Source organism: Cyprinus carpio, chromosome B19, assembly GCF_018340385.1.
Source record: "Cyprinus carpio isolate SPL01 chromosome B19, ASM1834038v1, whole genome shotgun sequence".
In the NCBI taxonomy this organism is placed as follows: domain Eukaryota; kingdom Metazoa; phylum Chordata; class Actinopteri; order Cypriniformes; family Cyprinidae; genus Cyprinus; species Cyprinus carpio.
The window spans coordinates 2,275,348-2,347,436 of record NC_056615.1 but is presented as its reverse complement, the minus strand read 5'-3'; the positions used below and the strand labels follow the sequence as shown (position 1 = coordinate 2,347,436).

The 72,089-nt window shown below is 37.7% G+C and overlaps 3 protein-coding genes across 5 annotated transcripts; all 3 read right to left on the bottom strand.

The window, feature by feature from the left end:
- Positions 1 to 25,500: 25,500 nt before the first annotated feature.
- ppp1r8a (protein phosphatase 1, regulatory subunit 8a) lies at positions 25,501 to 31,207 on the bottom strand. Its single transcript, XM_019124325.2, has 7 exons — positions 30,372 to 31,207; positions 29,834 to 29,894; positions 28,780 to 28,933; positions 28,488 to 28,705; positions 28,240 to 28,384; positions 26,813 to 26,877; positions 25,501 to 26,027 (listed from the first exon to the last, which is right to left on the bottom strand). The coding sequence occupies exons 1-7, from the start codon at positions 30,452 to 30,454 to the stop codon at positions 25,680 to 25,682; spliced, it is 1,074 nt and encodes a 357-aa protein (XP_018979870.2). The 5' UTR covers positions 30,455 to 31,207; the 3' UTR covers positions 25,501 to 25,679.
- A 3,265-nt stretch (positions 31,208 to 34,472) lies between these two features.
- On the bottom strand, positions 34,473 to 46,007 carry LOC122140638 (serine/threonine-protein kinase pdik1l-like). Its single transcript, XM_042745027.1, has 3 exons — positions 45,818 to 46,007; positions 43,125 to 43,424; positions 34,473 to 37,420 (listed from the first exon to the last, which is right to left on the bottom strand). Exons 2-3 carry the CDS (start codon positions 43,419 to 43,421, stop codon positions 36,680 to 36,682), a joined length of 1,038 nt encoding a protein of 345 aa, XP_042600961.1. The 5' UTR covers positions 43,422 to 43,424; positions 45,818 to 46,007; the 3' UTR covers positions 34,473 to 36,679.
- A 3,447-nt stretch (positions 46,008 to 49,454) lies between these two features.
- On the bottom strand, positions 49,455 to 65,525 carry LOC109112115 (protein lin-28 homolog A-like). 3 transcript variants are annotated; one of them, XM_042745032.1, is made up of 4 exons: positions 65,203 to 65,525; positions 62,524 to 62,699; positions 54,153 to 54,331; positions 49,455 to 52,308 (listed from the first exon to the last, which is right to left on the bottom strand). In XM_042745032.1, exons 2-4 carry the CDS (start codon positions 62,599 to 62,601, stop codon positions 52,086 to 52,088), a joined length of 480 nt encoding a protein of 159 aa, XP_042600966.1. In that variant the 5' UTR covers positions 62,602 to 62,699; positions 65,203 to 65,525; the 3' UTR covers positions 49,455 to 52,085. The 3 variants fall into 3 exon arrangements, with proteins under 3 accessions (XP_042600966.1, XP_042600965.1, XP_042600964.1); XM_042745031.1 differs by lacking the exon at positions 65,203 to 65,525 and adding an exon at positions 63,850 to 64,146; XM_042745030.1 differs by lacking the exon at positions 65,203 to 65,525 and adding an exon at positions 63,493 to 63,753.
- Positions 65,526 to 72,089: the final 6,564 nt, after the last annotated feature.

Sequence of the window (72,089 nt, the reverse complement as noted above, 5' to 3'; positions counted from 1 at the left end):
GGGTTCTCCTTTGTACAGAAGAAAGATGGAGGTCTTCGGCCATGCATTGATTACCGAGGTTTGAATGAGATTACTGTGAAGTTTTGATACCCCTACCTCTGGTTCCTGCAGCCCTGGAACAACTAAGGACAGCCAAATACTATACCAAGCTCGATCTTCGCAGTGCTTACAACCTTATTCGCATCAGAGAGGGGGACGAATGGAAGATGGCTTTCTCCACTAGTATGGGGCATTATGAATATCTGGTTATGCCTTTCGGCCTGGCCAAAGGTCCGTCAGTCTTCCAAGCCTTTATGAATGACGTGTTCAGAGAGATGCTAAACAAAATAGTCATTGTATACATCAATGATATTCTGATCTTTTCAGATAACCTTGAAGAACATATCCGGCATGTCAGAGCTGTACTCAGATGACTCATCTACCACGAAATATATGCTAAAATGGAGAAGTGTGAGTTTCACAGAACTTCCATTACATTCCTGGGGTATGTCATTAGTCTGGAAGGAGTCACCATGGATGAAAATAAGGTCAAGCCAGTTCTCAGTTGGCCACAACCTTCCACCCTGAAAGAACTTCAACGCTTTCTTGGTTTTGCCAACTTTTACAGACGTTAGGAACTTCATTAGGAACTTCAGTTCTGTAGCCAACCCTTTAAACATCCATGGTTAAGAGGGGAGCTAACCACCTCAAGTGGTCCAGCACACTCACTCAGGCTTTTGAACAGCTTAAGCAGCGATTTTTCACCGCCCTCGTTCTACATTACCCTAACCCCGAATTTCCCTTCATCGTGGAAGTGGATGCTTCTAATACTGGCTTGGGTGCTGTTCTGTCCCAAAGGCAAGGTTCACCTCCTAAACTATACCCTTGTGCGTTCTATTCCAGGAAATTAAGTGCAGCAGAGAAGAATTATGATGTCGGAGATAGGGAACTCTTAGCCATGAAAGCAGCTTTTGAAGAGTGGCGTCACTGGTTAGAGGGGTCTACACATCCATTCACAGTGTTGACTGACCAAAAAACCTGGAATACCTGAAAACCGCCAAGAGACTCAACCCTAGGCAAGCTCGCTGGTCACTTTTCTTCACTCGTTTCGATTTTGTAGTCACCTATCATCCTGGATCCAAGAACACCAAAGCTGATGTCTTATCCAGACAGTATGAACCCGACCAATCACCACAACTTCCTGAAACAGTCCTGTTCCCGGATCTCATTGTCGCTCCTGTCCAGTAGGATATCATTATGGAAACTGAACAAGCCAATGCCCAGTCTGAAGTTCCAGTTGAATGTCCCCATAATAAGATCTTTGTCTCTGAAATCCTCAGAAATTGAGTCTTAGAACATGTTAATTCTCTGCCCAGTTCTGGTCATTCTGGTATTAACGCCACTATCCATCTCCTACACAACCGCTTTTGGTGGCCCTCTCTATCTAAAGATACCATCACGTATGTCCACCAATTTCAAATCTGCAATATTCAAAAACCATCACGTCAACTACCAGCTGGCCTGCTCCAACCTCTTCCAATTCCACAACGTCCCTGGTCACATATTGCAATTGACTTTCTCACCGATCTACCAGCCTCCAACAGTCACACAACCATCCTCACCATCATCCATAGATTCTCTAAAGCCTGCCGCCTCATACTACTCCCCAAACTTCCTACCGCCCTACAGACAGCTGAACATCTCTGCAACTAGGTCTTTTGATTCTATGGGCTACCAGAGGATATAGTTTTGGATAGTGGTCCCCAGTTTTCCCCAGTCTGGTCAGCCTTCTCCAGGATGATTGATGTGAGCCTAACGTCTGGTTATCATGCTCAAACAAATGGTCAAACTGAAAGATTAAAACAAGAACTCACTCGTTTCCTGAGATCTTACTGCAGTCAACATCAGAACGATTGGAGTCGCTAACTTATGTGGGCAGAGTATGCTCAGAATTCCCTTTGAAAAACCTCCACTGGTCTAACTCCCTTTTAATGCATCCTTGGATTTCAACCAACCCTCTTCCCCTGGTCTGGAGAACCCACTAATGTCCCGGCAGTCAATGACTGGTTACTCAGAAGTGAGGAGACCTGGAATCAGGCTCACACTCACCTCCAGCATGCCATCCATCGACAAAGAGAACAGGCTGATCGTCACCATCGTCCTGGTCCAGAGGACGGTCCAGGTCAGTGGGTATGGCTATCCACTAGAGACTTACGTCTTTGGCTGCCCTGCAAGAAACTCAGTCCTAGGTACGTGGGTCCATTTCAGATTATTAGACAAATCACACCTGTTTCTTTCCACCTTGCGCTGCCTAATCATTATCGTATTTCTCCTACATTCCATGTATCTCTTATTCGCATTAGAATGGACCACTGGTGGTCCAAATGAGGAAGGAGAGGAGGTGTCCGGTGACCAGGGTCCCCTGCCCATCATGGTAGATGGAGAGGAGGCGTACCAAGTTAGAGAACTGCTTAACTCCAGGCGCCGGGGGAGAATTCTCCAGTATTTGGTCGATTGGGAGGGGTACAGTCTGGAGGAGCGTTCCTGGGTTAATGCAGATGACATTCTCGACCCTAACCATGTGGAAGAGTTCCACCGTACCCATCCAGATAGTCCGGCCCCCCGACCACATGGGAGACCCCGGCGTCGCCTGCCTAGTCGCGCCAAGAGGTTCTCGCAGGGAGGGGGCTCTGTCACAGTGTCGAACTCCATGGTTCCCTCTCCTGACCATCAGAGGGCTCCCTCACCCGAATATTGACTCTTACAGTCTCACGCTACATTTCCCATCAGCCCCGTATCTAGGACTGATCACCCAGCCCAGCTGTAGCCCATTAGCTGGCCTATTTAAGCAGTCTGTTCCTACCAGCTCATTGCAAAGTCTTGTATTACTGCGGCTTGCATTTCTGAGCATTTCCCTTAGTGTAGCCTGCCTGTTGTGACCTTATCTGTTCCGCGTGTTTGACTCTCTGCTGCCTGCAATTCTAATAAAGCCTGCTTATGGATCCCACTTCAAGTGATGCCCCGTTACATTCAGTCTGTGTGCATTGTTGCCAACTAATTTTCAGAGAAAGTTGCTAATGGAAGGTTGATTTGTTGCTAAAAGTTGCTAAATGACATTGTGATGTCATTTCGCAATGACGTCATTGCGTAATCACGAAGCAAAATTGTCACAACATCAAATCTCAGCGAAAAAATATTTTTTTTATGTTAATTTAGATTTCTTTGTAAAATATGCATAATATAATATTAAAATATAAATAACTGTATTTTTAAATTGATTGAATTATTGAACACTTACACATTTTTAAATGATTACAATTAAAAAAAAATAGTTTATAGATAGTGAACTAGAAATTATACACATTTTCAACAATTATGCTTTAAGCAGTATTTTAAGTAGTTTATATGCTACACTCTGAGAAAAGTCTGTAAAAACAGGGCAAAATCTACTATGTTAATATGAGATTTTCCGTTTTGTTTTATACCTGCATTTTAAATTACGCATTGTGTTTATTCGGGTTACAATGGATAATGTCCTGGAAAAAATTACTAGTATCTTTTCCATTTTCCTTACAGTGTACAAGCTACTAACAAAGAGTATCATATTAAATCATTATTATTATTATTAAATTCAATAATTGCAAATAGCAGCTAACTCAATTCATGTGATTTGTGTACTGCTAGGCATCTTTGGTTTCCTCTTTTTGTGTAATTTGGATTGAAAATTATGCCTTTGAGTCACTTATCAAAATTTGCTAAAAGTTGCCAAATAAATTTAAAAAAAATTGCTAAATTTGTTGCTAGGTGCTTTTGGAAGAAAAAGTTGCTAGGGTAGTCTGAAAAGTTGCAAAATTTAGCAACAAAATTGTCTGTGTGCACTAAATTTATTTTATATATATATATATATATATATATATATATATAATATATATATATATTATTGTTTTATTAAAACATGACATGTTTTATGGTATGCCAAATTCATCTAGACAATAAAAAAACTAAAATCTCTTAATTAAAAATTTACTATCAATTTATTTGTACACAACATCCTTAATGTTCAAACAACTACAAAATATATTATTATTTTAAATTTTTATTTTAATATTTTTAAAATAGTTTTATTTTTATTTTTTGTATATTTTTATTTTAATTTAACTGTTTTGTATTATTATGTTACAAAAAAGTTTTTTTTATTGTTTTGCTTCACTGAAACGTTCCATTGAGTTCCAATGAATACAATAGAATTTGACAACATGCCCCACTATTTTGTCCCAAAAGGGTTAAATAAATAAGTAATGAAATGTTCATGTCACAAATTACTACAGTGCAGGAACATGTAGCGAGGAACGAGGAGACCAGGAGTACAAAACCAAGGAATTTATTCATATCGCAGGCAATCACACGTAACACAAGGAGTAGACATCAACAATACCGGAATGAAATCAACATAAGGAAGAAAACTGGGTCAGAGGGAGCAAAAGATACACAAAACAAGGAACAGAGTCTGACATAACGCCCCCCCAGAAGGCGTGTCCTCACGCCACATAACATCCAATGGGGGGGGGGGGTGCTCTGGGGGTCCCTCAGGATAGACACGGGACGGTGGGCCTCCAGAGCGGTACCCGTTCGCAGTGCCATGGTGAATCAGGCTGCTCGGGGAGCTATGGCAGAGCAGGGGAAATTTACAGGGCTGTACTTAGGGCCTGGAGCCCTCCCTGGGCTTAAAGGGGGATCTGGAGCCCTCCCTGGGCTTAACGGGGAAACAGGAGCCCTCCCTGGGCTTAATGGGGAGATTGGAGCCCTCCCTGTGTGGAACAGGGGATCAGGAGCCCTTCTTGGGTGGAACTGGGGATCAGGAGCCCTTCTTGGACATAACTGGGGATCAGGAGCCCTCCCTGGGCCCAATGGGGAATCAGGAGCCCTTCGTGGGCTATACTCGGGAACAGGAGCACTTCCTGGGCTGAACTGAGGATCGGGGGCCCTTCCTGGCCTTAACGGGGAACCTGGAGCCCTCCGTGGGCTATGCTCTGGGGCTGGGCCGACACTGAAGCGAACTCTGGGGCCTGGGCATACACTAGAGGATGCTCTGGAGGTGCGGGCACTTGAGGGCGCTCTGGAGGAGCAGGCACTTGAGGGCGCTCTGGAAGGCACTTTCGAGGAGTGGGCACTAAAGGGTGCTCTTGAAGACGCTTACAAGGAGTGGGCACTGGAGTGAGCTTTGGGGCTGGCAGGCTTACCACATTAACGTCTGGTGAGCTTGCCACATTAAAGTCCGCCACACTAACCACATTAACGCCTGCCACACTAACCAAATTCACATCCGGCTGGTTTGCCACATTAACGTCCATATGCCATATGAATGGCCAGTGAAATTGACTCGGGAACTACCAGCGGGCTTGACTCGGGAACTGCCGGCTGACTTGGTCTAGCTGTGGACGGCAGCGGGCTTGATTTCATTGCGGCCTGCAGGCTGGTTCTGGCTCGGGGCAGGATGCGTTCCAGACACCGGAGGATTCCGGCTTAGTCCCGTGGTGTCTGGGAGGTCCACGGGGCGAGGGTAGTTGGCCCCGTCCCAGAACAGCATGTTTATGGTGGCGTCGTCGAGGGCCGTAGCTGCAGCGAGCCCGCAGAACTCCCACAAATACTCCATCAGCGGGAGATCTTGACAAGCTAGGGCGATGAAATGAGCGGCAATTTCTATAGCCGCAGGGAAAAAAGAAAAAGGAAACAAAAAACTATTCAAAATGAAACAAAAACTCGGGGAGAATGCACGCCGCTTACTTTCTGTTTTGGGTCCAGTACTCTGTCACGAGTTGCTTCAGTGTGGGAACATGGAGCGAGGAACGAGGAGACCAGGAGTACAAAACCAAGGAATTTATTCATACCACGGGGGATTAACACACAGCACAAGGAGTAGACATCAACAATAACAGTATGAAATCAACATAAGGATGAAAACTGGGTCAGAGGGAGCATAACATACACAAAACAAGGAACAGAGTCTGACAGTTCAATAGTTTCATGTTGTATACAGAAATAAATTTTCAAAAAAAAAAAAAAAAAAAAAAAAAAAAAATGAAATATTCACTGGATAAAGCTCCCCTAAAAAACTCTGGTCTAGTGGTTAAGTATTTAGAAGCCCATAAAAGTGGCAGATACCCAAAAGATTTCAAGGTCCTTTAATGTGTAGTGTAGTCTCCAGAAGTCCTTCTTGAAATGTGAAATTATAGACAGGTGGAATCATTCTTTAGACAAAATTATGTAGCCTTTGACTGATGCAACCTGAATGGCCTTTCTGAAAAATTTCTGAAGCACATCAACATACCTGACTGTCAGACATTTTTCGTAGCTGAAGCATACTGCTAATTGGCTAATGTGGCTAATCTAATGTGACTAAGATTAGCCACATTAGCCAATCGCAGCTTCATTTGTAATTGTGATTTAGTTACTTATACACTAAACTCCTTGGTAAAGAAGCTTAGACTTGATCCTGCCTTACTATAATTGATCTAAGCTTATTAGCAGGCCCACACAGAATCAGCACCTGCAGATTCCACAGAATATTCCACAGAGAAGGAACATCATTCACAAAGTTCTACAAACCCCTACATAATCTTTTAGCTAATTTCACAATGCTGCCAGGAAGAGTGTGTCTAGTACTCTCAGCTCGGTTTAACACATTCTACTATGTCTAGAAGTAAAATAATGTTTATGATGTTCGGTAGAATATTTTAACATGGAAAGACAATTCTTAAAAGAACACTCTTAAAAATAAAGGTTCTTTAATACACTCTAAAAATGCTGGGTTAAAAAAAAAAACTAGCAATATGGTTGTTTTGATGCAGCTTTTGGGTTAATTGTTTAACCCAACCTTCTGATATGTTCAATAAATGGCCATTTACACTATAAAAAATGTTGTGTTCAAAACAACCCACCTTGGGTTCTAACCCAGCACTGGGTGAATACTGGACAGAACGGATGCTGGGTTATTTTGACCCAGCTGATTGGGTTAAATGTTTTTACCAACCATGCTGTTTTTTTTATTAATTAAAAGTGCAGTAGGAGATCTTGGAAAATGCTAACTTTAGCCTCCTGTTTCACTCGTAACTGAGAGAAGGTGTGCCTGATATTTTAACATCAAATTAAATTAAACTCAGTATTATAATGAATAAAATCCATTTATGTTATGCAAGGCAAAAGGCGTTTCCATCATACAAAGTGAATGACCGATGACGCAGCTGACTGACATCTCTTCCTTATGTTGTGTACAATAATAAAATGTAATAAAATGTATACAAACTTTTATTTTGCTGAAGAAGCACACCAAATCAGCGACCACTCTCTCCTATAGAGGACTCAAAAAGCCCTCTCTGGGTTTCGTTGGAGACAGGTTCAACCCAGCAGTTGATAGACAAAAAATAACCCAGCGACCAAGAAACTTAGTTACAGAAAAACTAACCAACAACTGGGTAAAACAATATTAAAAACAACCCAATAAAATTACCCAACAAGCTGAACCCAGCATTTGGGTTAAAAAATAACCCAGCATTTTTTAATTTGAATAAATAATAATTAAATAATTAACATTTTTAAAATGACTTATTAATACATTTTCTCATTTAGATTTTTGCAGATGCCCCTATTAACTATGTGTCTGATTTTTAATTTGCAAGCTATTTTAGGTTGATTTTAAAGCAGCCATATAGTAATTTTAACAATAGTTGAATTAAATAAAACTACCCAGAAGGTTGGTGTAACCCACCCAAAGTAACAGGAAAGGCTTAATGTAAGTGGTGTGTGCAGTTATGGATGTGGCATGTATATACGCAGGTGAACAGTCTCAAGAGAGCAGAGCCAGCGTTATACACGTTATGAGATTGCAAATTTGAATCCTCCTGTGAAAAAGGTTACGTGATGCATGATATGCTCAGAGGAAACAGAGTTCATCATTTTTTTCCCCTCATAATCACAAACTGATCGTTTTTTTTTTCCTTCCTATTTCCTTGTGGTCTTCAATGCCACAAGGTTGTTGGATCAAAGATGGCGAGCCAGTGAAACTCTGGAGAAGAAATATCGCAAGCAGTGAAGTTTTCTATGTGCAATCTCTCAGCGATTTGTAGGATCTTCGATCTCAACTGAACTTTTCATTGAGTGAACCTACACAAGGATCAGATAAGAACTTTTGATCATATTTACTACTCGAGTAGATATTGACGAAAATACTTTTTTTCTGCTTTTTTATGGGCCCAAGTTTTATTTAGTTTATTTACTATTATTGAACAATAATTGTATTTTCCTTTTGACTTAATCAAATTGCACTTTCATATTCTAAAAGGAATGGTGCAATAAAACTGTGCAGTTGTTGAATATTACTCCCGTGTTGTTGTTGTGACTCACAAATACTGCCTCCTAGAGCCTAGGTCTTAAATTTCAGTGGTTCTAATATATTTTAACTGGAATTGAGTGGAATCGCTACATTGGGTTACACTTTAAACCCAACTGCTGGGTGAAAACAACACAGTTGCTGGGTTTGACCATAGTTCACCCACCGCTGGGTTGTATTTGCCCCGCATCTTTTAGAGTGTGGCATTGATGCTTCCATGAAGAACCTTTAACAACATTCTATACCACAAAATGTTTTTTATTGTGAAAAACTTAAAAAAAAAATGTTCTACACATTAAGGGGGAAAAAAAAATTGTTCTTTTAATAGGGTCATATGATGCGATTTCAAGTTTTCTTTCTCTTTGGAGTGTTACAAGCTCTTGATGCATAAAGAAGTTCTGTAAAGTTGAAGAAAAAATAAATAAATCCCCAATATTGTTCAATTCATGATGCGGGTCCACTTTATATGGTGACCCAATAGTGCACAACACAATGACATTAAAAAAGCAAACATAAACACAATGACATTAAGCCACAACACATCGACATTCTCACAACACAAGGACATTAAGCCACAACACAACGGAAATGCTCCCGACCACTAGAGGGCAGTGTTGACAGTTAAACACCGATATTTCCTCAAGACACCACTAGAAATCCTCAATGTAAGTGATTAATATGTGTAACTTAATATGTGTTATCGATTTTTAAATGAACGTATTTTTATTGAACGTTTTGATATCCTGATAATCTTATCGATTCATGAATCGAGCAGAAAATAAATCAATAATATTTTCAATTTGGACAGTTTAGCTCTACTCTTGTACACAATGGACTCTATGCATGGTTACTTCCATAATTTTCCTCAGGGGGCTTATTTAAATCTGGTGCTGTGCCGGAAGTCATTGCTCTTTCTGTAGAGCTTTCAAAATGACAAGAGGAGAAGATGATTTTTCATCTTACAAGAACTTCCCCAGATTACTGTAAATGAATTTCATCACACTGAGAAGGGCTTGTGTAATGTATAACATGCCTATTTGATTAGCCCTAGCAGAAAAAAGACAAAAACACAATCATATTGAATATGTTGTTGTGTTGTGAGCTTAATGTTGTTGTGTTATGGCTTAATGTTGTTGTGTTGTGAGCTTATGTTTGCTTTTTTAATGTCATTGTGTTGTGCACTACTGGGCCACCATAAATTAAGGCGTTATTCCTAAATTGTTCTTTTTTGTTCTTTTGAAGTTGTTCTGGCCAGAGGAGAACTGGCCCCATGACTGAACCTGGTTTCTCCCAAGGTTTTTTCTCCATAGACAATAAATAAAGGTGACTTGACTTCTTGATGTGACCCTGTCAAGATTAAAGATATATGGCCGGTGAAGTATTTGAATAAATATCAAAGGGACCAAGTCAAAGCTTCTTTATTTCATCAGTGTCAAAAGATATACGGCATTGGGACGGTTTGCCCTGAAGCAGAGCTCTTCAGAGCACAAACCTTTCAGGCAACCAACAGTCCCGGACTGAAAACCACTGCTGATTGTGGTGTCATGATGAATTTAGATAGAGTAATAAAAAAAAAAAAAAAAAAAAATCATTGAAAGACTTCTTCTCATGTTAAAATCTGTCTGTCAATGTTTAAACAGTGAAACCTGTAGGCCACACATCCAGCAGTCAACCCTTCTGTAATCTCAGCTGAGCTTTCAGGAGCTTTCACACTATCTCTGCATAGCAGATCTTCCATCTTTAATTGCTCTTCTCAGCTGTTTAGTTTCTATCTCGCTAACGCTGACACTTACGCACACACTCACCGAGGTGATAGAGAATTTCTTTGACAGCAAATTAAAGGAAGTAAACATGCAATTGCTGTTGGGTTTGAAGCGGGCCTCAAGCATTCACATCAGAGCTCTGTCAGTGAGATAACACTGCGCTCAAACCAGGGGTCTGTCACAGGGAGGCAAAACTAGGCCATCAAATAAATATGCTTGAAATGATTTACAGCGAGATGCATGATTGCATTGTCCCCAACCCCACTTCCTGTTCTCTTCCTCTATTTGTGTTTCTGTCACACTCCCTTTTGTACTTTTAATTAGTGGTGTTTGCTGAGGCTGTTGCTCATACTTTAGTCACTTGAACGATCTTTGGTGCTGCTTATGTTGTGCTATGTACACCAGCTTATTCAGAGCATGTAGTCAATATCTGGTACATTATATCTAAATGAGTGTTAGTGATGTTAAACTTATGTTAACTTCCATCAGAGCATCTTACTGTGGCGTTGAACTCACGAGGTGTATGAGACAGAATGAGCCACAGAGGCATTAATGTATTTTAAACGTGTCCAAATCACTCATTCACTGTTTACTAGAGTTCACTTAACAGAATAAGTGATCCACCTAACAGATATGAGTCAGATTTGCTTAAATATTTGTTTAAACTAAAGTATAAAAAGGTGTGGTCTCTTTGGTCATAAGTCATAATGGTGCCATGTTAAAATCATGACAAAAACACATAGAAACAACCACTTGCGACACTCTGGCATCATGGCTGCAAAATACTACTCACATTTTCTTAAGAAATGTCTAGTTTTCTTCTTGCATCTCTTGTCCTAATTAGCTTAATAACCTCCTCTTCACTTTTCTTTGATTTGCTGGCTGCTCGTACTCTTTAATCACCTCTCGTACCCCTTTCCTTGAATGTCAACATGTTCTTAATTAATACATTTTGACGCCTGTATGATTTACTGCTTCTAAATATATATGCCATTAAATTGTATAATGATATTATTACCAACCTATTTTAGATATTGCAATCTTTTGGTACCATGAAATCATTAGGATGTCTTGGAGGGTGTTACATGATCATATTTCCATAAACACTGACATAAAAACATGGTTATATACATAACCAACCTGATCTCTGTTGGCGATTTTGTATGAGCTTGTGGGCACAGTTTTGTTAGGGGACCAATTCTCACTATTAACTAACTATTAACTATGACTTTTCCCTTTATGTGTTTTATAAGTACTAATGAACAGCCAATATGCTGGAAATATGCACGGTAATAAGCAAATAGTTTATAGTGACAATTGGTCCCTAAACTAAATTGCTACCAAACTTGAAACTGAAATTTTGAAACTGAAACTGAAAATTTAAAATCATAAGATACAGTTTTTTAAAACAAACCTATGACACAAACAATGGCATCTAACAATGCTTTGAAAAAAAAGAGCAGTTAATCTTAAAAAATAAAGCATATGCATAAGTCCAAATAGGAAATAAAGCAGTTATCGAATAAGCATGTGTCCTAAACTCCTGAAACATTTGTGTCTCATATTTTTGAGCAGTCAATGCAATTTGGGAAAGAAATCAATTAAATCGTATGTGTGTGAAAATATTGTGAAAAATTCATTTTAATTTTCATAAGTAACTAATTTAAAAACAATTTTATCTCAGTAACTGTATGAGATTACAGTTACATTTATTTTGTAATTAAATTATGTAATTCCATTACATGTAACTACAGTAGATACTCTCCAACACTGTGCATAGAATTAGTTCATAATGTATAGTGTGCATCATTTGGGACACAACAGACTTTTTCTAAAGAGGTTCCAAAATATTCTCCCATTGGTCAGATAAACAAATAATGGGCCCCAAACCCATGCCATTGGTTTGATCCACTGCTGCTATTTCTGGCTGGTCAGGATTCCCCAACAAAATCCAGTTATGTTGGATTTGCTGTGTTTAGGGAAATTTGGGCAAGTTAACAAGTGTTAACATTTAAAGCTCTCATTTTTTTCATCCTTCCTGACGTGTCCTCAAGTTCCCTTCACCACTGCCTCATTCTCTGGCGTTCTTTCTTTCAACAGCCCTCCTTCCTTCCTCTCTCTCTCTCTCTCTCGCTCTCTCTCAGCTCGCTGGTGTTGAGTTACACAAGTCATAGTTTTAGATTGTTTGTCTGAGTGGGGCGGGGAAGTGCGGGAGAGGGGGTGGTAGGGCGTTCCTGCCCCGGCAGAGCCGATGGCCGTCCCAGGAATGCGTCTCCTCCTCACACCTGGGACACCGCCAACAATGTGGCCTCCCAATGTCACCGCATGTGAGGAAGAGAGGAGGGAGGCAAGGGAAAGCGTTTGGCTCTGGGCTACGGGAGTCTGTCCAAAGAGAGAGCGCTGGGGCTCACTACCTCTGGGTTGGCAACACACGATACTTTGACTAATACTTCCTGCTTGGATGCGTGAGTCGAGTCCCAGTTTCTTTTTTATCGTTCTTAAGATCTGGAAACCACACTGGAGTTTGGCCTCCCACTTTATAGGGCTTACTTGCAGGATTTAGATCTGGAAGTGCACTTGGACTAGAGGAATGGTATGATAAGACAGGGAATTGTGGGGATCTGACTGTCTAAGAGAGTGATTTAATTTGCAAAATCCAACACGAGCGATTAATCTCACCCCTCGACTGAGGAGGGGACTTCAAGGAGGAAGCGGGATGTAGGTGCACGTCCCCTACCATTCCTCCTCAGTGCGTGTCGCCACGATAATCCTCCCTAGTTTACTGGCTTCACAAGCTCTGATGGGAATCTGAAAGAGATGTACTGAAAGTCGCAGACATCTGGGAGAAAGAGTAATGCTCTACGCAGATACATGCACATGGGCTACAAACAACACTGGATAGCTTTTCCACATTGCATTCTGAAATCTCTTTCACATTAGCAAAATTTATCCACAGTTTTGCAGGCATTGTCTTTTTTTGTGAATACTGTTACAGAAGTCAATATCAATACAAGCAGCTTTCTGCTGGTCAACAGGTTAAATCTGCATGACGATTTTTAACCTATCGCAAAATATGCTTGGGGAAATCTTTTCCCCTCACACAAAATGCCCAGTGGCATTATTTCCTATTGAAATGATTGTATTTCACACAGAAATTTGCAGAACAATGGTAGATGTGACTGCATCTTTGTTATAATTATTTATTCATCACATTCTCAGCACTGCTGTGTTAGCAGACATTATTACATTGCACTCTAGAATACTCAGTTCTTATTGGTCAGTTGTGCAATTCAGCTGTATAATTCCTAATATTTGCCTTCATCAGTGGCAACATTGAATTTCAGATCATGAAAGATGGTGGAGTGTTAGCCATTTTTACTAGCTCCCACCAAACTAAACCACAGACATGTACATCTGAACGCTCAAAGTGACTGACAGACGAATAACAGGAAATTAAGTGGGAAAGAGGTGATGAGTCACTTTCAACCCAAGCTACTTGCTGATGTCAATGGATTGAATCCATGCGACCAACTGGAACTCGTTGCATAGGAAAATCTTTTTCCTTTGCACGAAATTCCCAGTCATGTGGCTTCATATTCAAATGACTGGATTTCACCCACAGAAATTTGCCGAACAGTGTTCAATGTGACTATACCTTTATGATCACATTGTTTAATGTGCAATTCATAGTACATTACAAATTCGTCACATTCTCAGCACTGCTGTGTTAGCAGACATTATTACATTGCATTCTAGAATTGCGGAATCCAGTCGTTAAAATGGAATTTACTGTAAGATGCAGAATGTCACAGAATTTAGTAGGTGCATTCGCTTAAATTAAAATGATATGGACTAGCGTCTTTGAATATTAAACCACAAAAATACTATTTAAATAATAATCTGTTATGTTCTGTGTGTCTCTGCGTGAGTGAATGAATGATGTAGACGCATAGTTTCATTTCAGCCTCTACCGCCTCATTATATGAGTTCATGAACACATAAACATAATCCCTACAACTGCTCCGAGAGTCACTTCATGAGCATGTTACTGTTTCTTTTGAGAAAAACTACAATCATATTAACAAACAGAAACGTAAATGTCTTCACAGCAACCTGCCAAAATAAAAGTTTGGTTTAACTTGAAGAAACAATGACAGAAATGTACTTAATATGACAGTACTACCACTAAAAAAATATGATTAAAACATTATTTTTAATGAATTTTTCCCAAAGGCATCGTAAGCTTAAGTACATTGTAGCTCAATGGGTTTACGATGTACTTAAGCTTACGATGCTTTTGGGAAACGCAGCCCAGAATTTATTTGCCAGAAAAATGTAAATACACAACATAGTATTCCTAAAAATAAATAAATAATAAATACTTTTTACATGCTTTTGATTATTAAAATGTAATGAAACCATTAAAATAGAATCCAGAAAATTATTGGAAAAAAAGAGAATTTGTGAATTTGAGGAAAAAAAAAACTTTAAATATGTAATTTTTTGTTAAACGTTCAGTAAATTGCTGTTAAATTGTGTGTCTCATGATTTCAATTAATCAGATATGCTTTTTTAATTAATGCAAATTAATTTAACTTTAGTCTAGAAAAGTTTAATTTGGGGGTGGGGGGGGGGGGTGGAATCCAGAAAAACAAAATATCTACTCATCTTTTTTAACTTCTTAGTTCTTAGGGCTCTGGGATACTCAAATCTGATTGCACAACTCATATCTACTCATCTTTTTTTTCCCCTAATATTCACTATTGTCAATGGCAACATGGTGTATCAGACCATAAAATATGCTATGATATAAGCAGTTTCAGTTTTCACCAAATTAAAGCACTAACATGTAAATTTGAACACTATAAAGGTGTTCGCACTCTCAGTCAGACTATCTGTGTATCTGATTGCAATCTCATCTAAATGACTGATTTTCCACACATTGTATCACAACTGTTCAGATCTGATCTTTGTGTCCCATGCATGGTGCTCTTTAATTTTATAGAATATCTGCATTGGTTTATAAGGACAACAAAACATCTGGTTTGCACTGCAGATGTTGTCTTACAACATGGCAACATGTTGGCCTTGCAACATTGTTATGTCTTGCAGTGGCAGAAACGTATTAAACTGGAATGCGCAACGTGTTGCCGCCAGTCTCAAAACTAAAAGGGTTGTGTAGACCAGCAATATATTGTAATTTTCTGCTTGACTTGCACTTTGCAACAAAACAATCTAGTTTCTACAAACAATGTCTGATGTGTCTACATTTTGCATGGTGCAACATCTGATCAGTGCTGTCAGACAGAAACGGATATCCAGAAATGGGATCTGAAAAGTATTTCAAATATTAATGTAGCCTGAAAGGCTTTTTCTGTTTACACTTGCTAAATATGAACGTAAATGTATATTCCAATAATATATGCACAAAATAGGATTTGGACTGACAGACTGAACAAGGCTAAAGTAACTGACTAACTAAAGTGTGCCTTACTATGCCCTCACATTAGTGACATTTCTATGGAATTAAATGGGAAAAAGGACGATAGTGTAGCGATGCATGAAGTGCATTTACATTTATTCATTTAGCAGACGATTTTATCCAAAGCAACTTACAAATCGGGAATACATCAAGCGATTCATCTTAAAAGAGACAAATAGACACAGGAAGTGCTCATCAAGTTTCAATCATTCTTCAAATAAGTACAAGCTAGAAAGATGAAAGAGAAGAGAAAAAGATTTTTATTTTATTTATTTTTTTAGGATGAAGTAAGATAGTAACTAAAGAGATGAGTTTTCAGCTGTCGTTTGAAAATTGTCAGGGATTCAGCATTCCGGATAGAGGTGGGAAGATCATTCCACCAGCCAGGAACGGTAAACGAAAATGTTCTGGAAAGTGATTTTGTGCCTCTTTGTGATGGTACCACGAGTACAGCTCACAATGTCACTTTCGAATCAAGCAGCTTTCTGTTGGTCAGTGTGGTGAATCCACGTGACTTGAACCGCTGTGAAATCGTGGAGAAATGTTTCGCCTCATGTGAAATTCCAGATTGTATTGATTCCTTTTGAAATGTACAGAGCTCCACACTTGGCATGTAGGGGAAAATACACTATATCATGTCCACAAATGAATAATTTACTAAAATAAAAGAATAAATTAGTAAATCATGGTCAAGAATTAAGTTGTGGAAATGAGTTAATATTTTTTTCTTCCTGCAAAAATTCCTGCTCAATATTGATTTTTTTCCTTTTTTTATTCACAGAGACAGGTGTGCTATTTAAGGACACCAAATCCAGTAATATCTGTCTTTTTTTTTTTTTTTTTTTGGTATTCAATAAAAATACGTTAAGGTTCAGTTCTATGGCTCAGACTTTTTATCATCCCCTCCCCAGGCATTCACGTCTTTGTATTTACTTACCGTATGTTTCTGGCTGTAGAAAGCAAAGACAGGAAACTACATGCAAACGAATATTACAGACTGTTGGAGGCTTGATAAGTGTGTTGTGAGAAGATCCTCTGAGCGGGACGCAGCAGAACATACAGATGGAGTGTGACGTACTGGCAGTGGTGTGTGTGTGTGTGTGTGTGTGTGTGTGTGTGTGTGTGTGTGTGTGTGTGTGTTTAAGAGGCGCGTAACCTCACGAGTGCATCCTGGCGGCAGTCTGTATGACATGAAGGCATGGGGCCAGCGGAGTGTCAGCAGGTGTTGTGCAGAGTTCTGCCTGGCTGCGTCAGACACTGAGTGAGTGAACAGGAGATGACAGGCCCTCACCGGCCCCTTCACTCAACCTGTCACGCGAGGTCACCTGCAGCCCCGGGTTCTCATCACTCATACACACACACTTACAGAGAGTCACAGAGATTCTAGATATCAGCCATCACAAGAGGAATCAAAAGAATATTAAAGAGCTCTTTCAAGATAATTTCTGTACTGTATGTGTGGATTACTGTTGATTACATTTACATTTTACATTTACATTTAGTCATTTTGCAGATGCTTTTATCCAAAGCGACTTACAATTGGGCAATACATAAAGCGATTCTTCTTAAAGAGGCAACCAGACTCAGGAAGTGCTCGTAATGCCAAGTTTCAGGCATTGTTCAAATAAGTACAAGCTAGAGAGGGAAGGAATAAATAAAGAGAAGGTTTTTTTTTTAGGATGAAGTAAAGTAGCCTCGAAAGAGATGAGTTTTTCAGCTTTCACTTGAAAATTGTCAGGGTTTCTGCATTCCGGATAGAAATGGGAAGATCATTCCACCAGCCAGGAATAGTGAACGAGAATGTTTTGGAAAGTGATTTTGAGCCTCTCTGTGATGGTACCACGAGGTGTCGCTCACTAGCGGATCTCAGACTTCTGGAGGGGATGTAGATTCGTAATAGTGAGTGGAAATAGGCAGGTGCTGAGCCTGTGGATTTTCTTTATGCAAGCATCAGTGTCTTGAACTTGATGGGAGCTGCAACTGGTAGCCAGTGCAAGGAGATAAAGAGAGGTGTAACATGGGCTCTTTAGGGCTCATTGAAGACCAGACGTGCCGCTGCATTCTGAATCATTTGTAGAGGATTGATTGTGCTTGATGGAAGTCCAGCCAGAAGAGCACTGCAGTAGTCCAACCTAGAAATGACAAGGACCTGGACAAGAAGGTGTGCAGCATGCTCCGTTAGAAAGGGCCTGATCTTTATGATGTTGTGCAATGCAAACCTGCAGGATCAAGCAGTCTTTGCAATGTGGTCTTTGAAGGTCAGTTAGTCATCAAAGATTACACCAAGATTTGTGACTGAACTTGATGGGGTAATTGTAGAAGAACCTAGCTGGATGGTGAAGTCATGCTGTAGATTTGGAATGGCAGGGAAGACAAGAAGCTCAGTCTTTGCCAGGTTGAGCTGTAGGTGATGTTCTTTCATCCATGCGGAGATGTCTGCCAGGCAGCCTGAGATCTGTGAAGCTACCATTGCATCATCTGGTTGAAATGAGAGATAGAGATGTGTGTCATCAGCATAGCAATAGTAGGAGAAGCCATGTTGGGTCTCGAGGGCATGTTGCAGGATGGCTGGAGAGGAGAAGTTTTGATACTTCTGCCTCAGTGAGGGGACAGAAGGAGAAGATGGGAGTTTGAGCAGTGGGTGTGGTTGGTTTGAGGTCCTGTGTGTGTGTGGGGCTGAGAATTGACTACTGATTGTTCTAGTTTTGTCTGTGAAGATTACCATGGACAATAATTTAGACAGCAGTTGTGCATCTCTGTGAATGAACATTTAAAAGGTTCTGCAGTTTCAGAAGTATAACAAGTTGATTAAAGTCACACGAAAATAACGTGGTATCTGATTTTACTCACCGGAGACTGTTCACTGTTGTTGGCATTGTAAAGAGGGGCCAATCCTCTACGGTGGGAGTATTCAAACTTTTTGATGCCACAGACCCCAGATTTTATGATCACTTTAAGAGGAAGTCTAAAATATACAGACTGCTAGATATTTTCACATTCAGTGTCTCGTTAATACACTGTAAAACTATCCACCTACTTCAGCTTAAGTTCAGATTGCTACCTTAAATTTTGGAGTGTGTGATCAAATTATTTTAATTCAAATTATAATAAAGTGATAATTAATTATAAACAATTTTTCAGGGCGTCATTGTTACACGTATTAAATGTACTTACTGTTATAATAACAACAAATTAAGCATAATTACATGCAAGTAACCCTAAGACAAACCCTAATCCTAACCTTATATAGTAAGTACATGTAGTTAATTAATATTACTCAGTACAGAAATCCATAATTACACTGTAACAAGGACACCTTAAAATAAAGTGTAACCTTAGTTATATTTAGTTGAATCTTAAAAAAAAAAAAAAAAAAAAAAAACCTGCAACAGGTTAAATGAATTTGATTAGTTAAAGTAATGGAAAAAAAAACATATGTTGATGAGTTTTACAGTGAGAAAAATAAGGTGAGATATATTCTAAAGATAGCATGTTTATTACAAATATAACTAATTATATTGTTACTATGGTGAATCCCAGTGCAGTCATTAAAATATTATTTGGAAGTGTTTACATTGTATTAAGTTGACAGCATATCTGTTTTCTACCCACTATTACTCTATTTTTAATGAAAGTTTGGTGGCTAATTTGTATGAAACCGAATACAATTTTAGATTTTCTTTCATAAGAAATCAGCAGCTTGTAAAATCAAATCAGGTTGTTTTCATTTCAGCTATTCCAGTTACTTTAGCTTTACAAAAACAAAGGTTATACTGTTATTGCAAACTGGTACTTGTTACAACAGTATTTTAATTTATTGTCATAATCACTAATAATAACACACTGGTTTGTAGCACAAATTATTTTACCGTTTACTGATCTTAGTTAATCATAGTTATGTTGTGACACAAAGAATACAGTTTCCAGGTCCAAGCCTCTGCTTGCTTCCACTGAGAATATAAGGCTCAACAGATATGTATCTGTACTGAGTACTGTTTATTCATACCACACACCTAAACTAAACACTTCAGTACTCCTGGACACCATTATACCAACAATTTAAAAAATAATAAAAAATGACTGACCATCAGACAATAATATATTAATATCATGGAGATCATATGATTTTTCTGTAGAATTTGGAGCACACTGTGTGTGTGTACTGTATATTATAACTTTTTATGTCAGACTTAACCGATAGCATCTAATGAATATGCAGTATTGGAAATAGTGAAAGTGAAAGTCGTGACATTTGTCAAGTATGGTAACCCATACCTTGTGAAAGTAAAGTCGTTGACTGCAAGTAAAATACTAAAAATTGGTGCTCTGCAAAACCCATCCAAGTGCAAACACACAGCAGTAAGGTGAACAACCGTGAAACACACCCGTTGCAGTTAGAGATATCATGGGAGAACGGGGGTTCAGTGCCTTGCTCAAGGGCACTTCAGCCATGGGTTTGAGGGTGGAAGAGAGCACTTTTTTTCACTCCCTTTTTCGAACCTGCGACCTTTTTTCCAAATCTCTAACCATAACAGCTATTTCTTTTCAAACAAAATGGTGGAAAGTACAGATAACAAAAATAAATAAATAATACATAAATGCACACAAATATAACTCAATAAAATTAAAATAATATAATTTTATTTATAAAATAAATAAATAATACATAAATGCACACAAAGATAACTCAACACCCTTATCATGTTCTATTTTTTTTTATTTTAATTTATTTAATTCACTTTTATTTGTTTGTTTGTTTGTTTGTTTTAAAATATATTGTATTAAACATATTTATAAAATATTTAAACTTTTTACAGACCCACAAATACATTCTTTTTTTCCCCCTCCTTCTTTGGTAAGGTTTCTCAGGTCACGATGGAACTGCAGGGGGTTTATGTGTTGATGAAAAGCTAGTAATTAATTAAAAGGTGCAAAATGTAAAATTAAAACTTAATAACTTTAAAAATAAAATAATACAGAATACTTAAATAGGTAGGCCTATTCTATTTGTTTACCTGCATGTCATGTGACCATTAGCCTAACAATATCAGAGGACCGTAAACATATGAGTGTGTTGCTAAATTATTGAATTTTAACAAAAAAAATCTCAATTGGTTCTTGAAGCACATATTTTATATATTGTATTGTATAATTGTAAATAGTTTAGGTCTATATAGGCTAAAGGCAATTCACTGAGAACACAAATATGTTAAGCAGGATCCCACCTCAAAATGATTTAGACAAATATAACAAGCTTTTTATGTACAGTCAAACGATTAATCACATCTAAAATAAAAGTTTTTGTTTATATAATATACGTGTGCTGTGTATATTTATGTATATATAAATACACATGCATGTATATAGCTATTTAATATATATATATATATATATATATATATATATATATATATATATATATATATATATATATATATATATATATATATATATAATAAGGAATATAAATAAATACATGCAAATACATGTACATATTTTCAATGTCTTTAATATATAATATTTAATTAAATATTAAATATATACTGTATGTGTGTGTATTTATATATAGATAATAAATATACACAGTACACTCACATATATTATGTAAACAAAAACTTTTATTTTGGATGCGATTAATCGTTTGACAGCATTAATTTAAATACATTTTTCATTCTTCCACAGTGACGAGTTTAAATGATTCTTGTTGTTTTATGGAAATCAACAGATGTACAGTATATCTGTCACAAGATTCATTAGATTTCTTCATAACACAATATGTAATTTCACAGTACAGCTGTATAGCCCACATTTCATCTTTTTAGCTGTATTTCCCCAGCTGTCAGAGCTGGAAGTGGACTCAGCTTTAACATCAATCCGTTCCTGTTTTATTCTCATGAAATGGAAAGAAAGAAAAATTGAAGAGAGAGAAAAAAAAATCCCAGCCTGAATTATAGAGAGGGAAGAAACAGAGGGGAGTTCATAGGGTCGTATATCATTAAGCAATTGAGAAAGTTAATTAGGCAGCTCTGATAATTATTGCCATGGCAACCTGAGCGCACTCATGCACATTTGATTAATGAGGTGCCATTATCCGCGCCAGTGAGACAGTGCAGTCATAGAGGAGTGCGCGAGACCCCTAGCGGGACACAAAGACACGCGATGAAACAATGACAGGCCAGACGAAACCCAGAGCCACACTGTGAGTGAATGCAGCAATAAAACAATCACGAGATCCTTGCGTATACAGCCTCAGCGCTAATTAGATGTGTGCATAGATGTGTTTTTGCATAGAAACATGTTTCCGTGTTTTTTTTTATACTTAAGTTAGATTTTAATGGATGTATTCATCTGGTCAAAATCTATAAAAAGATCTTTCCATATGCAGCTCTTTCTCACATCTTGGCATATGCCCATATCATGCATTAGAGTTGTGTGTGAAGCCCATATCTAGACAGCTTTGTCACACACTACCCTCTAGTGGACAAACCTCATTAAGTCTTACTCTCTCTGTGTTGAAGGCTTTTATGTTTTTTTTTTTTTAACTGTTCATCACTCATAAATGTCATCGTGAAGAGCGTGGAGTCGTTCAAAAACAAAATGAGTCAGTGATTGCAGTAAAGATACAAGTGCGACAGCCTAACCTGTGCTTGTTAAAGTGCTGTCACATTTTCTAAGTGATCAGCTTTATGATTTTCAACCAGGTCAATAAATAAATACAGACATTAAATGAAGTACCTGCCACTGATTTGAGAAAATAAATAAATAATTCTGGTTGCTTGGTCATAGCTAGTCTCACAGCCTGGCCAGCAGTTTTATTTACATATTATTTTTCAAGCAGGGTCCATTTATCAATTAGACCATCACAGACACTTTTGTCACTTTTCAACCACCCAAAAATCCATATGCATTCATGATGGTAAATTTCACACAGAAGCACTATTTTTTTTCCAAACAAACAAACAACAACAAAATCAGTCATGTTAAGGGCAAGGAATACTGTTTATTAGACAAATAATCCAATAATAATTCCTTTCACGTTTCATCTTTTCGCCTGTGCTTTTCACTCACAAGTCCATCGCATTCAGATATATATAGGCTATAAAAAATCTTTATAAACATTAACACAACAGTTCACATTACAAGACAGCTTCCTGCACTCAGATGACACAAATCAGTGTCCTCTTTTCGTCAGTGTTTGCCATTCTCTCAATAAACCGACATACGCACAGCCACAGTCTTCTCAAACGGTTCATAATGTCCTAAACATAATACAGTCTGCCTCATGAAAACAGTGACAGATTAAACACGTGCCCAAACTTACAGATCCATTTCCTGTAACGTAACGTTTGGTTTGTTTGTACTTAAAATACGTAATACGAAAACGTCTTTTTAAAAACATTAAAAGTACAGCTGAAAATTGTGTGGCCATTTTGACTAGCAAAGAAACACTCAGGCTTTAAAAAAAAAAAAAAAAAAAAGAGCAAAAAATATGTATTAAATGTATGTTTTGGTTGCTGCACACCATTCACTGCTGAAAACAAGCTTGAGAGCGCATTACTCACATCGTTCACCTCAGTAACCTGTAACACGAGGAAATCGACACGCTTTCAGGGTAAAAAAACTCGAAAGAACCAAACAAGAACATATCCAGGTTATTATATTTAGCATGTAGAAAAATGAAAGATTTCGGTAACACTTAAGAGTTCATCTGTTACCTCGAGCTGATCTCATGGCAATTCGTACGCATTTTACAAGGTAGCTAATTTGTATGAATTCATACAACTTTTTCTAAATCGTACATATTTTATGAGTTCCCCAATTCATATGAGTCTGAACGGCCTACCCATCACTGGGGTCTAGACAAAACGTACAAAATCATACGATTGAGGTACGAATAAAATGCGTGCGAACTGCTCGTGAGATAGCGCTGGTCATTAGTCAATTGAAAATAACAATAAAAAACACCTTTTCTACCTTCGTTAAGTTCACAATTTGCGAAAACATTATTAAAATAAAAGTTGTATCTGTTAATGTTATTTATACCAGACCCGAGCTGATAAACTAACAATGAACAGTATTTTTATTCACTAAACGTAGCAAAGATTAATAAATATTGTAACGAAAGTATAGCTCATTGTAAGTTAATATTAGCTTATGCATTAACTATCAGGGCTTTTTATTTTTTCCTAACGATTTTGGGGTGAAATAAACCAAATATTTATTTGTGATATTCACTCGCCCCACAGTTTATAGTGTCATCTTCAGACGTGAAATATGTAACCCATGTGACAGAGCCTCAAACTGTAACAGGCAGCGTTATGAACTTGAAGTAGTGCTGTCAAATTATTAATCGCATTTTGTTTACATATGATATGTGTGTGTACTGTGTATAGTATATATAAATACACACACGTACAGTATATATTCTGAAAGTATTTACATATGTGTGTGTGTGTGTGTGTGTATATAAGCTGTCCAAACCTACATGAAAAAAAGAGAAATATTATTAACCACATTATTTTAGAAAGCTGAGTTAAATGTCACTAGCCACACCCAGGCCTGAGTACTGCCCGACCTGTTGAATCAAGAAATCACTTCAATAGAACCTTTCTGACAAAGTGAAGCATGCTGAAAGAGCAACACATCATACCGCGATCTAAAGAAATTCAAGAACAGAAAAAACAATACAAAAGTGTTGACATGTATCAGTCTGGAAAGGGTTATAAAGGCATTTCTAAGGCTTTGGGACTCCAGCGAGCAAAACTTGGAACCGTGGAGAACCTTCCCAGGAGTGGCCTGCCAACCAAAATTACTCCAAGAGCACAACGACGACTCATCCAGGAGATCATAGAAGAACCCAGAACAACATCTAAAGAACGGCAGGCCTCACTTGCCTCAGTTAAGGTCAGTGTTCATGATTCAACAATAACAAAGAGACTGGGCAAAAACAGCATCCATGGGAGAGTTCCAAGGCAAAAGCCACCAAAAAGAACACAAAGGCTCATCTCACATTTGCCAAAAATATCTTTATAATCCCCAAGACTTTTGGGCAAATATTCTGTGGACTGATGAGACAAAAGCTGAACTTTTTGGAAGGTGTGTGTCCCGTTACATCTGGCATAACACCAACACAGCATTTCATAAAAAGAACATCATAGCAACAGTCAAACCTGGTGGTGGTAGTGTGAGGGTCTGGGGTCAGCACCTGGACGACTCGCCATAATTGATGGAAGCATGAAATCTGCACTCCATCAGAATGTCTGGCCGTCAGTTTGTGACCTCAAGCTCAAACACACTTGGCTTATGCAGCAGGACAATGATCCCAAACCTCTGAATGGCTCAAGAAAAACTAAATTAAGGTATTGGAGTGACCAAGTCAAAGACTGAACTTAAATCTGATTGAGATGCTGTGGCTTGACCTTAAACAGTCCTTTCATGCTCAAAAACCCTCCAGTGTGGAAGAATTAAAACAATTCTGCAAAGAAGAGTGGGCCAAAATTCCTTCACAGCGACGTGAAAGACTCATTGCCAGTTATCGCAAACGCCTGATGGCAGTTTTTGCTGCAAAGGGTGGCACAACCAGTTATTAGATTTAGGGGGCAATTACTTTTTCACACAGTGCCAGGCAGGTTTGGACAGCTTTTTTTCAAATCTGCATTTTGTATTTACTTGCATTATCTTTGTGTAAAATTAGTTTGATGATCTGAATCTTTTAAGGGTGACAAATATGCAAGATAAAAACAAAACAAAACAGGAAAGGGGCAAACACCTTTTCACAGCACTGTACATTCATGTAATTTATATTATATATAAATATAATTTAATATATAAATATTTTTCTGAAATATATACATGCATATGTTTACATTTATATATATATATATATATACACAGTACACACACATATATTATGTAAACAAAAACTTTCATTCTGGATGCGATTAATCGTTTGACAGCACTAATTTGAAGTATGTATCAGAAATGTTGCAAACATGAAGTTTGGAACCAATAACTTCAAACGAACTCTAAGATGTAATCTTCAGATCTTTCACAGTGTGTCTGTCCCGTGTTAAATCAGCAGGGAGGGGGTGGGCTTTTTGCCAGGCCACGCCTCCTTGGCGTACTTTTTCTTGCGCGGCTCGTTGAGCGTCTCGGTGGAGTAGGGTCCGGGAGTGGGAGTGGGGTTCAGCACAGCGGGCGGCTGCGTCGTCGTGGGCGAGAGGTCCACCTCCGGGGCCGGGTTGGGGAAGGGCAGGGGCATCCCGCCCGTGATGGCAGACGAGCCGCCCTGTCCTGCGGCCTCCTGGCTGGCGGGCGGCAGGTCTCCGTACAGACCGGCGCTCAGCGGGAAGCTCTGTAACCGGCGCGCCACGCTCTCCTCTAATCCCAGCGTGCTGTGACCTTCCAGCTTCTTCTTCTGTGGTGCAGAAGTTTCAAAAACTGAATGCATTTTACAACTGTGAACACATTCTTAGCAATGCATATTACTAATCAGAAATTAAGTTTTGATGTATTTACAGTAGGAAATTTACTAAATATCTTCATGGAACATGATCTTTACTTAAAATCCTAATGATTTTTGGCATAAAAGAAGTTGATAATTTTGACCCCTACAATGTATTGTTGGCTATTGCTACAAATACACCCCAGCGACTTAAGACTGGTTTTGTGCTCCAGAGTCACCATTCATCTTGATAATGTCAGAAAACTTTGATAGAAAGTTATGTAATGGATTACAATCAACCAAAAATTGTTCAGCTGTTAAATTTAAGTACACAATTAGATTATACCAATTTAGGTCAACCAATTAGCAAGCAATGCTTACTTTTGTTCAGTCTGTGGTGTAAAAAGGTTGCATTAGCAATTACAGAAAAAACATGGTCAGGTCAAAGAGTTTACTTTATTTTGCTATCCTCACTTACATCAATGAACTATAGTGTCCTGCATCCACTAGTAAAAAAAAGATATCTGGTGTCTGAATAATTTTTGGTTTGACTGTAGAAGTACATCTAAGCTCCTTTACATTCAGACGCCGACGAAGCCTTTTAGAAGCCATTACTCCCGCATTATACAATTTCCTGTTTGCGAGCCATGCAACAAACAACTTAAAGTGTATTGAGAGAACGGCTGTTCTCAAATCCATTAAAATCAATGACGACATGCTAAAACAACCAGCAGACAAGAGCAGGCCGATGATCGCACCTTAATAGGAACCACAGCCGTCTGCACCATGTTTCTGAAGCGTCCTACAGACGGGTCCACGTCCTCTGTGAGAAGAGAAACGTCAAAAGAATGAGAGAAGAGAGTGTGTGAAGACTGTGCACTGAATATTGCACACACTTTTGGGGTCCGTAAGATTTTATTAATGCATTTAAACAAGTCTCAACTGCTCACCACAGCTGCATTTATATGATTAAAAATTCAGTAAAAACAGTGAAATATTAATGCTTTTAAAATAAGTGTTTTCTTTTTGAATATCTGTTAAAATGTAATTTAGTTCTGTGATCAAAGCTAGATTTTCAGCATCATTACTCCATTCTTCAGTGTCACATGATCCTTCTGAAGTAGAGCTGTGCAAAAAATCGAATGCGATTTTCATGCGCATCTCCTCAGTAAAGGCGCTCCTGTGATTAGTAGTATGTCTCCAGCACGTGCATTCAGATCAGGGTTGCCAGGTTTTCAAAACAAAACCTGCCCAGTTGCTTCTCAAAACTAGTCCAATCGTGTTTCGTTCCGGGCGATAAAAATACACGTTTTTGGCAGAGTTGCCTTGGTAATATTCACAATTTAGGGGCTAAATATCACGTTATTGGTATTGGGGTCGCTTCAACCCGTGAACATGAAAAACAACCACAGACTTGGCAACACTGGTTGGCATTTACTACACAGAGCCGTAATTCACTGACAGTCTACACAAAAGCGATTTTGTGTAGCTTGTCGGTGGACTACGGCTCTGTGTAGTAAATGCCGCTCCACCTGAACCAGTGTTGCCAAGTCCGTGGTTGTTTTTCATGTCCACGGTTTGAAGCGACCTCAATCCCAATAGCATGATATTTAGCCCCTAAAATGTGAATATTACCAAGGCAACCCTGCCAAAAAACGTATATTTTAACCCCGGGATGCAATTTTTATCGGGGAACCTCCTGGAAACACGACTGGGCTAGTTTTGATAGGCAACATTTCATGATAAGTTGTGAAAACCTGGCAACCCTGATCTTAACGCACATGCATGAGATATACTTCTAATCACAGGAGCGTCTTTACTAATGAGATGCGCATGAAAATCGTATTCTGTTTTTTGCACAGCTCTACTTCAGAAATCATTCTAATGTGCTGATTGCTGCTCGAGAAACATTTCTGATTATTATCAATGTTCAAAACAGCTTTATATTTTTGTAGAAACCGTGATGCATTTTATTTTTCAGGATTCTATGATGAATAGAAAGTACAGCATTTATTTGAAATAGAAATATTATGTTACACTATAAATGTCTTTACTCTCACACTTTTGATCAATTTAATGCATCCTTGCCGAATAAAAATATTCATTTCTTTTAGAAAGCATCTTACGGAGTCCAAACTTTCGAACAGTAGAGTACATATATATTCTTTATTCCTCTTGTGAGTACCTGGGTTTATGATCTCCTCTTCTTCACTGAAGGAAACTCGCGAGCTCCTCCTCTTCCTCTTGGGTCTCTGGATTTCCAGGTTTCCCTCCTCAATGGTGAGCGTAGAGATGCGTTTGTTATGAGCCGTGTTGAACTCTGTCAGGTTCTGGAGGAAACCAGACATTATGCATATGAAACTCTTGATCGAAACAGTTATATTCACCTATATTTTGCATAGAATGTAAGATAGAGGATTTAACTTCACACACCTCGAGCTCGGTCTCCTCCTCCGGCAGTCCCAGCAGCCCCTTCAGTTCCTCGTCCTCCACCCCTTTACTGTCTCCTGTGCCGGAGCTGCTCTGCGTCTGTGGTTTCTCTCTCAGTGTGTAGACGCGTGTGGACGCTCCGAACGACATGGTCGAGTCGATCGGCACCTGCTGAGGTTTGTGCGGCTCGAGCCGGATTCTGCCCAGAAATGTGCCATGGGCTAGACAAGGACAAATGGAGATGAGATGGGAACGCTTCTGTACAGACCGTGCTGCTGAAGAGCTCTGCACTCACTGCTGCTGAGGTCGATGAGGAACACTCTCTTGAGGTGTCTGTGGTAGACCAGCGCCGCATGCACCCGCGAGCACGACTGGTGGTCTATGGTGAAGTCACAGAGGTCAGGGTTCCTCCCAAACAGATAGAACTTCTTCTCGTCGATGATCAGCTTCTGCAGGAGACAACATGAGGCGTAGTGCCTATGACACATTCAATACTGATCGATTTATACTCTTATTATAACGGGGTTGATGAATCACATTAATCATTAAGTGAGGTTTAAAACTGACAGTACAGCCAATTTCAAAGATGAATCATCATGTCATCATTTATTCACCCTCAAGTCATTACAAAGCCAACTGACTGACTTCCTTCTGTAGAACACAAACAAGTAAATAAATAAGTACACACACATACATAAATGCATATTTTGAAGAATGTTGCCAAGAAAGTTTTGGTGCCCATGAAAAAAAAAAAAAAAAAAAAAAAAAAAAAAATTATATATATATATATATATATATATATATATATATATATATATATATATATTATGGATAATATATATATATATATATGCATTGTATGGATATTTTTCAAAATATTTTTTTTATGGTTCACAAAAAAAAAAAAAAAAAAAAAGAAAGTCAGTTTTCATTCAATTATCATGACCCTTCCAATATGTATTTATTTACAATAAAGATTGTATTTACAAATATGATTTTTTTTTTTTTTTTTTTTTTGGTGATGGACTATTGTAAAGCTAATCATAAATGTTTAAAGATTACATTCAAATGAAAATCTTACAAAAATATTATTAATACATTATTTCTTTCTAGAACTATTGCAGGCCTAGGAAATACAATTAGTTATTAAATATTGATATTTTCCTATTATTGATGGAACCTCCTTTATTTTCCAACTCTTATAGTCTCAGAATATATATATATATATATATAAATATATATATATATATATATATATATATATATATATATATATATATATATATATATATATATATAAAGGGGAACAAGTCCACCAGGTCAAAGTTCATGAATTAACTCTGTCTTACCTCTATTAATTTGTCTCCTTTGACCACGTCCAGATGGAGTCCAGGTGGAGGTTTTCCTGCCCTGAGATTAAATTTAATTAACAATCAATGTTCATTCACCCTTCAGTCTCCTAAACCTTTCATACAGTATTTGCAGTGCAATTTCTATACACTCTATGCACAAATGCGCGTGCACTTATTTAAAATATTGACTAGAGCTGCATACAGATCCTAATAAATGATAATATTTAAGAGGAATAAAAGCAGATTAGTCTGTATGTTTTACGAAACCTATAACTTCATTCAACACTAAACACAGGAATCGGCAAAGCATCGCTTTATCACATGCCATAATTTATCCAGGGCTATAATGTACATCAGGCATCCAGGGGAATCATAATAAAGTCAGGTGATTATGAATGCAGGCATGCAGAGTGCTGTGTGTTGAGTTACTGTCCGCGCCTCAGACAGGACTGAGTTGCACTGTTTTTATCCACGCACGTGCATGCAGGGCTTTTATTTTAATTGCAATAATGATGCAATTTATTTCTTATCTCACCATGACGGGCAGTCGAAGACAGCTGTTTCTGTGCTTGCATTCGCCGCCATTTTGCCCAGTCGCGCGGAATGCTGGGTAAACATTACCAGATCTCGCTGAGGATTGTAGGACTTGTAGTTCGCTCGTTTGATACATAATGCAGATTATATGGACTTGGTTACTGATTCAATTTTTTATTTTTATTTTTTCCCCAGCTTATTTCGTTTTAAAAACAATGTCCTATTCCAAGATGACAATTTTATATACTGTATGCAGTGACAGTATTAGTATTATCTGTAAGAAATGGGTCTCAACCCTAAACAACCTGTTAACTTACCTCTATATCTATTCAGTTTTGTAGAACAGACTTTCCATTCCACTGATACTGACGTGGCATCTTGAATTATTATTATTATTATAGGCATTCTATAGGCATCATTAGTATTGAAAACCAATAATAATGCTGTAAGCCACATAACATTTGATTCCTCCCTAAAGAACTGCATTCAGATTGTGACACTGAACACATTTGTAAGCATTAAAGAAATAGTTCACCCCCCAAAAAAGGAACATTCTGTCACTAGAGCCTACTATCTTCATATATCTTCTTGTGAGTTTATAGTTTTGGAAAAACATGATGAACTTGCATTTTTTTTTGGGTGCACTGTCCCTTTAAGATGCTTAATGTATCTATATAATAGATGTTTTATTGCGAACGATAAAGGGAAAACTGTTGGCACTTTGCACCAAAATGGAATTGCTATTATGCATATTCTTAATTAATAGAGGCATCAATTACAGAAGTTAGAATTTGTTTAGAAATATTCATGATAACATAATGGTTATCACTCATAACACGTAATATTGCATGTGTTAGAATGCATTACATACATAGAGAATTGATCAAAACGCTTAATATTCCAAATGGCAAAATTTGAGAATCCATATGAACAATTTACAATGGAAGAAGAACATGTTTTTTCGGTGATAATGTATTTTAAAATATTCAGTAATGCACAACACAGTGCCTTCACTGTATTTATGGCTCTATAAAGAGACTATAATTTCTGTTCTCAATGGTAAAAAGCTAACAGCCGACCTTCTGCTCACTTGGTAAACAGCAAATTAAAACACAATCTTGGCCAGCATTTCTCAATAAATCAATACTTCAATAAAACACGATTCAAGTAAAAGTTTTATTAATAAAGCCATCCCCAACAATAAATTACACATTCACTTAGATCCCCTCTCATGAAATTCTGTTTCTCTCAAAATACTTTACAAGAACACAAAGAGTCTGTGGAAAAAAGAAATGAAAGTGAAATAAAAGCACAGTGCATCACCAGCAGGTTCCCAGTTGATGGTAAATCAGGTCAGGAATCTGTGAGCATGGCACTGAGTGCTTCTTTGAAACCAGATTTTCTTTGTTACAAAATTCAAATACAGTTGTGCTCCCAGTCTGAACACACATAAGACCTTTCATATCAGTATAAGAGCAGACACAGTGAAAGAGCACAGGAACACACAGAAGGGCTGTAATCACTCACAACATCAGCCCAGCACACGACACAAACCCAGCAATCATCCCAACCATCAGACGTCGTTCATGTACAGTATGTACAGAAGAGCAAAGACGCTCGCAGAGACAAACATCTTTTATTAGGCAGGAAGGGAAAACTCAAGTCAAGTTCAGGTAGGTACATCTATAAAACACATTTGAGTTGTTCGATTTTAAGTCTGTTCACATTGCAACATAAAGCGGTTCTGCTCAAATCAGGTTGTTGTTCTGGTTCATATCAGATACTACCTTCACTGTTTTCTTGGGACGTCACCTTCAATTATTTTATGTAATTACACAACCGTTTAAAAGTGTGGGATCAGTACTTTTTGTTCAGCAAGGATGCATTAAATTGAACAAAAGTGACACTAAAGAGTTAAATTAATACAAATAAAATAACAGCTTTTATGAATGTTTTATTGAATGTTCGATCAGTTTCCACATAAGCAGCACTGATGTTTCTTGAGCAGCAAATCTGCATATTATTATGATTTCTGAAGGATCATGTGACACTGAAGACTGGAGTAATGGTGCTGAACACTCAGCTTTGATCACAGGAATACATTACATTTAAAAATAAATTTAAAAACAGCTCTCAATTATATTATTAAATTGTAATAAATTTCACAATATTAACTTTTTACTGCATTTTTGACTTTCTGACCCCAAACTTTTGAACGGAAGTACATATGAAATATGAAATGTTGCACTTCCAATCATAAGTCTACACATTTTCTGTTATGACTGTTCAATGCAAGTCACAGCATCCAAAGGTATTTGGACCCCTAAGTCACATAAAAAAAAAAAAATTATAATAAAATAAAAAATGTCTGAATGTCTTTGCATTTCATATTATATATATATATATATGTGTGTGTGTGTGTGCTGTCAAAACGACTAATTGTAATTAATTGCATCCAAATTTTAAAAAATTGTTACATAATATATGTTTGTGTACTATGTATATTTATTATGTATATATAAATACACACACGCATGTATATATTTAAGAAAAATGTTATATTTGTATATGGAATATTTTTATAATATAAATTATAGAAATATATACATGTAAATACATGAAAATATTTTCAAAATATATACTGTGTGTATTTATATATATACAGTGCACACACATTACATAAAAACATTTTTGGATGTGATTAATCGTTTGACTAATATATATATACACACACACACACACATACACACATATATATATACACACACACTTGCCTTTTTTTCCTCTAATACAGTAATATTAATACATTAGGTGTGACTTGTGTCCAAATATTTTATATTAGTCAGACTCAATGGGATTTTTGCTGTTCACACTCATCCAAAAACAGAATCAGTCTCAAATCAGATTTGGGATGCGTGCAACTGCGATGTGAACGTAGCTTGTCTCCCCACAATGTTTCCATCGGGCCACGGTCTTACATTCCAGTGACATTCATCTGTCTGTCGGCTTCACATGGCTAGGAGGACACATAGACCCCATCCATGAAGTTCTCTTATTAATACTGACAAACAGCAACACTTGATGAAGAATCATCTCTAACCAACACAACTGAGTGCTTGTCAGGCAAATGTAGCTCTGTCCTTTGAGAACCTCAGGAAACACGGCCCAATCAAGTGCTCATAGGGGCAATAGGATTTCAAAATAAGGCATAAATTATGTTAATCTAAAAGGAAAGGAAGATTAAATAATATTTGGGCGATTAGGAAGTAGTGGCTGTTTGAACGTAATCCTTTTATCCTTTATTCTTGCGATAATGTGGATTATAGCATAATATCACAGCTGGAAGAGAAGCTTCCACAAAAAAGTGTGTGTGTGGGGGGGGGGGGTCTTTGAGACGGATGAACTTGGAATTAAATTTAGCTGGTTCTGGTATTTACAGCATGCCCCACTTGACAAGGTGAAAAAAGTATGGATACACACAGCATTAAATATTAATGCCTTCGCTTGTCACTTAGGAAAAAGACTTGTCCTGTGTTTAAAGGGACAGTGGTGCTGCCGCCACGAGGGCTCCTGTCTGAAGTGCCTGTAAAATCGTACAAAACATTGACCTGAATGGCAGTTTCTGTCCCGGAGAATGCTTTCTTCGCCTAATTCCTCGGGAGCGTAACAGGCTTAGCGTTAGTCTGTCGAGAGAGCGCGGCAGAAGGGATTACCGGAAAGATTCGGCACTCTGGGATTCCAGGCAAAAATGACACAGTGAAGTGGAGATCAAATTCAGCTCGCTGGTATCGTGTGTCAAAGATGTGAGAGCCCCGACTCACAGAGGCTTACGGTTGTGTGTGTGTGTTAGCATCAACCTTTCCATCCGTTCACACTCCCTGAACGCTTCTCCCTGAAGGTGAGAGTTGTTGCATGCATTAGTGCACTGGCGTCTGTTGTAGCGCATAAGTAACTCTCTCAGTGCGAATACGTGAGGTTTCGTGTGTTTAATCGAGGCTGGTTGTTCTGAGCATTCATATGAGGATCATTAGGTGTAAAGTCTCTTCCAGCTCACTGCCACGGTCCATTCCATATGAATTCAAGTCAATGCTTAAGTGAATTCTTAGATCAGTCAGCTAAAGAAGATGGACTCATTGTGCTGTCTGAAAGAGCAGATGGTACTTTCAACAAACAAGGTACAAATGATGTTACTCTGTTTAAAACAATTAACATAGGATTAAAATGACCAACATTCTCTTAAATGGACAGTTCACCCAAAAATAAAAATTCCAACATTTACTCCCCCTGCATGTTGTTCCAAACCTTGGTTACCAGACAGTTGTTGGTCCCCACTGACTTCCATAATATGGCAAAAAAAAATATTATACAAGTCAATGGGGACCAGGAATTATTTGAACATCCATATTCTTCAAAATATTTTCTTTCAAAAGTTAAGTAGATAAACTGCATGCCATTTTCTAAATTTTTACACAAATCGCAGGTTTAAAGTGTCTGGCATGTCCAGAATTTTGGCAATGGGATTGCAAAAATTGCAAATTAGACAAAACTCAGACCAAAAAAAAAAAAAGCCTCATTAAAATGCACATAAAAGAAAGGAATGTAATTGTTCATTCCCATTTTACACTCTCTTTGTTGAAAGTGCCAGCTTGCCTCTTTTTGAATCTTATAGGATTTAATTAAGCCACAATCCAGAGAGAAGAAAACTTAGCTCCTCAAATCAAGGCTTTCATTTATGTCGAATCACTTTACACCTGGTGCTCTGAAATGGACACACATAGTTCACATATACACACAGATACCTTAAGCACCAAAATCAGTGTCCAGCAAGAGGTAAAGACAGAATATGTATGTTTGTGTCAGTTTATCAGATACTGTCTTAAGTGCCTTGAAACTTAATGTTTTTTTATTAAAATACGTACTATTTATGATTATTCAAATTTCACCTATTCAGCAGGATGACAAGTATTACAGAACAACTTACAGAATATCTTGTCAAAATATAAATTATTGCCTTGATGGTATTTGTAGAATTTTTTTAATTGAGTGATATAAATGCAACTCCCTGAAGCCCTTTTGTGTGTGAAGCACAGAAAAAAACGATATTAATCCTGTTGTAAAAAAAAAAAGCCATTATTTTCTGCATGTTTTAAACTTTGTACTACAAGTTGAATTAGCACCGGGAGTGTGGTGAGAGTAGCTCTCATAGAGAACTAAAGAGTTCCCAAGAAAGATGGAAGCCAGGAGTGTTTTTGCTGTGCTGTATTAAAACTACATCAGGGCTGGGCGTTAACTTGAATATATACAATATATTCATTATGTTGTTATGTTTTGCGGCGAAAACATGTTGTGACATAAAACATGATGAATATCGACTCTGATTCTAACGGCGTTTTTCTAGCCATTGAAATCATGTCAGTAGATCACTTTTGCATGCCTTCTTCCAATTAATGAGCAAAGAAAGTAAATCAGACACCATACAAGTGAAAATATAGAATATTTCATGAAGCCAAAATATTTTACAAACATATTTTTAGCCCAGCCCTAATCTACATGCTATCTGATGTCTTAGTGCTGGAATGTTCTGGGAATTCTGTGGACATGTGTGTTTATCTGGGTTGATGTGGTTTATGGTCAATGGAAGTTGGATATCTGATGTTTTTTCCATCAATGAAACCCCGCTGAAGCCCATCTGGACTCATAATGATGAAAGTCCCAATGTGCTTGTGAACAGGTGAGACCGTAATAAGCAATTAACATATTAAAGGCTGTTTATCATCAATGAATCGGTTGTACTAAACTGTAAGAATATCAAGAAAAAAAAACAAGGACCAGTGCAATCGCCCACTAAAAACCCACTCCAACGGCCCTGTCCCAAACGGCACCATCAGCCTATGCAGTATTCCCCGACAAAGTCTATACTTTGCAGCACAGGTTATTGTGGGCTCAGCAAACGGAGCCTAAATTGAATTCCCAAATGGGAAACCCTATGGCAGGTGTCTCCAACCCCAGAGCTACCGTCCTGCAGAGCTCCGACCCCAAGCAAACACACCAGAACCAGCTACTCAAAGTGCTCAGGGTTACTTAAAACAGGTAAGTGTGTGGGAGCAGGGTTGGAGCTGAAGTCTGCAGGATGGTATCTCTCCAGGAGCAGGGTTCGAGGTCCCTCTCCTACGGTCTTATGGATTTCACAGACACTCCCAAATGAAGACCCCTGTGTACCATTTGGGACAAGGCCAAACAATATGTTCTCACTTCAAGTTCCAAGCCCATTGTCCTAGAAGTTTACCCCATCTCCAAGATGCTGTCCTTTCACGTATCCCAATCGAGTTCCCTGCATGCGATCCGCACCAGCCTGAGCTCCAGCTCAACGGCGTCGGGTCGCTCCTGTGGATTGGCGGACAGCATCTCCCGAATCAGCTGCTTCATGCCAGCGTTCATGCTCTTCTTTCGAGCCGGGATGTGGAGCTCCATCTTGGGGTTCTCCAGCAGAGCCTCCCCCAACGGGACTATATCCTCCCCCTGCTGTACGTAGCTCCCTAAGAGCTCCTTCTGAGTCTCTACATCCACAAACGTAATCCGTTCCACCATGGCCCAAATGATGACCCCCAAAGCAAAAATATCAGCCTTTGCGGTGTAGTGGCCCTCCCAGACCTCGGGGGCCATGTAGAAGTCCGTCCCACAAGCTGTGGACAAGAAACACTTGTTGACACTTGCTGGTTCTTCGGGGTTCAAACCTGAACAGGAGCAGACTTTGCTGAGGCCAAAGTCAGCCACCTTCAGGGTGGGTTCAGGGGACCCGGCCGGGGTCCTGCCCTGCGAGATGAGAATGTTGTCAGGTTTGAGGTCTCGGTGGATGATCTGGTTGCGATGCAGGAAGGCAAGAGCGCTGCCCAGTTGCAGCATGAAGCTGGTGTTGGTCTTGCGGCTGGGTTTGCGGGACAGGAGATAGGCATTCATGTCTCCACCATCACAGAAGTCCATGACGAACCACAGGTAGTAGGCGCAGCGGGGGTCAAATGTGATCTCACCTTTCAGGGAGGTCTCCACCAACTGAGTGTATATACATAAATACAAAAAAAAGTTACAATCAATTGTTTAAAATGGGATTCTTTAACTTCAGTCCTGGAGGACTAGTGTCCTGCAGACTTGTTTGGTACTTTAGTACCATTCCCAGTTTAACCCACCTGTCTGTAAATTGCATATTGTTCTCAAAATTATCTTAGATTAGCTTGTTCAGGTGTGTTTGGTTAGGGTAAGAACAAAACTCAGCAGGACACTGGCCCTCAAGGGTTGGATTCAAAGAGCCCTGGCATAAAGGGTTCACATTTCGCATACATTTATGCACGGTTAACGGTGGTCAATTTCTGCAGGACTTTTAATGGCCAATTCTACGATCGTCATTCAGAAATTAGAGCGGCTGATGGTTGAAAGTTACTCAACTCAAGAATTGTGTTCAAAGAAATTGTGCACTTGCATAACCACCTTTTCATTATAAAAATGCCACTGTATGTCAGGCCCCTTTCTCTTGATCAGCTGGTAATCTAAAAGTATTATGAAAATTAATTTTGAAAATGGATATTTTTACATACATCACACAATGCAGGGTAATTTCACTTTGGCTACAGAACAACAGAATTAACTCGTCATAGTTATCTGAAATGTCATAGCTAGTTCATAAGACGTCATGGTTATCTGAGCATTTCAGAGGGGCTGGGAACAGTCCTTACACGCTTCTCAATCTCAAAAACACTCCAAAGTTGACAATAAGAAAAGTAAATTAGTTCAATTTGAATGCATGCAAAGATGTACAAGACATTAAGTCGACAGGATTCAACATTTCCAGAGTAATTATTTTACATTTACACATTTGGTCAATGCTTTTATCCAAAGGCAACTTATTACTGCATTTAAAGTATACATTTTATCAGTTCAGTTCCCTGGGAATCAAATCCATGACCTTGCCATTGCCAGCACCATGCTCTACTGTTTGAGCTACAGGAATGCCTGTCTGCGCAAAACTTATGCAAATCTTTAGATCGCTTAGAAAAGTAATGGCGCACTTCTCTAACTGCGAACTGCATGATTTAAGGAATCATTCATGACTGTAGGACAAAGAGGAAAATCAAACTTCCAGTTATTTCATCCTGTTCCAGTATTATTTGCTTGCTGGGGATACTCTAGGGGAAATTTGGTAGGAAAAAACAGAAGTTGTTCTGGGAATGAAGCCAAAATCTGTTGCTGAAATCTTAGAATGGCTCACAACAACCCACATGCCACTAAAAGACTATAAATCTCACATCATCATCAATCAAAACTCAATCACTTAGAGAGACAACAGTTTTCTTTCAAAACCTAGTGATCTGCTATTGAGTTTGATGCTGGAATGTTATGCTAACGGTATGCTAATGCCATAGTTAGATACAGGATATCCCTACTTGCTATATATCCGTGTTGCACTGCACAAACTCTTAAGTTGATATGAAAAAAAAAGCCAATGCTACTGTTAACTTTGTAAAGGTTTGACTGTCAAATGATGCTATGATTATCGACAGAGAGGATCATTTACTGTGTTTTGTCTCTGCTAACAGTAACTAAATGGGTCATTTTTGAACTTGGACTTGATGCAAATTATTTGCATAAAAGTAAATGCTTGTTACAGTCCATGCACATTTTCCTTGGAGTCACCATTTTTACCTGATATCATACATTGCATCTTTATGCAATTAAAGTTTTAGATTTTAGGAGGAAGATGTAAATTGTGACTGAATGGAACGCAGTAGTATTCACAAAAAAAAAAAAAAAAATTAGATTGAGACATTTTTATAGTTTGCAACAATAAATTAAAGTACAAGCATATTTATAATTAATTTCTCACCATTATGCTGGCAGGGCTTTATACATGCTATAAAGTAGAGGTGTCTTATACAAAGGATTGACTTCACAGTGTGTTTGACAAGTATCATACTGACTGAATGATAGGGTAGTCCACACTACACCTATCAAGTTATGCAATTACACAACAAGCTTCGGTTTTGTTTTCCTCACCATTGCAGGCTATTGCAAAACAGAGCACCAACCTATGAACGCTGAACCATCTGTCTGCAAATGGAACCAATCAGAGCACATCTCTTAAAGTCGATCTCATCTGAAGCACAGCAACAACAACAACACTGTCCATAGAGGAGATGCGTGTTACTGCTGCACGTCATGTGTTGATAACCACATCCTTCCCCTGATACCCTCCACATGGGATTCGCGTTTCAAGATTAGCACTGCTTTCTCAAAAAGCTTTCAAAACACAAGACTGTTTTCTTTAGATTCAGCTAAATCATTAACCAAACTGCATTCCCTTAAGTTTAGTTTACCAAATGCATTAATCTATTTTTTAACTAACAAAAATTCAAAACCTGCTAATCAATCACTAAGGTGCATTTTTTACCATTTACCTAAGACTGCATGTTAAAGTCTAGGTGAAAGTGCAAGGATATTTAAGAAGCCAAGCATTTAGTTTTTGACTGGTTGTCTGCTGCTAAACAGCTGTAACATGCAAGCAACAATGGCTATGATAAACAGGATTAAACTGGCTTTAAAGGTTAAAAATGGTGCTAAACTCTTAATTATACGTGTGAAATGTTGCTTTACCAATGGTTGAAAGTGGTGATGTTAAAAAAAATACTAATCTAAGTTCAAGCACATTGTGATAAGTTAAACGCGAAGAATCTTTTGGGGATTTCTGTGCAAATCTGAAACACGTTTCCTCTCTGTCATCTGTTGACAGAAGATGCTGAAGGCTTTGCACAGACAGAGGTCAGCAGACAAATGTCCCTCTGCAGGCTTACAATTATAGCAGCGAGAGTGCTAATCAAGCTCATCTCAAAGGCCAGGAATAACAGCCTATTACTGTGCCGCTCACTTCCACTCAGTCACAACATCCTCACGTCTTCATGCGACTTGACCCGACACAAAATGACACAATACTATAACCACCCACTTATATTACAGAGTACCAGCTGCCTTGTACAGTAGTGTATTCCTGCTGCATCAGAAAAGCCAGCCAATAGCAATCTAGTCGATTAGGAAAGCAATTTTTTTGGCTTTTTTTTCAGCAGGATGCATGTGTGACTGTGCTGTACTTCACCTTGCTGACAGTCATAATTAGACTGTCAGAACAGTCAAATCTCCACTGCTTGTGAAGAATATGATTTATTCAATAACCAGGTATTTATTCATTGAATCTCTCAATTACACTACTCAAGGGCTGTGCTTACAGTGCATGTATTCTTAAGAAACATGCCTGGTCAGTGTCTGGTGGACATAATCCTAAACCCAAAATTATACAGTAATGTCGTAATGCATCCTGGGAAGTTCCCAAAGAAGTAGCAATTACAATGAAATGTGTGATTTTGAGTGCAAGGGTCAATTTCATTTTCCGTTTCCAATTACTGACAAGACGCTTGGCACTGATGCAACAATAAAGAGCAAAGGCTGCATTTATGTAGTTTATGATCATGTTGGTAAGAATGACGGTTAATGTAGTTGTCGCATGAAAAAAAGCACAATGGTAAAACAATGCTAAATGAAGCTCTATAGCTGCACATCATCAACAGTAAAGAAAACAGGGCTGCACAAAATACCAGAAGAAAACATGGCTTAGTGTGATTATCTAATTGCAAAAGCTGTGATTTAAATAATTATATGCATTTGCATTTTATAGGCATATGCATTTTTTTCTCCAAATCATTCAGTTTTCCCCCAAAATTTAAATGTAATTGAGTAATTTAGTTAATTTTTCTTTAATCATTCTTCAAAACTCCCAAAATTATTCATTTAAATAATCTGATTACAATTCCTGTATTGTTTCATATAGCAATGCTAGCATTGCAAAGAAACTAAATGTTCCTGTGTCAGTTTTTTTTTTTTTTTTTTTTTATTAAAAACGCCTCCAAAATGGGGCTCTAGATTTTAAAATCTCATCTCCTAAATCCACCAATGATTTCTTCATCTCTATTAATAAACCAAAAACTACTGTAAGTGACATTTCCTATTTTAGCCACTTCCTGTTTCCTGACAGGATATCAAAGGCACAGCACTAATGTGCAGATAAGAAATAATTTATATTTAAAGGGATACTCCACCCTAAAATGAAAATTTTGTCATTATTCACTTACCCACATCTCGTTCCAAACCTGTAAAAGCTTCGTTCGTCTTCGGAACACAATTTAAGATATTCTGGATGAAAACAGGGAGGCTTGTGACTGTCCCATAGACTGTTAAATAAATAACAGTGTCAAGGACCAGGAAAGTATGGAAAGCATTGTCAGAATAGTCCATCTGCCATCAGTGATTCAACCGTAACGTTATGAAGCGACGAGAATACTTTTTATACATGAAGAAAACTAAAATAATAACTTCATTCAACAATTCCTCTCCTCTGTGTCTCTCCAAATCAGTGTAGCTCCATTTTGGAGAATCTGAGCAGTACGCAGGCGGCGTACACTCTTCTGTGTCAGCCGCGCTGCACTGATGCGCTGTTTTCTTTCAAATCAAAGTGTAAATACATGTAGAAAACGTATCTTTGTTATTTTTGTTTTCTTTGTGTACAAAAAGTATTCTCATCGCTTCATAACGTTATGGTTGAATCACTGATGGCAGATGGAGTATTCTGACGATGCTTTTCATACTTTCCTGGACCTGGACACTGTTATTTATTTGGCAGTCTATGGCACAGTCACAAGACTCCCGGTTTTCATCCAAAATATCTTAAATCGTGTTCTCAAGACGAATGAAGCTTTAACGGGTTTGGAACAACATGGGGGTAAGTGAATAATGACAACATTTTCATTTAGGGATGGAGTAACCCTTTAATTTACATTTCGATCAGCAACTGTTTCCAAAGTGTCCAGGACTCACTGATTTGAGTTCTATCAGTATCAGTATTAGTATGCAGTAACTATATGAATGTAATCATTTGCATTTCCTCTTGTTTGCCACTAGGGCTGCAAAACAATTAATAACTATTTATCGCATTCAAAAAAAGTTTGTTTACATACTGTGTGTGTAATGTATATATTTATTATGTATATATAAACACACACACATATGTAAATATTAAGGAAAAGTAATATGTTTGGACAACTTATAAAATATTTATATATACAAAATAAATATACACAGTACACACACATGTGACCCTGGACCACAAAACCAGTCAGAAGGGTAGATGCTGAAAATAAATTGAGAATAAATATTCTTTCCATTGATGTATTGTTTGTAAGGACAGTATTTGGCTGAGATAAAACTATTTGAAAATCTGGAGTCTGAGGGTGCAAAAAAAATCTAAATATTGAGAAAATCGCATTTAAAGTTGTTCAAATGAAGTTCTTAGCAATGCATATTACTAATCAAAAATTTAGTTTTTATACATTTCCGGTACGAAATTTCCTAATATCTTCTTGGAGCATGATCGTTACTTAATATCCTAATGATTTTTGGCATAAAAGAAAAATCAATTATTTTGACCCATACATGTATACTGTTGGCTATTGCTATAAACATTCCTGTGCAACTTATGACTGGTTTTGAGATCGAGGGTCACACAGGGTGTAAACAAACTTTTTCTAAATGTGATGGAAAGCAATGAATCGTTCGACGTCCCTATTTGCCACCAAGTTCTTTGATTTCTCTGCTGTAAAACTAACGTAAACCTAAACTTGATGGGCTTTGTGTTGGCTGTGCTTGCAGGCTGGACACATACTTCCAGATAGAGCGAGGAGCTGGAGCCGTGGCTCATGCGCTGGGCGAGACCGTCTCTCTGGAGAATGCATTCCTCCAGGTGGATGACGTTGGGATGCTGGCTCTGGATGCTGCTCAGGGCCCAGAACTCCCTCAAGGCCAGCTCCACGTTCTCCGGGGAGTGACAGCGGATCTTCTTCACAGCCACGCGAGCACCGGTCTGCCGTACAGCTGCCTCGTAAACCACACCGTAACTGCCCCGGCCCACCTCCTGGATCAGCTCGTACTTGGCTTGACTGCTCACCATCCTCTTCTTCATCACCTGCATGGCCAAAACACAAGAATCCAAAAAACAATCATGTTTGTATCAGCCAGAATTTAATTTTATTCCAAAGCAGGCATGACAATTGAAGCAGAGAATTATTAAGCACACAAAGCTCACCACTAGGGATCCATCTGGCATGACACTGATATCAATATCATCTGCAATGTTGATTTCAACTGTACAGCAGAAAAAAATAAATAAACCTGCTATGGCCCATTAGAGCAGCAAGCTGTTGTATCAGGTTTCTCTTAACATCACTTGTTCTACAATAATTAGTCTCAGTCTCAGACAGACTGTCCGATACATGCACTACTCTAAACTGGCAAGAGCTGCCAATTCAACTTGCACTGGCTGACCGCTGCACTGCTTCTGGGAGTCAGGGGTGTACAAGGGTTTTTCAGTCTCTCAGGAAAGGAAACGGTTTAATAGCATGAGGCTAGTCACAGAATTTACAAACATTCATCTTTGAAAGATATTCAGTTTTGTTTGAGGTAATGAGTAGCAAAGCGTCACCAAATGTAGCCAGTGAGTTACCTCTAATCATTTCCCATTAACATTATTTGAACAAGCTGAAATGTGAGGTACAACAACCAAATATCGTGGCAGTATCAGTTTTCAGATTTTACATTAAAAACAACTGTGGTTGCTTGCTTTTCACGTGGGTCAGATATCAGCTGCTTTCTGTCTAGTGGGTGGTGCCTGGACTGACGCTAGCTACACAATGAAATCCACTTGTCAATAGTCTGGCTCTTCAAGATAATACAAGAGTGGGCTTTATCTCACTTATCTGCTGCATAAGAGTTTGTCTTAAAGAGGTTTCCAAGAACTTGTTTAGAATAACAGACAATATTTTAGTGTTATGCGATCCATAATAACGTCCTCTTTCAGAGCAACATTAGTGTTAAGAGTTCACATTCACACAACATAAGAGTCAACTCTGAATCCATTTAATATTTATAATAGGACGTTGTGTTTTGCTATTGTAATTACCTTTGGTTTTTGAAACAGCTTGAGCATATTTGTCTCTATGAAAAAAAAAAAAAAAAAAAAAAAAATTATATATATATATATATATATATATATATATATATATATATATATATATATATATATATATATATATATATATATATATATATATTTTATTTAAAAACTTTTCATCTGAAAGTCTTGTAGTCAGTTTACTCCACACATTTCACCGCAAACTCTCTTTCAGTAGTCCATTTGTGCACCAGGCGTTAATAATGAACCCATAAAAACAGCTGACTTAAGCTCGGGATTTGACCACAAACCTTTTTTTTTTTTTTTTTTTTTAACAGTCAGATTTGAATTTTTTGGGGAGTTAAAATTTGTTTGGATATAGGGCGGTCTATTTTATTTTCAAATTTAACTAATACAAATATTTGATTACATTTGTTACTACTTGTACCTATAACACGTGAGTGCAAATCTCTTTCTTGTGTTGGTTTGTTTTTCTACTGAAACAAGACAGTAGGGCGGGACATATAGTAAGACCACGCCCCTTTTTAAATAGGCAATAGCCATAGTTAACCATGACTTCCTACTTAGATTACATTTTATTACAAGTTAGCGGAAAGGACATTATCATTGCATAGAAGGCATTTGATTGGGGGGAAAGAAGGGGAAAGAAAGAAATAAAGAAACCGAACACACATCCGAGTGCAAGATGATGTCACAAATTTCCACTTTTGCCTTTAGAATGTTTTTTGAAAATCATTCCGTTAAATGAACGTTCCACTAAATTAGTCATGACTCATACATGCACAAAAATATAGCATAATAATTGTTCTAAATGAGGTTTCTTTAGAAAAATCTCTCGCTTTTGTACCAGAGAGATCAGAGACATTTTTAAAACGCAAATGGTAAACAAACGCGACAGCGCTGGCAAACACGTGTGTGTGTGTGTGTGTGTGTGTGGTAGCAGCTTGACACGAGGAAACAGCGATCAAAGGGCAAAGCTAGCATGACACACTCACTGCTCAACTCTCTGACTGAGGACAGTGAAGCAGGAATCGCGTTTTGTGTTTGTAACGCAGTCATGTGCCTGTGCGGTGTTAAAGGCCTGTCGGTTTTGTGTGTTTCTGCCACAGCGCCGCTCTCTTCTCTTCTCTTCTCTTCTCTTCTCTTCTCTTCTCTTCTCTTCTCCAGCTGTATACAAGCATGATTTCACACACTGCAGCAGCCCATCACACGAGAGCAGATTTGTTCGATGCTCATATGTTGCTGTGACAGTAACAGTTAAAGGTGTGTTTCATGACAAAACGCTTCCAGCGGCAGCATGCACCTGCGCAACAGCACGACACACACACATGCTCGGACAAAGAGTCCTGCTACACACAAACGCACGCACGCACGAGAGCAGCATTTACCTGTGCACGACGTTATTCCCAATGTAGCCGATTTTCCTCTGCTCTGCTTTTCCCGGCAGCCATTATAAGCGCGAGGCCGCCGCAAATGCTCCCTGCCTCTCTCGCTTTCTCTTTTTCTCTCAGACAGCTGTGAGCGCGTGTCCTCGTGCGCGTGCCCGTGCGCGCACTCGCGTCGAAGATTCCTCCTGCACGCACCCTTCGCCTGTCTTATAAAATTGGGCAGCGTAGCGAAAGTGAGAAACACCGCCCTCTCTCTCACACAAGAACACATCAGCAGAGTTCTGCCGAACAAAATCTACCACAGTAACTGCAGCTTCAGCAAGAGACTACTAGTCACATCTATTTTCATTAAGCTACATCAAACAAAAAATGTAAAAGAAAAGAAAAGAAAAGAAAAGAAAAGAAAAGAAAAGAAAAGAAAAGAAAAGAAAAGAAAAGAAAAGAAAAGAAATTGTAAACAATGACTGAAATATTCAGATTGTATATTGATGTATGATGGTTTTACAGAAATGGCAATATTGCATAAGGCTGTATAGGCCAGTAATATTCAGAATACTCTGTGATAGGCTAAAACTAGCAACTAAAGAGCACATAGGGCACAACAAAAGTGTATGTGTGTGTGTGTGTGTGTGAGTGTGTGTGTGTGTGTGTGTGTGTGTGTGTGTGTGTGTGTGTGTGTGAGAGAGAGAGAAAGAGAGAGAGAGAGAGAGACCCTGCACAAAACCAGTCATAAGGGTCAATTTTTCGAAATTGAGATTTATACATCATCTGACAGCTGAATAAATAAGCTTTCCATTGATGTATGGTTTGTTAGGAGGACAATATTTGGCCGAGATACAGCTATTTGAAAATCTGGAGTCTGAGGGTGCAAAAAAAATCAAAATACTGAGAAAATCACCTTTGAAGTTGTCCAAATGAAGTTCTTAGCAATGCATATTACTAATCAAAAATTAAGTTTTGATATATTTACGGTAGGAAATTCACAAAATATCTTCATGGAACATGATCTTTATTTAATATCCTAATGATTTTTGGAATGAAAGAAAAATCAATTATTTTGACCCATACAGTGTATTTTTGGCTCTTGCTACAAATATACCCCAGCGACTTCAGACTGGTTTTGTGGTCCAGGGTAACACACACACACACACACACACACACACACACAAAGTGCTCTCAAACAAGAAGATCCAATTGCATTTTTTAACAGTAATCCACATCGGGGCAAAATGCAGAAAAAACATGGACAAGGTAATCCACAAAAAGGAACCTGCAAAAACAGACCAACAGAAAACACTCGGAAAATTAATGCAATACTGACACAAAAGGCACAGTGAGCAAGGTATATATCAGTTTGAGCTAATAGGTGATTCACAAAAGCTGACAGTAATGAAACAATCAGTGCAAGAGGCTATGCGAAACAAAGTGCAGAACAGACAAACAATGATGCAGAAGGAGTACCCTCTGGTGGCTAACATGGGCACTCCAGCAGCTGGCTGTGACATGACCCCGGCTTGAACTATCCTTTTACAGTCCTGATACAATACTCTAAAAAAGAAACTAAAACTGCCAGCAGGTGGCAGTAAATTTCTTTATGAATCATTCATTCATTTGATTTGTTTAAATGGCTGATGCTCACTTAATGAATGGACCCTTGAATCACTGATTCACTCGATACAAGAGAAAACAATCATGACTGCCATATTGAAGGGTTGTTCCAAACCGAAGTGCTCAAAACTGGCCACTGCAAAGGGCCCCTCGTAATGAAGGATTTTGAAGGGTACAACTGATGGACAATTCGGCCCCCAAGTTTCTTTTTAATAGATTCTTTGCATGATTCTATGATGACACAGAAGGGCACTTCAAGAAACAGTTGCATATTTCTCATAGCAAGGGCCATGGCCATGGGTGAGAATGTACTTGCTTGGACTTCAAATATGCTTAATTTGAAAATTGAAAATTTGCTTCAACTTTTTTGGAGGTGTGAGCTCCAGGACGTCAGCGGTCATTCAGCGCTCATAAACCCACCAAGAGCACCTCACCTCTGCCAGATCTTCTGGAGTTTACTGCTGGCTCTGATGTCTCTATAGTGGTTAAACATGAGATATAATTATTTTCCTGAAATCTAACAGCCAGTCTTTGGTCTCATTAATCTATTATTTGTTCCAGAGCAAATAGTTTTGGCAAAATCTCACCATGTTTATGTAAATATAATGCTGATATCAGAGCGCTGCCTTTGTACTTTTGACTTTTGAAAATGTTTATTAAATATTGTTATTCAATAAATAATATTTTATATGAATAATAGTAGTATTTAGTATTGGTAAACGGTGTGTGTGTTTATAATGGTGATTTAAGTTTAGATGGCGACAAAAGACTGTTTTACAAGTCAGCAGTAAAGACTTTTAAATTGAAAAAATATGCAAAATATGATGGGACCATTGCAACTGGTACACTTTTACAGGTACTTGGCCCTCAAAACAGACATAGACCAATAGCAATAACAGGTACAGGACCACAGTTTTGGTCAATTGACGGTGAACGTAATACAGAGGGAGAGGCAAACAGGTAATCCACAAACAGGCAATAGTTTAGGCAAGGTGCAAACAAAGTCCGAGACAACACGGCAAAGGGATAATCAAAGACAGGCTAAAGTCCAAGGCAGGCAGAGAACAGGCCAGACAAGGTAAACAGGCTAGGCTCAGAACACGGAAGAATCAGGCAATGAACAGGACTAGACTAGACTTAAGAAACATCGGAATGGCTCTGTAATGTAGCTATCGCTAACCCAGTGATGAATGCAAACAATACTCCCAAACTGTGGTTAGAGCCTGGTATTTATAGTGTGTGTGATTTGCTACAGTTGAGAGTGTAATCAGTGAAATGGTACATGGTAAATGTAGTCCGGGGTGACAAGTAATAGTCTGTGTAATAGGAGAGTCAATGTAATGGAAGGGCGACCTCTGGTGGCAATCAGACGGCATGCCACGGACCGGATTCGTGACAATCCTCTAGTGGTTGTAGTGAAAGGTTTTTTTTTTTTATTTTTATTTTTTAGGAAAACATATCAGGAATCTTCTCCATATAGTGGACTTCTATGGTGCCCGTGAGTTTGAACTTCCAAAATGCAGTTTAAATGCAGGGCTCTAAACGATCCCAGCAGAGGAAGTGTCTTAGCTTATTCTCCTTTAAATGTTGCTTCTATAAGTTCATAATAACGCTTCCATGTCCATATCTTGTTGGCCTCTTACATCAAAATCCACCCACAAATGTTTTGGCTTGTGAATGGTGGTTGATCTGTGCATATTTCTCTCCTAATTCAGACTAGACGACTTTTTCACTGGAGAAAGCAATATTATGGGGAGAGTACTCATTTGAATTCAAACATTAACTGATGGACTGGAGTGGTCTGGATTATTGTGATGTTTTTATCAGCTGTTTGGACTCTCATTCTGGCGGCACCCATTCACTGCAGAGGATCCATTGCTGAGCAAGTGATGAAATGCTACATTTCTCCAAATCTGATGAAGAAACAAACACTTAATGGTGCGAGTGTATTTTTAGCATTTTTTTTTTCCCTTTAAACTATATGCCAAACCACCACACCAAGTGTGAAAGAAACACAATGCCAGCATGATCATAAAAAGATATTTATTCACTAGAAAGCAGTTGTCAATGTTAACACTAAACCACATTTTTGGGCACATCATTCTTTGCATGCTTTGTCACGATGAACTGAAAATCAAAGTGTTCTCTCTGAAACCACTCAACATGGATCACAGCAGAGGAAACTCCATAAACAGAGCTCCACCTATTTTTTTTCCGTATTCAATGTGGCTACATTCTTTAGTCACTGGAACACTAAACGTATTTGCCTTTATAAAACACACGTGTAACAAACAGTCCTGAATGACAACACAAGATGACTGAAGTACACACAAACTGAACATGAGCAGGGCTTCATATTTGTGCAGCATCTGGAGCCCTAAGCATCAGCGAGCAACAAAAAATGAGAATAATTATAATAATAAAACAATCAAGGTCACCAACACTGATTATCCTCTTCATTAATTAAAACCAAACAAGAAATAATTAACATATTCCTGAGTTAACAATCTCAGAGTACATTACAGTAAAAAAAAAAAAAAAAAAATTATAAGCGTACTGGAGCGATATTACAGATGCACTTCTCCTGCCAGTTGGCCTAAATGTAAACCACAAATTTACACACATTTGACCAAAACTGAGTTTAAACAGTGCAGCTACATTGCAAACTATCGCACGTCTCTAATTAAATACATTAAACCTAGAAAAATAAAACTAAAGCACACACTCACTTATCTCTCTCACACACACACACACACACTTAACTGGACAGTGTTCTGGTAACAATGTCCATTTAATACATGTCAACACACCCTGAGGTAGATTTGTATAGATTCAAAACAAGTAATGCATCTTGTTCTCATTTTAAATAAAGATAAAAAAAAGAAACAATACAATACAATATTGAAATGATAAAGGAATATACAATAATGGCATGAACTGAGATAGAATACAATCTTATCAATTTGAAAGAAACCTTTCACATCCTTTAAACTGAAAACTTCAAGTTTGCAACACTATATCCAACTATTCTAACTCCTACTTCCATGCAAAAACATACTAAAACCATTTCAGGTTATTCTGAGGGCCAAATCAGCCTTCAAACAGCAAAACACTCATGTGGAGCAGTGATGTGCCGTTAGTTTTGAGGTTACTAACCAACCATTGTAACATTCAACCTGTGCTCAAACACACACAGTGCTTGAAACCAAACCAGTTGTGCTTTGCTGCAAGAATGGGACAAATGTGCATTTATCCATCCACTGAGTTTCTGAAAGTTTGAGGATCATGTCAAATATACAAAAAGGCTAAACACACGATTTATTATGCTTTCATTTGCCAAAGACTAGACACTTTCCTCAAACACAGTGAAGCCTGACTGCTCAGTTGCTCCCCGTTAAAACGAGAACAAACCTGAACTTCATGCAGTCATGGGGATAAATCATACAAAAATATTTTGAAATCACTGTTTTAGGCCAAAAATAAAAATTAGTGCATCAAAATTCTTCTCAGCATAGTTTAAACACTGTTGATTCTAGTCACCAGCTGTCAATCAATTCCCTACTACAGATAAAACATTTAACTATGAACTAATTATCAGAAGGATTCAGCTCTTGTTGTGACTGAGAGCAAACTGAGTCAATCGCAGCATCACAGAGTCTGAGGTCAGTTTGTGTGGCTACAAATAAATAACAGTGGTTTCAAAATAGTTTACAGTTTGTTATTTACAATAAAGTGAGATCGAGTTAGTCAGGATCTCCTCTTGGAATAAGCTTCAACAAACCTGATACCTCACCAGTGTCTCATATGACGTTACATAAGGATTATCATAAAAACATGTGCTGTTGTCTTGGCTCTAGTTTTCAAGTACCAGTTGGGAATATGGTGGATTTCTTCTGGACTTGGCCTAGAATTTCCCAGATCTTTAAATAAGATCGAGCCTTACAATGACACAGCATTAAAAAGTAACTAACTAATGACAGTGCAGTCCAAATATTTCCACTGATGATACAGAGAGGCTGAGGTAAGATATGCACAAACACAGCATTTTAACATTCACTTGGCCTGTGTAAACCACAATCAGAAGAAGTCTCCGACAGCATCAGGAAGAAAAAGAAAAAGGCAAGTCAGATTGAATAACAGCTCTGATTTTGCCATCTCAAAGCAAGAGAGAGATGCATTTCACCAGCATCACAAACATCCAGGCCTATTACAATAAGTAAACATGATGCGTTTCGATTGTTTCAGTACAAATCTAAGACACTTTGCTAGCTAAGGCTGAAAATAAAAGTCATTTAAGCAAAATATAATTTCTGAATTTGATGTTTTTGTGAGGTCTGCCCTCTGTTTCATGATTATCCATCTGAAATATCTGGTTCATCCCAAATCAATTGTGTGAATTCGCAGATCGCAAAGCTGCGGTGCAGACATTTTACTGAGATGACTGTCAAAAATAAAGATGGATATGATGGTGATCACATTTTTCTAAGTATCATATTCTATATTAGTTTGAACTGGTGTTAATTTCCTGACTAAAGTACAAAAGTGAGCGGCGACATTCATTTCTGCTGTTTGAAAAAGAAAAACCTGAGTTAGTTCCAAAAGCAGCTTTCCATTGAAGCTTTTTGATTGGTGCTTGTGTTTCCCTGACAACCTTCCCCGACTAATCAGAGCTGTCGGGAGGGAAGGGGGTGTGGCTCATGTCCTCTTCTTCTCCTGTAGTGGAGGCTGTTGATTTCCCCTGAGATCCCGGTGACAACTGCTGTGCTTTGATTGGACAGTTGGCCACCACATGGGTGATGCTTTGGCAAAAATGGCACTTTTTTGGCTGAGGGGGCAGCTGGCATTCTTTGGCGTGATGATTCGGCCCTCCACAGTTGAAGCATCTGTAAGTGGTGCAAGAAAACGTGTGATTTGCAGGAAAGACCACAAGAGGGCGCAAAACCTTTAAACAGTATTTTACATGTAATTGTTACTGTCCTGCTTTATTTACATAGTGTTCAAAGGAGAATAAGAGTTATGTACATCTACAGCACTATAGAATCAAACACAAATTTCCAAAACAAACCATTTTTTTTCTCTCTCTCTCTCTTATGATGCTTAGAATTTACTAAAAAAAATGTGAGTGAACTGATTAATGGAGTGATTATATTATGGCAAATAAATAAATTGAATGAGTTTAGTATAAGTTATTCACAAATTATGTACAAGTCACCAAAAACAACAAACAAATGAATTATGGTTTAGTATTATAACATTCACAACTTGTTTACAAATCATTATCACTATCATTATCATTATAATTACTACTACTACTACTACATGCATCCTCCTCTTCATTATTATTATTATTTTTAAATTGACACTGTAAGAACTGTATTAAAATCTACTTTATATAGTCAAATATACACACATTTATATATAGTCTTATGAAATAAGAATGCAATATAAATTTGAGTCTAGTATAACATCCACAACTTATTCACATTAATACAAACAAAGAAAGTAGTTCACATTATTATGCTATTTTCCAAGCATTCTGAAGCTGCCTATGGCTACCAGAATGGAAATAATAATAATTATTAGTGACACTATCACTTATAAATATAATTATAAAAATATTTATAATATTGTATTAAACTCTACTTCATATACTTATGCGCCATGTACTAAGAGGAGTTTAGTATAATATTTCAGTGTAACTTAAAAATATAATAAATATTATAATTGTGGGTTAGTGATTCATTTAAATGAAAGCTTCCTGTGTATTTAAGCCCATCAGCTCTCTGTATTGTGGGGGAGTTATTGATCGGCCAGAGGAAGGAGGTGTGGCATCTCTGTGGCTCTTTGTTTCAAAATGCAGCCTGACCTTTGCACTTTGATCCCTGCTCTCTCCTGCCCACCCCCACCCCGCTCACATACATCACACCTCAGGGTTGCCATGGCAGCGTTCACCTCTGACCTTTCTCAGGCACCTACATCTGTTATTAATGAAACGGACAGGATCTGATCCTCCATCAGGAGCCACAGATTCAGAGAGATGGAATATCAATGATAAACAGCATGTTATTTGATTTGATTTGTTGCAAGCACATGTTGGATTTGTTGTCTCTCACAGAACTGTTATTACTGCAAAAATGCAGCAAAAACCATCACCATCATTCATGCACAGTTGTGAAAGCTGCGCTCGCTTGGGTCCGGATCCACACTCACCCAAGCAGCGTGATTAGATGCAGCTGAGGATTGTGGGAGGACGGTGTTTATCGATAACCTGCGGCTGTGATGTGGGGGGCGGGTGACTCTCTGTGAGCCTAAATTCTGAGCTATGAGATTTTTAACAACCTATTGATGCAGCAGGTCAAGTCACCAACACACAGGGTGGGGGGAGGAAGTGCTCTCCGTTTGGTCAGAACCTGAGATATTGTGTCAAACAATCCAGAAGCAACATCTCAAACATTTACATACATCTCAGTATAGATCGAGGGTAATTTAGTTCAATATCTATACCAACCACAATAAAACTCTGCACACTTCAAAAATCTATCTGAAATAGAAGACCATCCAGGGACTTTTGGCATAATCTTTTCAACATACTATGCTTTGGGACACAATTATTTTAGTCTCACATACATTTTAGGATGGATAGTATGAAAATTGGGACACAGGCCAAGCTAATCAGCATTCATCAATACTGTAAGAGCACAGAATGTTAGTTCTGAACAGCACTCACCGATCTCCTTTTGAACGGCGTTTTTGGGTTCCCTTGGGTTTCTTCTCGCTGCCTACACACGGTGCCCCGCCTGGCCCCGTCACCCATAAGGACTCCAGACCCTTAGAGGACCTTTTGAAGGTGAACTCCACAGCTTCTCCTTCCTTCAGACTGCGGAAGCCCTCCATATGAAGCTTGCTCTGCAGAGATAGGGTAGAGACAGTGCTTTAGACGCTTAGATCATATTTATACCATCATCTATCTATAAACACTTGCATGAATATAAATGTTTTCATGACAACCAGCCATTTCTCTTGCCATTAGAAATGTGTAGTTTAAAATAAAATTATAGTCATGCAAATATGCAGTTTGTATAGATCTTTTTTTTGCCATGTGATAGATAGATAAACAGACAGACAGACCATCCCAGTTGCTCAAAAAAAAAAAAAAAAGTGACGTGCCAAGCGACATTTCCGCATCCACGCTCGCACATCATGTTTGTGGCTGAATGCAAATTATCATAACTGATGGACGACTATGCCTGTGAAAATACATCAGCAATCCAGCGCAGAGTTAAGAGAAAAAAATAAAAAGACAAAAAGCCTGTGCATCACTTTCAGCAGGCCCGTAGCCAGCTAGGTCACCGAGGTCCAGACCTCAGTAGATTTTTCATGTTCAGAAATAAAATCTGACCTCTTAATTACTATTTTGCTGTTAAACTCCTCATATGTATGTCTGCATGACATGTATAATTCAGTTTAGACAGTTTGCAAGAATGTTAAGCATCCGTGGTATAAATAATTCGCTGCGAGATGCTGGTGGAGTGACTGAGTCTTCTTGAGAGAGTTTGAGTGAGGGCGCTGGTGCAGATCCAGCTATTGTAAGAGTTTTTGACTTGTCCTTTCCCCTTAAATTGACATTTAAGAAAGTTAATAAAGTAAGCAGTTGCAGTTTAGGGTCATATCTGTGTGTCATCTTAATTGCAAAAGATTTGAAATCATTTCGGTATATATATATATATAGTGTATGTTTTAATAGCAATATTTGGCAAACTAAATAAATAACTGATAAAATTACCCACTCCTAACTGTGGAGCCATGCTTTCATAATCCTGTGAAACTTTTTTGGCTGTTGACGTTAATAACGTGTTTTAAATTTCACCGCCAACAACAAATCTAATATTCTCTCTGAGTTTCCATGTTCAATTATGAAAATTAGCCATGGTTAAAAAAAAAAAGTTATTGTAGCCATGGTAACCACATATTAACCATGGTTTTGTTACTTCAAATAATAATTTACAAAGAAGTATATTAAGATATTTTTGTGTGGTTATAAAATAAGACCTAAGCCAACAATAGCCTTTCAAATGACTTGAATGCATTAGCTATATAAAAACAACGAGGCAATAATGATTGGTTAATTAATAATTATGTGGTCTCATTCAACAACACTGTTAAAATACATAATGTAATACAAAAACAGTTTATGTGCATTGCATGTTATTACAAATGTCTACAAAGGGAGTCAAAGGCCATGTAATTGCTGTTGTTACACTTACATTTCACATTTATGCATTTAGTAGACGCTTTTATCCAAAGCGACTTACAGTGCATTCAGGCTAACATTTTATCTAACATGTGTTCCCCTGGGAATCGAACCCACAACCTTTGCACTGCCATCGCAATGCTCTACCACTGAGCCACAGGAACACTTACAGAACAATCAAATCCTTGTGGGCTATTGACCAAATATTTAATTAAAATATGCACTTAAACTTTCATCTTTGGCCACCTTTTTGCTACATATATACAGGTTGCGAGTTTGAGTCTCGGTGCTTTCTCCACCTTCAATACCACGACTGAGGTGCCCTTGAGCACAGAACACCCAACTGCTCCCCAGGCGCCGCAGCATAAATGGCTGCCCACTGCTCCGGGTGTGTGTTCACTGCTGTGTGTGTGCACTTTGGATGGGTTAAATGCAGAGCACAAATATTGGCTTGGCATATATATATATATATATATATATATATATATATATATATATATATATATATATATATGTTTTACAATCATGATGTTAATGCTTAAAATAAATTTGTAAATAAAATGTAAATATACATCACTATACCATCTACTTATGCTTCCACGATATTCTGAAACAGTACTTGAATTTTTGTGGTCACTTTGTATTTGAGTGCCATCTCAAAATAAAATAAATAAATAATAATAATAATTTCATTTTGAGTTAAAAAAAAAAGTCTAGTCTAGTCAAATCATAAAAAAAACACTATTTATTTCAGATTCATAACACTGCAGATCAAGTATTAACTTGATGCATTGTGGGATACAGTACATATCCAATGTGCTCTGTTGTATACTACATAATTTTAGCCAAATCCCCACTTTGTGCATGCCATCTCCTAAAAAAAATGCATTTAATTAAAAGTAATCTCTATGAGTTCTGCAATTCTGAAAGAACCATTGAAATGGCATCTTCCCTGCCCTCAGTTCTGTTGCTACATCACCTTTACAACCGCCTCTTCAATTAACACTAAGATCAAAACGGCTCTCTCATCTGGGCTCTCTACCAATTAACTTTGAAGATTTGCAACCATTAATGGCTGCATCTGAAACTAAAGACTCAAACTAGCAGCCTACAGGCAAAACATTACAAGATATCATAAGCAGTGAAGGATACATCTATGTTGTTTTCCAACCAGACAATGGCATCTTAGACATGATGTTACTCAATATATTCAGACCTATATGCTCTAACAGCCTACCACCACATTCAGGATGTGTGCTCTTTCTACATCCAGATCCCATAAGACCAATTTAGCATCTAATACATATGCAGGGAGCCTAAAATTATACTTAGAATGAGAGAGAAATATGACTACACTTGTAGGGACACTGTTTCTCCAAAAAAAAAAAAAAAAAAAGATAAAAGTGCAGCGAATGACATGGATGTGATGGGCAGATATACGCAAAATAATGCCATCTGGTTAAACCTCACCCGAGCCATCAGTGCTGAGGGTCTGCAGTGGGAAAAGGTGGGGGAAGCTCACATTCCTGAGATACTTGCTCTATAGGCGCATGGAAATGGGGCTTGAGAAAGGATCTACCTTTAAAAACAACCTTCTGTTTGTACTGCTAACAAACAACCACCAAATATAGGAGACCAAAACTGGGCTAGTTGGTATATTTGTGAGATTGTGCATCAAGCTGACTCCAGCCATGGTGTTCACAGAACAATCTGCTTTAAGGTGGTGTTGGTCTGCTACCTTAAAATCAAGCCTTGTAATAAGATTGCTTATCTTCTCACCAGGACATTCCTTGGGCGAATGTTTTTAGTCTTTTACACATTACACTCTTAATGGTCTGTAATAAATTCCACACACTCTCTCGGAGAGCAAAACACTGGAATGCTTTTCTTGTTTAATAAAGTGATAGAGATTATTCCATCTTTTACTCAGTCGTTCAAAACCCGAATGCATTTCTTTCTTCTGCATAAAACAAAATATATTTTCAAGAACACTGTGGCCAAAACAACATTGAACGCCAATTATTTTTACTGTATTCAAAGTAGCTTTCCCATCATTGCTAGCTACACCAGGTGAGAAGTCCACAGCCATCCACACTTCGGCTCTGACACAGCGTCAGGTTTAACGGACACCCAGCTCTCAGAGGGGGGTGGATTGCTGGGAAAGGAATTGGTCAAAAGCGCCTCCCAACCCCCGCCAAGGCTTCCTGAAACCATCCACAGCTCCATCCTTTGACCTTCTCTACCACTCACCCTCCTCTTTTACTCCAGAGGTTTTTTATGAATGAGTTCAGCTAACAATACCCTCCCCCAAATACTCCTTCCCTTCCTCCCTGCCCCCCTTTCCCCAATCTCTTGGTCTCCATTCCCAACATTCTCACTTAGCACGTCTTTCAACTATTTTCCCCCATTAATTATGAAATCTCTCTCCATCAGCCTCTCTTTTTGGTCATTTCCACACACAAACACCATTCATTTAGTGATTCCCTAGTCTAAGGAATGCAGGATTTCCTCCTGTGGGTTTGAGAATGACAGTCATTGTATAACCTGGTAGGTCCTACAATTATCAATATACTGTATCCACAGAGACTCAGGTCGGTTTGAGTGCTGCTTGCTTCCTGGTTATCAAAACCAAACTACTCAAAAATATCTAGAAATCTGCCTCCAAACAAGCCAAGGTCAAATTCACATCATGCAGCACTACAAATGGGTTAAGGTACATTTAAATATTGAACAGACCTTAAAGGGATACTCCACCCCAAAATGAAAATTTTGTCATTAATCACTTACCCCCATGTCGTTCCAAACCCGTAAAAGGTCCGTTTGTCTTTGGAACACAATTTAAGATATTTTGGATGAAAACCGGGAGGCCTGTGACTGTCCCATAGACTGACAAATAAATAACAGTGTCAAGGTCCAGGAAAGGTATGAAAGTCATCGTCAGAATACTCCATCTGCCATCAGATGTGCAATCTGCGTTATATGAAGTGGTAGGAACACTTTTTGTAAACGAAGAAAACAAAAATAATGACTTTATTCAACAATTATTTTGTCAATGGTCTCCTTATTCAGTCTTCTGTATCATCCGCGCCACAAGGATGCACGGTTTTCTTTCAAATCAAAGCTAAATACACATCGTTGTGGCCAGATGATACAGAAGAGCATACACAGCATATGGTGATATGGAGAGACACAGAGGAGACCGTTGACAAAGGAATTATTGAATAAAGTCATTATTGTAGTTTTCAGAATGCTATGCATGTAACTTAATAGGGAGAGTAAATGGTTGAAATAAAGTAATTTTTTGTGTTTCTGATGAGAAAAGGTGGAGACTATATTGTTTAACGTTCAGTTATGTTGGGATTTATTTTAATTACACTGTTTTACCTTTGTGGTGAAGAGTGGAGCTTTTGTTTAGACTGAGGATGGTACAATTATGTTTTTAAAGGTATACTTGAAATATCCCTTTGTTCCAAACCTGTATTATTTTCTCTTTTCTGCTAAATATAAATTGAGATATTTAGAAAAATGTTGGTCACTAAACCTTAACTTGCTTGATCTGTCTGCTGCTTTTGACACTGTTAACTACCAGATCCTCCTGTCAACCATACTGGCAAAGGGCATCTCAGGAACCGCACTCCAGTGGTTTGAGTCTTACCTACTGTATCAGATAGGTCCATCTTGGAGAGGTGAGGTGTCCAAGTCGCAACATCTAACTACTGGGGTGCCTCAAGGCTCAGTTCTTGGACCACTTCTCTTCTCTGTCTACATGGATAACTAGGCTCTGTCATTCAGAAACATAGCTTTTCATATCACTGCTATGCTGATGATACTCAACTCTACCTCTCATTCCATCCTGATGATCTGACGGTAGCTGCTCTCATCTCAGCTTGTCTAACAGACATTTCTGGCTGGATGAAGGACCATCACCTTAAACTCAACCTTGCCAAGACAGAACTGCTTGTGGTTCCAGCAAACCCATCGTTTCATCACAATTTCACCATCCAGGCACATCAACCATAACTCCTTGAAAAATTGGCAGATACCTTGGAGTTATGATTGATGATCAGCTGACTTTCTTAGACCACATTGCTAAAACTGTCCGGTCCTGCAGATTTGCTTTATTCAACATTAAGAAGATCAGGCCCTTTCTTTCAGAACATGCTGGACAACTCCTTGTTCAAGCTCTTGTTCTGTCCAGGCTGGACTATTGCAATGCTCTCTTGGCAGGTCTTCCAGCCAGTTTTATCAAACCTTTACAATTAAGAGTAATTTTTAATGAGCCAAAAACAATGCACGTCACACCTCTGTTTATCAATTTGCACTGGCTACCAATAGCTGCCCGCATAAAATTCAAGGCATTGATGTTTGCGTACAAAATCACCACTGGCTCTGCACCCCTTTACCTAAGGTGCCATCCCAAAGAAGCACAAAGTCACTTTTACAGACTTTTAAATTAAATGTTACCTCCTGTTGGAATGACCTGCCCAACTCAATCCAAGCAGCTGAATCCTTAGCCATCTTCAAGAATTGGCTAAAAACACATCTCTTCCATCTTTATTTGACCCTCTAACTTTAGCACTCACTATTCTAATTCCAATATATATATAAAAAACTAGATTTTTAATATTTTTGTATTCTATCTGTTTTCTTTTCATTTATTATACAAATAACTATAGCAAAAAAAAGACCTCTAACAAGAGCTTGCTCTATTCTTTTTCTATTCTATCTGTTTTCTTTTTATTATATTTAAAAGCCTTTGCTATGTGTACTGCGTTAAGCTAACTGAGACTTGTTATAGCAATATCATATCACTTCTCTTTATTTTAATTTCATCCATTCCACTTACCTTAAATTCAATTCGCATAAAATAAAAAGCTAAATCAAAAAAATTAAATGTAAATGTAATGTAAACAGTTGTTGGTCCCAATTGACAGCTATTTTTTTCCGACACAATGGAAGTCAGTGGGGACCAACAACTGTTTAGTTACCAACATTCAACCAACATTCATCAAAATCTCTTGTGTTTATTGATTCGCGTGAAACCAGTGCACATGATTAAAATCACACTTTTTTATTGTATGATGTGAAAAAAAAAAAAAAAAAAAGAGTCACTGAAGTAAATCAACATAAGTTAATATATTACTTTCAGCAATTTTTTAAAGGTTTAATTCATTTATTCACCATTATTTTGTTCCAAAACTGTATGACTTTCTTTGATATTTTTAGAAATTGCATCTTTTTCTCCATACATCGGAAGTCAACTGGTACCAAAGAAAGTCATACAGGTTTGGTACGGCTATCCCTGTTCCACACACAGTCATCAGTTCAGGGTGTTAATGAAGACTGAACACGCCATGCTCTGCTGATGTTCCCATCTCAGTTTGACATCCTAATGTGCAGTCAATGAGACTTAAAGTCAAAGTGTGCTAAGCTCTAACACCCTCCGCTCATCCTCCCAGACAGCCACTCTGAAGGAAACCAAAGACCTCTTACTTAGAGACGGAGAGATCACTTGACACCGTGTGTAGGGCTGCCTGCCCGTAAGATGCTCTAATCTCTGGGTAATTTTACACAATGACCTCAAGCCATGAGGCAGCAGCTCATTTGGCTCAGGGTGATAGGTGATCCACTGTTTGCCGACTTGCTGGTTGTTCTGGGGCAACAGCTTGTTGAATTATTGCTGATTGAGAAGGTTAGTGTTCATGACAGTAGACAGTATACTGCCCAATGGGATTTTTTAAATAAAGCACTTTGTATCAATCACTGCAGAACAAAGTGACTTCAAATGTTATAATCATCAAGACATAATTCATAGACATCAAATGTTCATTTACAAGACATATGGCGTAGACAGCAAAGTCAGAATTAAAGAGTAGACAAGGAACCAGGACATGCTGAGCGTGTGTACAACCCACTGAGAGACAGTTCATACATGAATGACAAGAAATAACATCTTTTGAGTGCACCCAACTCCACAGGAAAAAAATGCAAAAAAAAAAATTGTTTTGTGGTTTCAGGCCAATCATTGCAAGGAATGTGGAAAGAGAGACCTGCATTAGTGAATTTAAAATCAAATCCAAGGATACATCCAAAAATATTACACTGTTGCTTTTAAAATATTACAGTTTTTGTACTTAATATTTTATTCATTTTCCCTTCATATCGTGCAGCGGTTTAAAAATACTGGCTAAGCTAACTAGCATTATTATTTAAAACAGCAGCAATTAAATGAAAAAATAAATAATAAAAAAAAATATTATGAGCACCAAAAGAAATGTGGAATTTCCAAAGAACCAAACAAATATTGACATCATTCAAAAATAAAAACCACAGGACAATATATTTTGTGATACAATAATAAAAAATAAAGGTCCCACTTAGCTCTACCAATAAAACAAGCTGTCGCAATCTCTTTTTTTTGGCCTAGAGCTTCAAGAAAGAAAGAAAAAGAGAGACCATTCTAAATACAGAACCCAGAAAACAACACATGACCAAAACAAATCACCATACAGCCCAGAACCCTGTATAAAGCCTAAAAAGGGTGACTGATGGGAGAAAAGGAGAGATATCTTTGCCAAACGACTGAAAACCCTTTATTTTTTAAGAATGCCGGTTTTGATTTAGCCTACCTCATATTAGTGCATCAGCACCGAACACAAAACAATAGCTTTATAAATGGTAGCAATTATAAATGTGGCCTACTGATACTGTAAATATTTAATTATGCATAGTAACCCGTGTGTATGTCGCTTGAGCCATGAGATAATAAAGCAATGAGATGATCGAGACAAGGCCTTACACAGGTCCGGTCCGTTAAAAACGACGGCATTCATTTGCTCTCTCTCACCTGATGGACGAACACATCCACGGGTGAGTCCAGACAGATGCCCTCCCGATGGGTCATGGACAGAAAGCCGAAGCCCATCCGCACATTAAACCATTTGCAGACCCCACTTCCACGAAACGAGCTCGAGTCTTCCTCGGAGCTCGCGGCTTCCTCCTCCTCCGTCTTTACACAGCCCCCTAGATAAAAGCACACACACAAGAAAATCTCACTTAAAAATTCTTAAGTCTCAACTAAACAAACAAAAAAAAAACACCAACCAAACTAAAAAAAAAAAAAAAAAAAAAACAAAAAAAAAAAACAATCTTTGTCTGTGGGCTCCGACATGCAGTGAATTCTTCACGCTTGGCGTGGAAACGTGCAAATGAAACGCGATATGCATTTCCCCACAAAAATATGCTTTGTTTTTGTTTAGCAATTATTTTGCACTGTCCAAATGTGTACTTTTATAAATCTAAAATAAAAATGTTTGTTTGGGCTGTATAAAAGCGCAAATAAATGCACAATCCGACCAAAGGTTGTAAAGCGTAAATTCTTCAACAGGTAACTTTTTAGTTTATTTCTTTGCAGATTTTGTAGACCGCAACGAAGGTTAAAAACGCAAAAATTAATCCCGTTTCCTCAAGAAATACATTTAAATATCTTAAATTACAATCACCAACAAATCTGAGAAATGCAAATTTAAAAAACAGAGAATATCGCATTCAAACCACGAGAAACCATGCTATTTTCCCCCATTATGTGAATCAACAGTGATCAATAATTAGCCGTATCATGTTAAAAAAGACTATCAAACTATATTATATATATATATATAAAATCAATATATCATTTAGTTTACTTAGTGCTATATTTAAGCGCTGCATAAATACATCATTCATTCATTGAATAAGGCTACAAAAAAAAACAATAATAATAATAATAATAATAATAATAATAATAATAGTTGATTTATCAGTGTCGCGTCCTTACCTGTGTAATATTGCTCATAAACTGAGCCAATTTCACCCATCTCGCCCATCAACCTCCAAATAAATCCCAAGTTTTGAAAAAACTTCAGACTTTCCTCCACATTTCCAAACTCCACCCAAAACAAACAAATAAAAACTACTTTATAACCGACGCCAGAAGAAACGAACCAACAAAAGGTTTGGGGTATAGCCTACATTTTAGCGGTAACGACGCGAAAGTGCCAGGGCTTCTGGGAAGAGCCCTTTGTAAAGATCCCCAAATCTGAAAGACAATGCAGAAGCTCCGTCCCACCCCCTCTTCTTTATTCCTCTCTCTCTCTTCACTGACCCCCCACTGGAAGATCACCCACGACCTCACCTTCAGCCATGTCTCCAGGATGTCTTCAACCTCTTCTTGCTTCACACCGCAAAAAAAGATCGTTGCTTGGGGCCCCAGACAGCATAAAACCGTGGTCAGTGTTTATTCCTGAGTGAATCACAGGACTCGGGTCACATAGCATCCCCTCAGCTTTAGGTCAAGTCTACGTGATGCTCAACTTCACTGAGCTGATGAATTGCACATTTCTGCGGCGACAGGGTCCAAATTCGCCAATGGGCCAATCGCAGAAGGAGAACATGTATGCTTGGGAATAGGAAGTGCCCTCCCCTCTTAAACCCGCAGCATGCTGACACACACACACAGCGGATGGGACAGCAATAAAAGCCTGACCACTTTCTTCTCAGCAAAGCATTGATTTATTGCATCCAATGCGTTTGTTTATCTATTCTCATACCCACCTCAAATGTATTAATTTCTTTGAAAACATACCATTTTATTGCGTTATTTTAAAATTTAGCAGGTCTATTTATACATGATTTAGCAGTTCTCTCTACAAAATGACATCAAGTACTGTAAAGAATGAAAATGTGTGGGGAAAAATCTGAAAAGTGGTTATCAGATTTAAGATGCTTCATCAAAACGTGACTTTTACTAAAATACACATAAAACGACATAAATAATGTGAACTAATTTTCAAAATAACATCAGATAATACCAAATGACAGATAGGCTATATGTGTGCAACAAAAAGCCTATAAAACTAAAAAAAAAAGCGTATTAAACTAAAAAAAAAATAAATAAATATAGATATATACACAAGATCCACTTAAATATAAAAATATTTACAATAAACAAAGTCAAATAAATAAATAAAATAATCAAATGTAGCTGTAGAGACATGTGCTTCTGCAGCTAATGATATTGACAATATTCACAGGTGATAGCAGTTCTGATTTGGGCTTCATGAAGCGCACATGTCCGCAGTGTATTGTTCTCACACCTCAAGCAGAGAACACGTGATCAATCAGACACTGAGCCGTGTAAATGTTATTTAATTGATCTCTGACGGCCAGTGCATAATGAATATGTATTGCCTGTTTCAAACATTCACACTCAGCGATTTACAATGACATAAATCTGCAAAAACGTCTTGACGCATGGAGGGAAGTTTATTTAAAAACGGTAAAAGAAATATTTATTTATTGCTGTTTTGGGCATCACTATGACAAAAAGCTTAAATGACATCTAATTCCATATTTTTGGATGCAGAAGATATTCACTTTATTAAATTAACTGCATATATTTCACAAATTAAAATATATGTAGATTGCTTATTCCTACTTTCGTTTATTTACCATTTTAAAACGCTACATGTGGCTGATAAGTTCTCACCTGTGTCAGTCCAACTATTTGTCTCCTCGAAGGCATTTTATAGTGTGAGTGAGTGAGTGACTGAGGAGCAGTGAGTCAGTCGGGGCTCCTGCTGTGGTTCTGCTCTGATGACTGTATTGGGATTATCATGCGGCCCGTCACCCGCAAACACAATTAAAGTCGCATCCTCTTTCCAATTAAATATTCATGCAGGATTCTTGGATGCCGTTCATCAGCTTCCCAAACGCACTCTCAACAAGAGCACAGGTTGCTGACTCATGTCAGAGGAAACAGAACAGCACCTGTTAGTCGTGTCAGTCATAAAGCTTCGTCTAATTAAATGCATCGAACAGAAGCAGAACTCTCTTCATCTGATAATTGGGCATGTGCTTCTGTGGATCACGTGACGCGCTCGTTCAACGCCAATCAAAAGTGCAGCTGGAGCTCTGGAGTGTAATACTAGCGAATACTTACCGCGCAGGATTGGAAAAAAAATAAATAGATGAATAAAAATAAGAATAAAATAAATAAGTACAATATAGAAATATATACACGTGAAATAGTTAGCAGTATCTAAACATATCATACGTTGTCGCATGCACTTTTTAAGTCACATGTTACATTCGGCAAATGGTGTCTGGTAAGGCTATTTTTTTTTAATCATTTAATCATATATTGTGTAAACTGCATTAACTTTGTTAAAACACTGAAATAATTTGAAAAAAAAGTAGAAAATTAATAAAAAAAAACAAACAAATCTGATCTTTGGTCACAACAATAATTGAAGAACTGCATTGTTTGATGGAGCATTCCACTGCTTCTGTTGTTCTAGCAAAAGTATTAGGTAATCTGAGTATTTCTCCACTCTCAGAAAAAAGTATAAAACTGTTACTGGGACAGTACTCCTTCAAAAGTTAGCCTACACCAAAATTTACCCCTAAAAATTTAATTTTAGTATATGTAAGTCTAACTCGTCCCGCCCCAGTGACAGCTTTTGTACCTTTCTTTTTTCTTGGAAGGTTGCATACAGATAATTATATAGTATAATGAATACATAATGCTTTAGAATATTAGCCACTTTTTGATTACCAGCTGTACTGTAGCCCACAGTACAATATGTTGCATTTTAATTATTTAAATATTTTAGAATAAAAATCAAGTTAAATTGAAGAATTGAAAAAAAAAAAACTGCAATTGAACTTTTAGAATTTGGCTAAAATCCCACTTTCAAATGTTGCAGGGAAATAAAATTTCATAACTTCAATGGCCAATATTCATAAACAAGGCCTATTTAAAATGTTCAGAACAAAATCAAGTTCAAAACATTAAAAAAAAAAATGTTTGGTCTAAAATTAATGAGCTACTGGCTCAACTTAACCCAAGGCTTTTGTCTCCAATTACCCCACTTTTACCAATTCAACAAACTTGTATCATCCAGTAGTTTAGAGCTAGCATCATGCTAACAGTATAGCCTCATATTATTACTTGCTAAAGCACAAACACGTGCTATTTTTTTCAGATGTGTCTGTAATTGTTTAGACATGAGAAGCTTGAGTGCTTGAACACACTAATATCACTTTGAAGAGCAAAAACAGTTTTTTGAACATAAATGTAGTTAAAAAATCTCTTAATCACAGAGTGAGTAAAATGGACAACTCTTCATATATATATGTGGTAACTTCACCAATTTTGTTTAAAGTTGTGCAAAAACAACTTGCCCGCAGGCTCAAATCACCCCATCAAATCACTCCCATACTTAAAAATGACAAATACCCATCTTAACATGACACAAATTACAAATACTTATGTAGATTTTCTACTTATTTTAGATTTATCATATGCAGTCAAAGTAATCATGGATGTAATCTTGTGTAATGTCTCAAATATTTCAAAAAGTTCATTATACTGTGAAGTAGGGCATTCTTGTCTGATTTTGTAAACACACTGCTGAAGGTCTTTGAAAGGATATATATATATATATATATATATATATATATATATATAGATATATAGATATAGATATATATAAAACAACGTCTCCCAGATGCTTTAAGAAACTTACCTGCAAAACTTCCTGAGAAACTGCTCAAGTGCACCGAGGGCAAAAGCTGCTTTAAACGCAAAGGATGCTCAGACCAAATGTTGATTTATTTCAGTTAATAGAAGTTAATTGATGAAGAAGATCTATTTATGACAGCATCCTCATTTTACAGCATTTTTACACAAATGCCTAAAGCTTTGAACAGTACTGTAGCTTTGCATGTAGCTTTCTTAAAACATCTTGGAGACACAGTTCTTCTGGATTGAGTCTGTCTCAGTTTGTTCTGTCTTCATGTAATCTCAGACAGACTGATGATGATCCAATCACATCTCTGGGTGGAGCACTGGCTGTTGTCAGGCAAAAATCTCACTGGATTATTACAGTTAATGGCACAATGAATTTGTGCCAAAAGTAATTCACTCGACTCTTGCACACGTCTTTGTGAGATGACAAAGTTGTGTGTTTTGTAAGAAACAAATCCATCATCAAGGTGTTTTAAACTGAAACTCTCCAAATCCAAGAGCATAATGCATAATAACACTTCTTTCAGTGTTGAATGTAAATGGTGCTTGATATGTGCATATTTCTCTCCTCATTCATACAAGACAATACTTTCTCTAGAGAAAGCAATATTATAGATTGAGAACTTATATTTTAGATGGAAGCAATGGTTTGAAATGAAAAACATCTTGATGGATTTATTACGAACACGCAGATCTTCCAGCTTTTTATTGAATTGATGGACTGGAGTGGTGTGGATTATTGTGATGTTTTTATCAGCTGACTCTCATTCTGACGGCACCCATTCACTGCAGAGGGTCCATAGCAAAGGGTTTAATGCTAAATTTCTACAAATCTGTTCCAACGAAGAAACAAACTCATCTCCATCTTGGATAGCCTGAGGGCAAGTACATTTTCAGCAAACTTTCATTTCTGGGTGAACTATCCCTTCAAAGACCTTCAGCAGTGTGTTTACAAAATCAGACAAGATGCCCTATTTCACAGAATAATGATCTTTTTGAAATATTTGAGACATTACACAAGATTACATGCAAGAATAAAAAAAAAAAAAAAAAATATATATATATATATATATATATATATATATATATATATATATATATATATATATATATATATATATATATATCATTTGTCTAATGAGCTGCATTTGCAGTTATATGCATGGAAAGCTTGGTCCACACTACTGAAAATCAGGGTCATATCCCAAAGGTAAAGATGTCAGTTCAGTTTTTTCTCAAAGACCTTGGGGATCTGGTGGATAATCAATACTCGAGCAAGTGTGAAACAGTGGAACGGACAGTCACATCTAGGATCTGATTTCAGTGATCTTGTCTGTGAGTCATGACAGTGAAGGATGAGACTCGTGCTCTGACTCACCATCAGAAACTGGAGTACTGAAGCAATAGAGTTCAACAGTTTCTTTGGCCTTTCCTGTATTTCTCACCTATTACAAATCTGTAGCAGAACTAGGTTGAATGAAAACATTTTGTTAGTGTGTGCAGACTTAGTGTTTGTAAGTATTAGCTACTGCATGTTGATATCAGAGACAAAACAGAAGTACAGTGGTTTACAGTTTCAGCACCCTGGACAGCTCAGCACTGCATTTCTCTGAAGCATACTGTCAGTGTCTTGTGTAATACAACTATTTAAATTCTCTGAAGCGTCGGCCTAGACAAGACTGGGATTGTATAAATGTTTTATTCCTTTAGCATGACAGTATTTTTTTTTTAATGACAATAAACTGCACAATCTGATTTTATTTTTCCTCATGTTGAAGCACTTGTTCTGTACTACTCCTCTCTTGTAAGTAACTTTGGATAAATGTTTCTGCTGAGTGAATTAATGCAATGTCACTGCATAAATATAAAAACATGCCATTTTACCTATTCTACAACATTTCAAAAAATCAGCAAGGAGAAAATGGCAGGTCATGTTACAAAGAGTTCAATTCAATCTGTAGGTAGGTATATTCAAATGGTCAAATAACCAAAAGTCAAACAGTGGAATTAATTGTTTCCATTTTCTTTAAAGATCAATATGTGAATATACTATATGAAATATAAATGAAGTGTCAGGGTGCTAGTCTCAGATGAGCCGAGCATTTAGATAATTTATGATCAGGGTAAGAAAGATCAGCTGGATTTAATGAAATATTTCAACCTATTGTCCCAGGTCAATCCGCAAGTGTAGGTTACTGACTTGACTGCCCTCTGGTGGATGCAATGTGAAGTAACTTTAGGTGACATCAAGAGAAAGATGACAGTGACAGAACTCCATAGCTCTTTTTTCAGGGTTTTTTTCTTCTTCTTTTCAAGAAATTCAATATAGACTCATCATATTAACACTATAAAACTATTTGACAGCGTGTAACCCTCCTGTGATTAACCCTGTAAATCATTACATGAAATAATAGACGGAAAAATAACATTTTGAAACGAGTTTATAACAAAATAATAATAATAATAACAATAAAAACATAGATACACCAGGTACTTATGGCTCATATAGTGTAATATAGGAGATTATGGAGCTCACACTCAATAGCACTATTCGGAGGGGACTAGTTTTCTAAACTGCGTTTGAGTTTCGATTCTTATCACCTGACGTCTGCGAGCTTCATGTATCAACTCGGACGGGACTAACTCCTCCGTGTTTGATACAGAGGTGGGAGGGTCTGTTTTGTACATCTGCGCGTCACAGAGATCACGCGCTCTGTATGCGTGCATATCCTATAATCATTCAGATTGATTACCATTAGTATTATTTACATTTACATTTAATCATTTAGCAGACGCTTTTATCACGGTGAAGCTAAATGTTAATGTGTAGTTGGTTACATTAGTTTAACTATTTATTTATTTATTTATTTTAGTTTAGTTTACATCATTATGTAATTGAGTGCAGAAATTAACGTGAGTATCTTACCTGACGCTGATATTACAATAGCCAGTCTTAACAGTTTACGTGATCTGGCTCTTGATTTTATTATTGTTATTTATTATTATTATTATTATTATTATTATTATTATTATTATTATTATCATTATTATTTATTTTCCGGTGTTACGAGATTTTCGGTTTCAGTGGGCGGAGCACACATGATTATTCATGAGTTTCCCAGACATGCGTGTGGAACCAGGTGGAACTGAGAATTTCAGTTCACACTCCTTGCATATCAGCAGGTTTAATGGAATATTTTTAAAAAAGGTAAATATATTTACAGCGTTGCACAAACCTATGCCTAAACTACATTTGTTCATCATTTTGTTACAAATGCAATGCTTTAAAACTATCTCTGTTGTTAGCTGTTATCATTTGAGTACAACAGCTGAAATAAACTTTGCATTTGTGTATTTGTGGACTAATCGTTTTTAAGAAAATCCATAAGACATACAATACTATAAATATTAAAACATAAAAAAGTCATGACAATGTGCTTTTACACACATGCTCAGTGCCCGCCTAAAATAACAAGTAACCATGCATAGTGAAAAGTGTCATGTCCTCCTTTTTTCATTTATTAGTTCTATAGCTGCATGTACAAAAGTATTTCTATATCGTCTAGTTCTCCACCTAGGAGCCACGAACCGACATCCAGAAGGGAGGAGCTGAAACTCAGCATGTAAAGGGTGGGAACTATCTCTAATAATAAAACTTGCCTTACTCTGTAAATGGTTAGAATCAAGACCGGCTAAGTTAAGCTGAGGTTCGCCTATAATCTTACCTAACAATTTGATTCAAAGAATTTTTGTTCTTCAAAGACAAATTACCAAACCATCCCACAAGGGAGAACGTCAAGACTGATTCAGTAAAAGGTTCATCATTGATTTATCAGTGTGAAATCTGGACAGCTTTCTGAGGCAAAACAGATGCTGATGTCCCTTTTTACATACCATCTCACAGTTCTTTTCAAAAGTCACTTTGAATCTCCAGAATCTATGACTGTCCCGAGATATTTGTAGCTTTCTACACAATCCACCGCCTGGTCTTTAATGATCATAGTGTCATAACGTAAAGCATAAGTTCTAAAATCTATAATCATGTCCTTTGTTTTAGTTATAGATTAATCACACCAGGTGACGAACTCCTCAATAATAGGACCATGACCGGACTCATTATCATGTAGCGAACGCATGATTCAAATTTCAGTATAGTCCTATTTGCATGCTTACTTTGGCACGTATTAGCATACAAAATATAGAATTAAAGTGAAAGGACACAACCCTGGGGTGAACCAGTGGACGAACATAATGGATGTGATAAAATCATTAGGAAAACTGCATACTTTCACCCAATCTGTGATTCTTCACAACAATACAGCCTGCTTCCACAAGTTAGGTACATGTTGTTGGTATAAAGACATATTAAAAATATAATAAAAGATAATTGCCTTGCACAATATTACAGACCATGCTGAAGCATTATTCTTCTCAGCCAGTTTATTCTCTACTTTAGTTTTATACCTTTGTTTAGCTTTTAGGATTACCACTTTAACCTCCTTTTTTGTTCCCCCTTGACTGCAGGACAGCTTCTCCTTCTGTAAACTACTCTTAAATGTTTTTGATCCAAGGTTTATTATTAGGGTAGACCTTGATCTTTTTAGTAGTAATACTCATGCTCTCACAAAAGGTAACATAAGAGCAGACTACATCAGTGAGTTCAACAATGTCCTTACTAGAGTCTTTAAACATCTCCCACTCGGTGCAATCAAAGCATCCCTGAAGACAAGCAGTGGATTCTTCAGACCAGATTTTAACCTCTTTGGTCTGATTTTTTTCTCTCTTGAGGACAGATCTATAAGTAGGAAGAAGCAGTACACAATTATGATCGGCAGAACCTAAGG

Excerpts from the sequence above, each read along its gene's own strand:
- LOC109112115 (XM_042745030.1), bottom strand. The coding sequence starts at position 63,541 with ATGGGCGAGATGGGTGAAATTGGCTCAGTTTATGAGCAATATTACACA. Across the intron at positions 62,700-63,492 it reads TTATGAGCAATATTACACAG|GGGGCTGTGTAAAGACGGAG; the intron begins GTAAGGACGCGA and ends GCTTTTATCTAG. Across the intron at positions 54,332-62,523 it reads TGGATGTGTTCGTCCATCAG|AGCAAGCTTCATATGGAGGG; the intron begins GTGAGAGAGAGC and ends CTATCTCTGCAG.
- ppp1r8a (XM_019124325.2), bottom strand. The coding sequence starts at position 30,454 with ATGTTTACCCAGCATTCCGCGCGACTGGGCAAAATGGCGGCGAATGCA. Across the intron at positions 29,895-30,371 it reads GTCTTCGACTGCCCGTCATG|GGCAGGAAAACCTCCACCTG; the intron begins GTGAGATAAGAA and ends ATTTAATCTCAG. Across the intron at positions 26,028-26,812 it reads CGGCTGTGGTTCCTATTAAG|AAGAAGAAGCTGGAAGGTCA; the intron begins GTGCGATCATCG and ends TCTGCACCACAG.
- LOC122140638 (XM_042745027.1), bottom strand. The coding sequence starts at position 43,421 with ATGAAGAAGAGGATGGTGAGCAGTCAAGCCAAGTACGAGCTGATCCAG. Across the intron at positions 37,421-43,124 it reads GCTCCTCGCTCTATCTGGAA|TTGGTGGAGACCTCCCTGAA; the intron begins GTATGTGTCCAG and ends ATATACACTCAG.